At 40.3% G+C, this 72089-nt stretch overlaps 1 protein-coding gene across 1 annotated transcript; it reads right to left on the reverse strand.

Annotated features, from left to right (window-relative positions):
• Nucleotides 1-24389: 24389 nt before the first annotated feature.
• TLR4 (toll like receptor 4) lies at nt 24390-44923 on the reverse strand. Its single transcript, XM_053574276.1, has 3 exons — nt 44648-44923; nt 40752-40918; nt 24390-29033 (listed from the first exon to the last, which is right to left on the reverse strand). The coding sequence occupies exons 1-3, from the start codon at nt 44738-44740 to the stop codon at nt 26795-26797; spliced, it is 2499 nt and encodes an 832-aa protein (XP_053430251.1). The 5' UTR covers nt 44741-44923; the 3' UTR covers nt 24390-26794.
• Nucleotides 44924-72089: the final 27166 nt, after the last annotated feature.

Genomic DNA, 72089 nt, shown 5'->3' on the forward strand with positions numbered 1-72089 from the left:
AAATATACTAGAGACGGTTTGCATTAAATTGCAAAGTTGGCAGTTTTCTTTAAAAAAAAAAAAAAGGTCCAAATAATTGCTTTAAAATCTCTTGTCTTCCCCTGACTGGTTAACCCTCATGCAGACCACCTCATCCTGAAACAATGAAAAGGAGGTTAAAAGAAAAGTAAGTGGCCAGGGTTACCATGGAAACTGAAGTGGAAGGCAAGTGGAAGTCAATTTAAGGTTTGAATGCATATGAAGCAGATGTATGTGTGCAGACATTTTTGCATATAGATATCCATCCCCTCTCCTCTCTGCTATCCGTGATGTGTTTTTCTTCCAGGCCCACCTCAGGACCATCCACTTCCAAGGAGATGGTCCTGACCATTTCAAGCCCCAGTAATCTCTCCCTTCTGGAATTCCATTTGAACTGCAGTCTGGACATAAGAATCGACCTCTTAATATACACTGCCCTGGTAAGGAACCGTAAAAACATTCAAGGTCACTGAGTGTTCTACGCTGTCCTATCTCTGTGTCTTTGCTTCTGTTCTCGAACCACCTGGAATGTCCTTGCCCACTCCCTTCCTCTGAGTAACTCCTAACATGTCCCCAAGTCTTGGCATAGATAATAATTTCTCTGTGGTGCTTTTTCCAATCCCTTACCCTTCCTCCAGTTTCCTCATGCCAGTTTACAGCAGCCCTGTCCTAAGTCTAATCACACTGAATTGTACCACCCCTCTCCAGATCAAGAAACACTGGGAGATAGAAGCTGTGTTTCTACTGTGTGGGCCCTCACTGTTCTCTGTCTCTCTCTCTACACACACACACACACACACACTCAGACACACTCACATTCACTCAGACACACACACTCATACACTCACACATACTGACACTCAGGTACACTCATACACACACACTCATACACTGACACTCAGATACACACACAACATGCACACACACTCACTCATACACACACACACTCACACACAACACACGCACACACTCACTCATACACACACTCACACATGCTCACATGCTCACATGCTCACTCCAGAATAAATAATTCCAGTCACAAAACCTAGGTCAAAACATTCATTTCCATATGCCAAGAACAAATACTAAATATTATTACTTACGTTGCTAATTGTTATGATTATCTTCAAACATAGAATATGCAACTTTTTCTTATTGGTTCTAAGGAAAACCTTGAAGGTAAGAGTTAGGGGAGATAGATACAGCTGGGATAGGGGAACCCTTATCATATGAAAAATGGTTAAGGACTCTGGAACTTCTGGCACAAATAACCTCAAAAGATGTGTTTTGCTAAATTTGCTTTTCAGAAGAGGGGTGTGGGATGGAATATTTGCTGTAGTACTTGAGAGTGCAGGTATAGGAACAGCAAATAAGAATTATAGAGTGGAGTTTGTGTTTCATAAGGGAGGAAAGACATGCAGAGTTTTAAAGCTGTTCAAGAGGCCTCTGTCTTTGCCTCTTCGCCCACTTGCCCTGATAGTGGAGGCACATTCCCTGTCTATGCAGAACATATCTTGCTCTGTAAGTCTATGCATTGCTCTTACTCTGTAAGCAACCTACCTTTCTCTTTCTCAATAAACTTGGTTTCATGCTTGAAAAAGCTGTTCAATACCATTAAATAGAATAGGAAAGGTTGTCATGTGAGATAGTGAGTCCCCCAGCATAAGGAACATTCAAGTGGGCATTACATGAGAACATTAGGGAATAAAACGTATGGCATATGCTGAATAATTTGCAAATTGAAAACTGGAGTTTGAGGTGATGGGGGTGGCAATGGCTAGATGTGATGACTATGTAGGACTGAGCAGGAGAAGGCAAAAATATAGCTTTCGGTCTGAGCATAGAGTACTGTTTTATGTTTTTTTAAACATTTTTTCCTGCAGGAATCAGGGCCATGGAAAGTTTTGATACAGAAAGTGACATGATCACTGATACACATTTTGGTGATCACTCAATTGGCCATGAAGAAGATGGAATCCAGGGGACAAGCCTTCAAAATATTATGAAGCTGTTCCAGTAGCCCAGGTGATGGTGGCCTGGATGGAGGCCGGAGCAGGAGGAATGATGAACAGCAGGGATGTTAAGGACGCAGTGGCAGAGCAGAAAGGACAGGCTGTACCAACCAGTCCTCCCAAGTAGGTTCCACATGCTGTCTGTTACTGCTATGTGTGCCCTTCTGGAAACAAACAAGCCTTCCTTGTTTGCTAGAGCAGGCTCAGGCTGTCACTAGGCTCTGAAGGTTGCAGTCACCTTGAATGGATTCCCCACGCAGCTCAGTGAGAAGCAGAGCCTTCCCTCTGCTACTCTGTCAGCTCCACTTTGCATCAAAACTGCTTTGTATGTCACCAAGTTATTAAAGTTGCGGATGGCAGTGCTGTGTCAGGCGATGTTGTGCTAAAACTAGGTCAGCACGGGCTGTCTCTCAGGCAGACATGGGCTCCTGGTGTCCCGACATGCCAACCATGGTTGCAGAGACTTCTCGGCTGCCTTCTCCCCAGCTGCCTTTGAGAGGACATCATAACCCCAGGACTTGGCCTTCGTATTCAGCAGCTCCACTGGTAAATAATTCCCCATACAGAGACTAAAAGGGCTCCTCTGTTCTGTTGGTTGTTCTTTGTGCCCCAGAGGGTGACGAGGTCTTGCTTTTTTCAATTCTCTTTTGAATCTTTCCTTTTCATGGACAAAACAGCTGTGAGAAGCAAGGAATCAGCTGCTTGTAAACCCAGTCACCAAGTTTCCCCTCGGCTGCTCCAGGTATAAAAGCAAAACAGAGGGGCACAAAAGAATAAAAGCAGTCATGGAGGATGACAGTATGTCAGGTAGAGACATAGAACTCCACCATAGAAGGAATGGTCCCACAGGGAGGGAGAAACAGAGATGCAAATTGGGGGTCAAAAGGAGAAAAATATTCCTAGTGAGCTTGCTCAAAGACAGAGGCAGCTACCTCAATTCAATACAATTTGATACAATTTAGTTCGAATTAATCCCATGCCTACTTACTGAACACCTGCTTTTAACAGTTGTGGATCATGTCCATGAACAAATGGACAAAAGAAAGATCTCCATCCTCAGGAAAATTCATATTCTTGCAGAGGGATAAAGACAAGAAATGATAAATGTAGTAAATGATTAAATAGTGAAAATCATATGGTGTGTTAGAAGGTGATAATCTATGGGAAAATTTCACAGGTAAAATCTATGGAAAAATCTATGATGAAAGAGACAGAAAGAAAAAGACACAGACAGACAGACATCAGGGGACAAGGTCATAAATGTATAAAGGGTATATAGGGTAGGTATAATTACAAAGGTAATATTTAAACAAAGAAGTGATGAAGATGAGAGAGTTACCCAAGTGGATTGTCCAGGAGAAGCAAGTTCCAAGACGAGGAGAGAATCAGCTAACGGTCCCTAAAGTAGCAGTAATGAGTGAGACTGGTGGGTCCAAGGCACAGTGAAGGGGAGACTGAGGTTGGAGCCATATGTGTGACAGGAAGAGCAGTGGGAAACGAGGCCGTGGTAAGAACAAGAGAGCCTAGAGCTCCACGCAAGGATGTTAGCTGTCAACAAGAGAGATTTGGGAGCCCTTGTTCCAGGAGATCATGAGATCTCAGAAGAAGGTAGAACATAACGTAGAAGAAATATTTCAGAACTGTGGTTCTCAACTGGGATGATTTTGCCTGCAGCGGACAATTTCTGAAGACATTTTTGCTTGTCCACAACAGGGTCAGGCGAGCTACTAGCATCTGGTGAATAGAGTCCCAGAATGCCCTTAAATATCCTACAATGAACTGGACCACCCTCCACAGCAAAGAATTTTCCAGCACAAATCTCAACAGTGCTGAGGTTGAAAACTCTGCTCTGAAAGAACATCAGGGTTCAGGTGGCCGGCAGCTTTAGGTCCTTTAAGTAAAATGTACACACACACCCCCTTAGGAGAGCCTATCAGGCCAACTTATCCAATAGGTACAGCAGGCCCAGAGTTTAGTGTCCATTATAGTTTCCGGGGCAACAGTTTTAAATTTTTTATATCAAAAGAAAAAATATGTAGTTTATTTTTTATATTCATCTTTATACTTGTCCAGTCATAAAACCCTGTGTTCTTTTTCAATGGAGCAAGGAATCTTCAAAGGCAAAGGTGCCTGGGGCCCTGGAATTCATGCTGTGCCCTTTTCCTCCACTGTTAGACTTGGAACTGCTCTGTCTCTTGAGTCCTCCAACCATGGGCTGTGTTGCTAGGTCCAAAGAATTCAGTCTTGCCCTCTTCTTCTTCTTTTTTTTTTTTTTTTTGTTCTTTCTAAGTGAGTAGGGCTATAAACATGACTTACTACTAAGTCCAGGCAAATAGCAGTCATTTTCATGGAACCACAGAACACACCATCAGAGCTAGAGGGATCTTTAGAGCTCACCTGCTCTGCTCATCTCCTTTTACAAGATAAGGAAATCAAGTCCCAGGCAGGAGAGAGGAACTGACCAGTCTGCACCAGAGTTGGACTGTGGGGAATTTTCTCAGGCTCATTATACCAGCATTCATTTTTGATTTATACCAGTTTCCTCAAAATGAATCTCATGATATCTGATGAGAAAATTAAAAACCCAAAGCTCTTCTTTTTGTTTATTTTATTTTTTTTATTAATATTAAATCATAGCTGTGTACATTAATGCTATCATGGGGCACCATACATTGGTTTTATAAACAGTTTGACACATTTTCATCACACTGGTTAATATAGCTTTCCTGGCATTTTCTTAGTTGTTGTGTTAAGACAATTATATTCTACATTTACTAAGTTTCACATGTACCCGTGCAAAATGCACCGCAGGTATAATCCCACCAATCACCCTCCCTCTGCCCATCTTCCCCCTCCCTCCCCTTCCTCTCCCCATTCCCCATATTCTTAGGTTATAACTGCGTTATAGCTTTCATGTGAAGCCAAAAATTAGTTTCATAGTAGGGCTGAGTACATTGGATACTTTTTCTTCCATTCTTGAGATACTTTACTAAGAAGAATATGTTCCAGCTCCATCCATGTGAATATGAAAGAGGTAAAGTCTCCATCTTTCTTTAAGGCTGCATTATATTCCATGGTGTACATATACCACAGTTCATTAATCCATTCATGGATCGATGGACACTTGAAGAAGTCAGTCTGGGTGAGTATTTTATGAAGAAGACCCCCTAGGCAATTGAAGCAGCTTCAAAAATACACTACTGGCACCTGATCAAACTAAAAAGCTTCTGCACAGCCAAGAACACAGTAAGAAAAGCAAGCAGACAGCCCTCAGAATGGGAGAAGACATTTGCAGGTTATGTCTCTGACAAAGGTTTAATAACCAGAATCCACAGAGAACTCAAACGCATTAGCAAGAGAAGAACAAGTGATCCCATCGCAGGCTGGGCAAGGGACTTGAAGAGACGTCTCTGAAGAAGACAGGCGCACGGCCTACAGACATATGAAAAATGCTCATCATCTTCAATCATCAGAGAAATGCAAATCAAAACTACCATGAGATACCATCTAACTCCAGTAAGATTAGCCCATATCACAAAATCCCAAGACCAGAGATGTTGGTGTGGATGTGGAGAAAAGAGCACACTTCTACACTGCTGGTGGGAATGCAAATTAATACATTCCTTTTGGAAATATGTTTGGAGAACACTTAGAGATCTAAAAATAGACCCTGCCATTCAATCCTATCATTCCTCTACTAGGTATACCCAGAAGACCAAAAATCACATTACAACAAAGATATTTGCACCAGAATGTTTAATGCAGCCTAATTCACAATTGCTAAGTCATGGAAAAAGCCCAAAGCTCTTAATGTCATTCTTAGTAACTCTGTGCCACTTCTTCAGCTTTCAGAGCTCTTTAGGACAGACACATTCTTTACTCCATCTTACAATAACTGTATGAGATTGCTAGAAGGTGACCTTTACCAGGCCTGCTTCTCAGATACAGAGACTGAGACTTGGAGAATCTACATGGCTTGTCCTGGATTACAGAGCTAATAAGAGGTGGAGTAGCAGACCAGAATTTCTATCCCTGGACTGCTTTTTAGGACTATCTTCCAAGTCATTACTTTTTATTATTCTCCATATGTCATACGGTGCCTAGAACATACTTTGCATTCCATAAATGCATTTTGAATGAATAGTCAAACTATCCTCTTTCATAGGTTAAATCATGTCCCAGAAACAGGTAGAAGCCTGACGCACCATAGTAAGATAAATGTTGGTCTTATTCATGAAAATGTCAGCAAAGAGTGGGGAATGGTGGGGCACTGTAATTTTAGTTCACCTTTAAACAAGCATTATACTTTGTTTTTTTCTGGTGTCATTTGCCTAAGTATAAGTGTGAGAAAATAAGTACAAGTATAAGGAAATAAAATGAAAGATGATAAAGTGTCAAAACTCCAAATTGTCCTTGAAGTGTGCTGCCCAAGATAGCCAAATAAATGATTACTTTGCTGACTTGCATTGCTTCATGCTCTGTGTTGTTCTTATCCTCGAGGCTGCCACCATTTACACCTTATTTATTAAAATAAAAAAAAAATCCCCACTTACTCCACACTTGGGAACAAGTCTTCTGTCTCATCTATAGAAATGCCCAGGGCCCTAAATGGGCAGCTCAGGAATTCAGCGGCAAGTCGTTTGGGCTGTTAGGCCAGTTCCGACCTAACAGATTCCTGCACGCTGGGATTGATGCCTGGATGGCCCATTTCTATGCCCCTGTGGCCTATTTATGGAAACTTGGCCTTTATCTTCATCCATTCCCTCATCACAAACTTGCAATGAGCATCTACCATTTGTCCCCATCTGTTCTCCCACTTAATAACAAATATATAGTGAGCACCGGTGATTTGTTGGGCATCATTTCTGGTGCTGAAAATTGAGAGGGGAAAAAAAAAAAAAACAGTGTAGCTTTTTAGAAGCTCATAGTTGAGATTAATGTGTAAGAAGTGCACCTTTAAATAAACTGACAGCTACAAAATGAGGTGATTAGAACTATAAACTATGAATTGAATGTAGACAAAGTCCTTGGAGAACAGACAGTGGGGAGTGACTGATTCTGTTTGGAGCAAAGCAGTGATTACATATGGCTTTGCAAAAGATGCCAAAAAAAAGTCATGGAAGATACTTTAGGGATGAAGTGAAAGTACATTCCAGGTAGAGAGGACAGCGTGAGCAGAGTCAGACATATGTTTGGGGCCATGTCACTGCTGATAAAGGTGGAAGTATCTCAATAATAATAAATCCCAGTACTGACTGTTTATGACGGGCTAGGCAATGTGTTAAGTATTTTACACACACAACCATATTGAATTCTTCTTCAGTTCTCAGATTCCCTTGACTATTTCATGGATGAAGAAGCTCTTGCCATTGAGAAGTAAGTGACCTAAGTTTGCATTGCATAGCTAGGAAAAAGAGCCAGTGAGTGGACACTGACCTGTCTGCCCAGCACATTCTCAGACTGTGCACTGTGTTGCTCCCTTTTTTTCTGGTGGGAACACTGGGATCTTACAGAGGTGCCTTCCTTGGCTCAGGCATCACATGGCTTCCACACTTGAATCTGAAAGTCAATCCAAGTCCATGTTCTTTTTCGTATCCCACTTTGCCATTCTGTGCAGGGACTTATTAAACAGGTTTCGGTGTAGAGACAGATGCAGGTGTTTTGTTTGTTTTGTTTTGTTTTTCCATGTTAGTGACAAGAACTAAGCTACAACAGCCTCAAAACTGAATGTTACCCATATAGTGTGAATAGATACATCAATACAAATTGCCTGTGAGTCTTTTGCATCCTGAAAGGGGAAATATACTCAGCTAGAAGAGTTTCAGGGGGAAATGAAAAGAAAAATAATGGGCTGATGGAAGGATAGAGGAGTCCTTTGGGAAGACATGGAAACACAAAGGCAAGGGATTTGAGGTTGAGGCGGTGGGAGCGTGTGGGAGTTGAGGGAGAGGGTAGGCAGAAGCCAGGGATGTACAACATACAGGAAACAAGGAGGAAGGCCAAGGCTGCTGTTGTGTAGAGAAGCAGACAGAGCACGCATCAGTAGAGACGGCTCTGTCGGAAACCCACGGAGGAGAAACGGGGAAGAGGATTGGAAGAAATGAATGGAGGAAAAAGCAAAGGAGTCGAGATTAAGAGGAGTCCCACTGGTGTTAGAGCACACATCCCAAAAGAAGGAGAAATGTGTGACTGTGGAAGTTACAGGCTGAGCAAAATGGTAGTAGCACAAAGAGGAAAAGCCAGGAGGCTTAGAAAGGAAGCACTGAAGGATGAAAATAGAATTGCACAAACACAGAGAAATCACCAAGCATCGTAGGGAGCGTAAAGCACAAAGAGGAGACACAAACAGTGAGATCTGAGTGAAGAGCAAGTCTAGGTAACTTGAGCATAAGAGAGAAGGCCACGTGGGCTGAGAAAATGTAAATGATTCCCGAAGGGAGCAGGGGTCGAAGCTAACATTTATTGATCATCTGTAATGCACCCAGTATTTTATAGAAGGCTATTCTTTAATTCTCCTAACAGTCCTATCTTGTCAGCATGTTTAGACAAGGATCACAGATCTAGGAGAGATTAAGTGTCTTGAGGAAGGTCGTAGCTCTAATAGTGCCAGAGTTAGGTTAGGGCCTGAGATGTGTAACCCTATGCCAGAATGCCTCCATCAGGATTGGTGCGGTACATACCTGACCCCAGAGAAAAACAATGTACGTTTGGAGATGCTGTTTAGCATGCTCTCAGATGGCAAAATACAACAAAGAACGTTGTTAAACTATATCAAGTGATTTGCCCAGTGCCTAGAACACAAAGATCACGCTCCCCACTTGGGAGGCTGAGGCATGAGAATCGCCTAAGCCCAGGAATTGGAGGTTGCTGTGAGCTGTGATGCCACAGCACTGGCAATCTACCGTGGGTGATAAAGTGAGACACTGTCTCTAAAACAAAAAAAATTAATAAATAAATAATCACTCTGTAAGTTTTAGTTTTTATGATTACACTTAATTAGCAATTGGACCTGGAAAATTGATGTGATTTATGTGTGAGCAAGAATAGAGATCTGAAAAGATAAAGGAGAAATGCTTCCATTTCTCTACTGGGAACTGATTTTAAGCATCTTTTACCTACTTCCACACTTACTAGCATCATGTTGGTATTCTGAAATTAGCCAGGGTGGGGATAGATGCACCCAAGAAATTGGCAAACACAGCTTGGTACCCCTACCTCAGTGGTTAGGGCGCCAGCCACATACACTGGGGGCTGGCGAGTTCAAACCCGGGACTGCTAAACAACAGTGACAACTACAACAAGAAAATAGCTGGGCATTGTGGCAGGTGCCTGTAGTCCCAGCTACTTGGGAGGCCAAGGCAAGATAATAGCTGAAGCCCAAGAGTTTGAGGTTGCTCTGAGCTGTCATGCCATAGCACACAACTGAGGGTGACATAGTGAGACTCTGTCTCAAAATAAATAAATAAATAAATAAGAATTAAAAAGAAATTGGCAAACAGTGTCCCAGCTTTCTATCACCCCCATCTTGCCCCTGGAGAGCTGGTGTTAAATATTCACCTGCACACCAGTGAATATACTCCATCTGGCTGGGAAGATGTATGCTCTTACTTACATAACGGGAAAAATCAAACAGCATAGTTTTTTTTTTAATTTTCCTTTCTCCACAAAATACATGCAAAATGTCTTTGTTGAAATAAGATTATTTTCTTGAAGCAGTAAAGTATTTATTTGGGAAAAGATTTTAACTGCCTTGGGGAAAAAGCAAGGCCTAGAGAGGTGGTTATGTGTGACCTATGAAGTTACATGTTTAAACCTGGAATAGGACAACAGATATTCAAACACATATATTAAAATCCTAAAGCATCATAAAGCACCATGGGAGTGGTTGTGGAAAAAACACATCAGTGTTTAAATTCAGGCTTTGCCACTTACTAGCTGTGGGACCTTAGGCAAATTAATTTCACTGTTGCAATTTTATTTGTGAAATGAGAATAATAACAATGCTTCTCAGAGGAAGGAATAGGACTTAACCATGCAGGCCGAGCCATTCACACAGAGATTCCTGACTGTATGCTGGCTTTCATAACGATACCTGGCCAGAGATAGGGCTCAGGAAATTGGTACAATGTCTCAACAAGCAAGAGTAGAGATTGTTAAGATTGGAGGAAACAATATCCCCTTTGTCTGATTATTCTGGGCTAATAACTGAAGTATTTTCAATGCTGAAATATTTGACCACAACGTATAAGAAATGCTTAAACTTCTATTAGAGCAGGAGAGAGTTTAAAAAAATATGCTATAATGATCGCAATTTCCTTTCTGTAAAGAAAAGCAGTTGAATATTATAGTGCTGCTTAATTATCAAATCACCTGGGAACGTCAAAAAAGATGCATTTCTTATTGGTAAGTCAAAAAGTTTCAGTATGTCCTTAGAGGATGGGATCTATAAATCTATCTCTTTTTCAAAGTATCCCGTTCAGGAGATTTTGGTGATCAGCTAGGTTCAATAACCACTGAACTAAATCTCAGTTTTATATCCATAAACCTAAGTTAAAATTACTTCATATCTAATTGCGGCCTGGCCCCACTCCTGGATGTTTCTCTAGCACCCACTGCCCCATGTTGTACCAGCATTTGGGAAGTTGCTGCCTTCCAGGGAAGTTCACTCGACTTTGGCCGCATCTGGTCCTGGGGAAAACTCTGGCTTATGCTGATTGCACTTCTGTCAGTCCATCATCTTCAGCTTTGGTTCTCAAGGTGAAGCAAAGCCCATATAGGGCTGGCACAGGACCTGGCACCCTGGGATTGCTTAGGAAATATTCAGGGGAACCCAATAGGCCAGAAGTCAATGTCCCAGCAAACACTGGCTGCTGCTGTAGTCAAGGAAGGCTTCCTGGAAGAAATGGAGTTTTAGCTGGCTTTTAAAGGATAGATAGGATTTGAGAAGAGGGAAATTGTTGGGAAATGGTGAAGCTCCTTATGCTATAAAGCGATGGGAGCAGAAAATGAACTTTAGATCTGTTGCTCATGGGCTGGGGTGGTGGAGGGATGGAAGGGAAGAATACAGAATACTGGGGTGAAGGCATGTGCCTGGGATGTGCATGGGGAGAAGCTCCTGGCACCGTCTGGAGGGAGGATTGTAAGGCCACAAGGGAAGCCAGGGCTAAGTAGTTATCAAGTGGGTACAGGCATTTGTGAATCCCTTACTATAAGCCAGTGTCCCTCTCTGTGACCTAACACTATACCCACCCTTGTCTGAGAGGGTAAACACTTTTATCCCCCACCCCACCTCACATGTGCACAAACTGAACATAAGACAGGTTGTACACACCAGGTGTGGTGAGAAAGGTTGTACATGCCGGGTGTGGTGGCTCACGCCTGTGCTCTGAGCACACTGGAAGGTAAGTGAGGAGGGTCACTTGAGCTCAGGAGGTGGAGACCAACCTGAGCAAGAGAAAGACCCCACCTTTACTAAAAATAGAAAAAGTAGCCAGGTATTGGTGGGTACCTGTAGTTCCACCTACCTGGGAGGCTAAGGCAAAAGGATCATTTGAGCCCAGGAGTCTGAGGTTGCTGTGAGCTCGGGTGATGCCATGGCACTCTAGCCTTGGCAGCAGAATGAGACGCTGCCTCAAAGGAAAAAAAAAAGTCAATGACGAAAGAGAAAAAGAAAAAGAAAATTTGTACACTTACGACTGTGTCAGGATCACTGTACAGGAAGTGGTAAAAATCAAGATTGGGACCCTCCTTGGCCTACATCTACATCTCAGAGCTGAAGGCATGTGATTAAACCCCATATTTTAAAATGAATAAAAGGACATAGTGACAGAAGAAGCAATTGCAGAGAAAGCAAAGGGAATATCTGGATGAAAAAGAGAGAGGAGAGAAATTTAGATGCACGTACACACACACACACACACACACACACGTGCACCAGCACTTATTACAATCCAGAAGGGCCTGTCCCATTGTCCTCTGGCTAATATATTCTGGAACAAGTTTAGGGGATCTAGGAGAGAATGACTTGTCAGCTCACAGGAAGTGAATGATAGCATGAGAATTGCTGATAATCTCAGTCTCCTCTTTCTAACCCTCCAAGGGCCTCAGAAGCATGTATTCTTGTTTCTTTTTCTTTCTTCTTCTTCTTTTTTTTTTTTTTTTCAGAAAAGGTTTCTTTCCTTTCATAACTGCTGGCCTAGATTGTGTCTTTTTTCCCTCTGGTGTTTGGTCAGATGTAACCGCAGACGTGATGAGACTGAGCCTTTGCTAGGGGATACAAAAAAAAAAAAAAAGTCATGCACTTTAGGCATTCCCATTCAGAGGGGCCTCCTGTTTCTTCCACTTGGGGCCTTTGCTCAAATTAAATTACCTTCTGCCCATTGTCACCGCCGCTCTATATATATCTAGTGCTTGAGCTCTTGAGATGGATGAGTGGAGCCCGTGTTGCTGGGTCAGGTCACAGGAGACATCGCAGTTGCTCCCTACTCCCAAAAAGAGCAGATTGTGTTTCTGGCCCTGAGGTCTCTCCATGCTCTACGGGATAGAACTAAAAAGGGCTAACCTATCTGTGTGTGCTGATCCTTGAGTTTCTTCTCTAACAGCATCAGAAATCTTTCTGACATTCATCAAAGCAGTCAGGGTGTAGTTTTCATGTTCTGTGACTGGTCTCCGAGGTCCTCTCTTTCCTGCTTCACCCCCTCCGTCACACCTTCCCCTGAGTAGTAGTTAAAGCTCGTTTTTGGTTGTGTCCCTACAGAATAAAGAGCTTCAGTCTTTCCCATCACTCAGGGAACATTCGGGGCTCTTCTGGATCTGTCCCCCTACTGCTTCTCCAACCTTTTATCTTCTTTATCTCACCCATATTTCGTTGTTAATAATAATAATATTAATAATAGGTATCAGAAATTGTGCATTTTCTATATGACAGTAAGCCAATCACTTTCTGTTTACTACGTTCATTAATTTTGTCCAATTATAATTCTCTGAGGCAAGTGTCTATATTATCCTCATTTTCCCAGACAAGATAATAAAGCTTAGGAACAGATAGGTCAAGTAATTTTCCCGAGTCACACAGCTTATACATGTTCTTGGTTTTAGGTCTGTCTGTCACCAAACTCCATAAAAAAATTCACCAAAAAAAAAAATCACCAAACTCATCTTTGCCTCATGTGTATCACACTACAAAGTAACCACGTGTTCGCACATCTGTCTCTCTGACACCTGACTCTTCAGCTACTAGAGATTAATATTAGTAACAGTAATGCTGTCTTTTTTTTCCCCATTATTTTCATCCCTAGGTGAGACAGGAACATGGTTAGCACTCAGTAAATAGTTTCCAAATTGTGTTTTATTATATTTTATTTCCTACAAGTAGGTAGAGGGATGATAAGAACTCAAATCTAGCTCCAGACTTCAAAGCCTCCTTCTGATCTGTAATAATCTAGAGCTGGCTTCACAGCTGCTATGTGCTTTAGTTTTCTAGCTGTATAAAGGGGTAAATGAGTTAAGTCACATTAAGCACTTTGAAGAGTGCCAGGCACATAGGAAGCTCTCCACAAATGCAAAGTCTGATTGCTTACAGGCTACCGGATGACCCAAGGTTACTTGCACATACCTTTGGCAACATGCCCAACGCAGTGCTCTTCCCTGTCTGCTCAGCTAAACTTGACCTACCTGAGCATGGAGGCTATGGTTTATTTGGGGGGTTGTTGTGTCCTCCTCCAGGGCCTGGCAAATAGCATGACTTCAGTCAAGGTTTTTATTTATTTTACTTATTTTTTTTATTATTTATTTATTTATTTATTTATTTTTGAGGCCAGGATTCTCTGTTTCCCTAGACGGAAATGCGGTGGTGGAATCACAATTCATTGCAATCCAGCCTTGAATTCCTGGCCTCTATGATCTCCTACCTGTCAGCCTCCAGAGTAAGAGGGACTATAGATATGTGCCATCACCCCTGCCTAATTTTTTTTTCTTAAGAGACAGAGTGTTGTTATCTTACCCTGTCTGATCTCAAACTTCTGACCTCAAGCAATCCTCCCTCCTCAGCTTTCTGAAGTGCTGGGACTACAGCAGTGAGCCACTGCACCAGCTAGTGATCTGGGTTACACATATTCTGCCATCCAGGCTGTGAGGGCATTGGGAGTCTCAGTTGCCTATCCAGTTCTAAAAAATAACATTCCACCACTTCCTGGTACCTCATTTAACATTTGCTGAGCAGCTGACCATGTGTTGAGACCATGGGGGAACCATGGATCAAGCAAGCACTGTGACGAGTGTATTAATACATCACCCCATTGCATGGAGACACATTACATTATAGCGCCCCAGTCTACTGGGGAGGCACTGCTCAACCCAGTGGAGAACCCATTGCTCATGAAGCTCACAGCAGGGGCAACCTCTGTGCCCTCATTTAGCATTTCCTGCCTTCCAGACTCCTGGCTGAGGGTCTAACAGCCAGGCCAGATAAAGACAAAGACTGTGCAGGAGGTTTCTTTCTCCCAGAGAAATGGTGTCTCTGCCCAGGACCCTAAGACAGCCAAGGGCAGGATGTGGCTCTGATCACCTCTGGAAAACCCTCTATTTCACAGGTCATGCAAGGATGCTCAGTGCCTAATTCTCCAGGTGATCTGATGAGCCACTTCTCACAAATATGGAGGAGGATGTGGGCTTGATTTAAACGTCTCTGTCTAAATAGCTGCCAGACAAAAATGTGACCCTTGAGGAAGTAATTAACCCCATCACTGGGCTTCTGAGCATATTTTGAACAATTATGTGTAAGAAAAATTACAGGTAGGATTTAAGAGCCCAGTCTTTGGGCGCTTATGGGTTCTAATCTTACATCTGACTACCTGTGGTTTACTAGCTAAGTGATTGGATGAATCAATTTAACCTCTCTAAGCCTCAGTTTCCTCCTCTGCTAAATGGGGGTGATGAAGACACCTACCTCACAGGGTTTGGGGAAACATTAAATGTGATAATATGCGTAAAACACCTGGCAGGGTGCCTGGTACATGATAACTGCTCAGAGACTGTTTTGCTTAGTATAGGTGGACTTAATAATGTTTAAATGTTCCATGATCGTCGTTTTTATTGTTATTGTTTTATGGGAGTGGAAGGAATCCCTGGATTGGGTAAAATGCTGAGTGGAAGCTTCAAAAATGGCAAAAAAATTAAAAATAAAAAAAAAAAAACACAAAAGCTAAACTCTTCACAAGAAGCCTAAAACAACAGAGATTCAAGTAGAACAGCTCGAAGTGATTCTCCCTTCCTCCCCAGGCTCCCCTCTCTCCATTATTATTGGTGGAGGTAACATCTATCCATTATCATTTCACTACTCCTCCAGCCACCACCCCTACCACTACAATCCCAGTTGCTTTATACAAGTCAGCTTGGTGCGGTGGGAACAGGCAGATCTGGCTTGAATCCAGACCATGTTTCTCTCTGTCCTTGTGGCATCAGGTAGAACAGGAGGCCAGCTGGGAGAGACAGGGCAGGCCCGGCTGAGTCTGTGGTACTGACGTGCCCACTGCACAGAGTTCTTTGTAAGAGTTCATTTTCATTGCTTCATATTATGTCTCTCCTCATCCCCTGGCATCCTCTGGAGGGCAGGAGGCAGTTGCCTTTTCCCCATCTGGTATAACACTTTGCATTCAAGAAATACACTCTGGTTGCTGGCTCTATAGCTGCTCATTTCTAGGTGAGGTATTCTATTCAACTGAGGTGTCTACTCTGGGGAAGCAAAAGTGCCACGTCATGAATTTTTGCTTCTTTGCTATAAAAAATAGGAGAAGAAGAAATTACATAACACTGTTATGCAATTCACAACAATTTCATAGCCTTTTGAGATGTTTGCTTTGCAAAGGTGGTTTCCTATCCCTGATGTTGTAACATTCCAGGATATTTGCCTATTTCTTGGAAGGGAGGGAGGGGTCACCCAATTATCAGAGAATTTTAAAAGCAAAACAAACAGTCATATTACTGCAAGCCTGAGTTGTAACTTCCCTGATGTCACGAGCTTGATTTGTAGCAATGCCAGGATGAGAACTTGGCCTCCTAAATTCTAAGCACCTCAACCCAGTAGACAAAATGCTGAGAAATTACTGAGGCTTTCATCCTTCCTGTCTTGTAACAAAAGCACACAAAATAATTAATATTTTTGAGTGAGTGCTAAATGCTTTGTCCTGTGCTAAGCGCTTTGGAGAAGCACTTATTTCCCATATTACCCTTAACTAGCAGGAAGCAAGTTGAGATACAGTCCACCATCCTGATAAATGACTGTGCCAGGGTCAAATGATGCCCAACTAACTACCAGCATCTACACAAGTAACTATCTGTACTGTATTATCCTTTCCTCTCTACTTCCGAAGTGCTCTTCCACTTGCGATCTCCCAGATATATTCTTTACATTCCTGCTAGTCTTTTAGGTTAAGAAATTCTTTTTCTCATCCTCTACCATGGTACCACTGAAGAGCTATTCTTTAAGAATTTCCAGCTGAAAGAACACCTCCGCTATAAAGACTTCCCTGATTCGTGTATGTTGACATGACTCCCTGGCCAAAGTGAATCTGAACTCCACGCCTTTGGGGCCATGTGTTTGTCATTTATCTCTGCGTCTTCACGTGCCTTGCAGTGTGCTAACCACAGCGCGGCTTCTCCATAAATATCAGGTGGCAGGATGAGTAAAGCGAAGAACACTTTCAAGGAGAGAAAAGAAAGTGAGGACTTCACTTCAATGAATTAAACCACCAGCAACTGCAGAGGTAGACATGATTATCCCCATTTTAAGCTGAGGCAAACAAGACAGAATACTGTGAGATTTAGGATCAGAACCCAGATCTGTCTGCTTCCCAAAGCTTTTGTTCTGTCCTATATGTTAGAAGAAAGAAAGGTACATGCATGGTCACATGCAGAAGCAGTTAATGGAGTTCACAGACAAGAAAGGAAGGAAAAGAGCAAAGAGACAAGGAACATCAAAAAGTAAGGGAATTGGAATACTGACAGGTGGAGGCAGAGAGAAAGACAAGACTTACCAGGCAAGAGCCGACTCAGTGTCCAATAAGGGAGTGCAAAGGAAGGAAAAGTGTGTTGACATTTAGACGGCACAGAATGGCAGCAGAATTGAGGTTCGGGTATTTGGAAGAGTTTTCTTTAAAATTCTTTTCTGGCAGGAGCCAGAAAAAGTGAAGGGCAGAGACAGAGGCCTGCAGCACGCAAAGAGGAAGCGTGAGTTAAGAGGCAGATGTCGCAGCTCAGGAAGGGAGCACTTGACCCCGCTGCTTCAAGAGGGAAGTTCCTGGGAGTTCTGGCACCAAGTGCACCATTGGTAGCTGTTTGTAGTGGCATATGGATGAGGGATGATAGCAGCCCCGTAGTGACAGAAGGGACAATCACGGGTGGCATTTTGAGAAAGAAGCAGGACGAGGGAACCAGAGGCCTCTGCTATTACCAATCTCCAGTTGTGAAATTTATGCAGAAAGTCTACTCTCAATTGGAAAGAATTCACATACAGTGAGAGACAGGAGGGGTCAGATGGTCCCTCCATAGTGAACAGTGTAGGAGTCTGGGAGGTAACACTTTAAATATCAAGTGTGGGAAAGAGGAAAGGATAATTGCAAGCATTCATCCAAAAACGTACTTGGATTTAGACAAGCTGTATTGTTCTCCATCAAGATCCTTCACAGTAGCCAAATATACACACTGATAAAATACAGGAGAATCTTGTAAGAATGACATGTAGCTTAATTTAAATATGCAGGCAAGATGGAAGATATTTCTGAGATCATACAGTGGAGCTAAAGAAGAAATCTTTCCTCAAGGTGTTTTCAAAACATTAAGATAATAACTCCTCACATTTACATGGCACTTCCTTAAATGTTCTTGAGTCTTCTGTCTCATTTGATTTTCAAAGCCTTCATGGAATAGACCACATAAACATTCTCACTCCATGGGTCAAGAAACGGAGACCAGGAGCCAAAGAGATCGGAATCCATACGCAGCTTGGTCCCGCAGCTGGCCAGTGCTGGAGCCACTTCACCACACACGTCCCGATTCCTGCTTCCATAGTCCTTCATTGACCATTCAATGGGGTTGATGGCTGAATTCTTTTGAGAAATGGGGAAAAGTGATAAAAATTACAAATGCATGAATAAATCATGACTTGATTAATGCGTCTTCCACTTTCATATGGTATCGGGAGGCATTTTAAGAAAGGTTGAAAATGCTAGAACCACATGTGCTGGAAAATCTGCACGATGAAGTTACACTTCTAATCATAGAATAGAATTCCTGAAAGTGACATTTACTCCAACCATGGCATTTCATAGATAAGGAAACAATTCTGGAGAGATGAACATGCTAGAATGTCGGAGAGCTGAACTGCACACCACAGCCCTTTGGTGCGTTGCTTTCTGATTGGCATTCTCTCTCACGACTCCTCCAATTTTTTTCAACATCTGAGTGTCTCCTTTATAATTCATTTCATCTTGTATTTTTTCCTCAATAGGTCCACATTTTATTTTTCACTTTTTTTTTTATTGTTGAGGATTCACTGAGGGTACAAAGAACCAGCTTGCATTGATTACATTTGTTAGATAAAGTCCCTCTTATAATTGTGTCCCACCCTCAAAAGATGTGTCACACACTGTGACCCCTAACCCCCTCCCTCCTTCCCTCTTCTCTTCTCCACATTATACATATATACACATATATGTATTTGAAGAGATCCTTGATTAACAATTCAGAAAACTTATTATAAATAAACAATAACTATGAATATAAACATATAAAATAAATGGTAATCTGTCAGTCTCTTTACCAACATAGCACACTCTTGGGATGCTGATCTAGTGTAAATATCCCATTTTACAGGTGACAGATCTGATTCCAGAGAGGAGTGCCCAGGGGCAGGTCTGCCCTCTAAACCATACTACCTCCAACTCTGCTCTTTCTATCTGATCCCAGCAGTTAATATGCTAGTAAGTGGCCAAGATGCTCACAGCTCCAAATGGTTCTAGGCTGTCATGTTTGGAGAGGAAACTGAGACCACAGACAGTACAGCCAAAGAGGGTGTGTAGAGAGGACTCAACAGGACCCAGCAGTGAGCTGTGCACAGCACTAGCCAGAGATCCATCCCCTGCCATTAATTTCAAAAGTACTTCTTGCAAGCAGGAAGTTTTTACAGCAGGTGTTTCCCACTGGGGAGCAGTGGGAGCAGTAGACTACTGCAGAATTTTAACTTTCAATGCTCACTACACCCCCCTACCCCCAACAATAACAGAAAAGAGGTTTCTGGAAAGACTGACAATGTCTCAGCAAGTCTTTGCCCAAGAGAACCTGGTGTTTTCCAGAGAAAGCCATTTTTGGATCTAAATAGGGCATGGCAAGCTGAATACTCAGTTTGCAAAATAGTGTTAAGTTTTACTTCTATTTATTTTGAACTAAAAAGTCAGAAAAATAAAATCGGTAGCGGATGCCCAGAGAGTTCAAGGCAAGCCATGATGTGTTTCTGATAGAAGTTTATGTTGGGTCATGGCTACTCAGAAGAATAAAATTGGCCATGTACAAAGTAGGAACTAGGAGAACTGAACACTTGCCAGGTCACAACATTTAAATGGATATAGTAAGCTCAGTGTCAAATAGGCCAGCACTAGTACCGCAATGAATCTGATCCGACGAGATGGAGAAAATCAACTGTCCAGAGTCAAAAAAAAAAAGCAAAATTAATTATCAGATCAATGAGATGCTATTTTTTTCCTTTCACAAGAATGATTATATATTCCATCCTGTTGACCTTGCCTTGGCTGTCATGAATCTTAGCAATAAATCTCAAGGACAAAACCAGTAACCATATTAAACATGGGGTATTATCCTTCATTTTCTATTATAACAGTCATTCCCCATTTTGTCTATGCATGAAAATTACTTGAAGAATATTTTAAAATACAAATTACTCAATCCCAAACTCTGGGCCTAAATTCTGATACTGAATCAGAATGTCTAACAAAAAGGATCATAATATAGATAGAAAAATAAATAGACAGATGGATAGATAATGAATAGAATCAAAGCCCTCAATCGATTTTTTTAAGCCAAGTATTTGTTTAAAAGTCAGACTGTGGACCTGATCAACTTCATCATCTTGATGTATTACTTCCATCTGTAATATTTTGATTTCACTTGTAAGCTGTCTGTACAAACGAACGTGGAAAGAAGAGGCTAGAAAAGAGGAAGCACAGATAAGAGAGAGCAAGCAGGCACTCTAAAGATACCAGATCTAGGGACAGATCTTGGACTAGAAAAGACTTTCCTAACCTTGAAGGGAGACTTCTGTTGGCCATCTAAGAAATCAAGTCAGAGCAAAGACAGCTTTATATAGTGCTTTAAATTTTTTTTAACTCCTTCTTTCCCTATGGTACTACCCAGGAAATTCCTTCAATAGAAAGTGCTTATTCCTTTCCGTGGAGGTAGGAAGAATGCCAAGAGTCTAAAAGGCTGATTCCCTGGAAGGAGAGACATACACTAGCAGCTCACAGCTGGGCCCTGGGAAGATGGAGGGACTCAGGTCACTTCAGGTCAGTCGGCCCTGTGCTGCTGGACCCCTGGGAAATGGGGTGTTGATAGTGTGAGGCGGGAGCTCAGATTGGCAACTGCCTGGCTTTGATTTTATTACATAGAGAGATAGTTTCTTAGGAGCGTATGACACAATCCTTTCTCCTAAACATGAGTTTAATTTTCAACAAAAGACTTCTCTCATAAACATCATGTCGCTTCTAGAACCCTTATTGTCATTCCCAGAACTGCTTGCAGCCTTTCAGAAACCCATTATTTTATAATTATAATCAAGACATTTAGGACAAGACAATTTGTGCCAAAAAGCACATTTACGCTCTGAATTGTCACTTAGCACTGTCACAGGAGGAATCGTCTTTATTTCTTACAGAAATCAGGGGGAGTTGCAGACTCTGCCTTTTCAACTTCCAATTCCTAGATGGCATGGGAGTTACTGACCTTGTCTAAATTATTCTCCAGTCACTCCACTAACCACCCTCGGCAGAAGAGTCCAGGACATCACAGCAGGCAGTTACATAGTGGAAAGAAGGCAGCCCCAGGAATGAGGCCTGCACTGGTTCACACTCAGATTCTACCCCCTTCTAATGGGACAATTTACTCTTTGCACCCCAGTTTCTTCATCTGTGGAATGGCCAAGCTACCAATACCACATGAGAGGGTTAGTTTAACAATTTAATTAATTAACATGCAAAAAGAACTGCCTCAAGCAAGTGCTAAAAGCTTAGCAAATTAGTCCTGACTGTGATTAGTCCTTATAAGCTGTGTGACCTTTGCAAGTTGCTTACCCTCTCTGGGCATCCCATTTCCTCACTGGAAATAATAAGGGGAGTGGCCACTAACTCACAAGGGAGCAGCAACAATCAGATGAGCACACACAGTCCTTAGTGTATTTAGTTCCTTCTCATCAACCACTCCACAGATTTCACTTTAAGTTGAAAAGTTCGGTATTCTCCATAAAGGGAACCAGAGTGTGTGATCTTATTCCAATGCTCTGGAAAGTCCTTAGCTTTGGGAATTTCCCCCAGGTACCGCAGACCGTATTTACTCATGAGTCTGTGACGTCCATCAGGAAGTGAGACCAACCAAAGACAGGATGGAGCAATCAACAAGCATGTTGTTCAAAGAAAGGCCATCATCTAGCTGGTCCCATTTGTCCATTGTTAAAAATCTTTAATCACATATATCTTGGATGTATTTTTCCCAAGATTTTATGGCTGTTACTATAAATAAAAAATAACAACAATAATAATTCCCTTTGGTTAATCTCAGTCAAAATCATGATGGTGAGATAGGAGTTTTTATGTATGTTTGTGGGGGTGGGGTGCTCTTGGCCTGGACAGTGCTGGGACATCCTGACTCTGAAGTGAGTGGGCTTACACCCTAATCCAGGGGCTGCCATTTATTAACAGGGAAGGTTGACTCTGAGCCTCAGTTTCCTCGCCTGTAGATTGGGAAAAATTTAGTATCTTCCTAACTCATTGATGAGACAAAGTAACTGTGATAGCAGAAATAAAGCCCTTGCACAAAACGATCGATCTGTTAAATGTAACTATTGTTATTATCAACATTATCATTAGAGCCAAGCGACGTTTGCCAAGAAGGTGTCATTACCCTCGTTTTGTGTATTAAACCCTGAGTTCAAGGCACTTGACTGCTTTGCCCACGATCCCACAAGTAAATGGAGAGCATGGATCAGACCTCAGCCTCCATCCTCTCAGGCAGTTCACTGGCCCATATTATATGAGTTCATATTAAGACTCTCCAGGAACCAGCTGGTGATTTCTAAAAAGGTAACGGAGTCTGGAAGGAGGATGGAGTCTGACAATCCCATGGATGGAAGCCAAGTTGGAGAGCAACACCTACTTACAATTACAATCAGTCCTGTGGTCCCTCAGACCAGGAAAACAGAAATTCCTCAGTTCTGTTATTGAGAAGGCCACTCGAAGCCTCTCCCTGTGCCGTCCCTTTTATAAAGTCCCAGAGGAGTACTCACCTGGAAGAATAGTGTCCCTCGTGTTGAACATATGTTACTTTCCATCCTTACAACCTTACAGAGTCATATTCCTACCCTCCTACCCTCAGTTTGCATTTGAGCTAACTGACCCCTTGGAGAAGTAAAGTGCGACGTGCACCATTGTTGGCAGACAGAGAACATGAGTTTTGGCTTCCTCCAAGAGCCACACTACCCAAAACATCAGGGGCGCTCTCTGGAGCCAGGCCTGGAAAACGCTGCGCTAAAGCTAATCCTTTCTCCCTTTCCTCTTTTTGTTCTGTGCCCAAATTTTCTACTTCTGGTCGGTTGATCCTATTGTCTGTGTATGCTTCTCTCAAAGCTTCTTCAAGTCTTTCACGGAAAGAGGTGTGTTATAAATAAATCATTTCAGGGGTCCTCAAACTACGGCCCCTGAGGTGGTGTGATTGTATTTGTTCCCATTTTGTTTTTTTTACTTCAAAATAAGACATGTGCAGTGTGCATAGGAATTTGTTCATAGGTGGTTTTTTTTTTAAACTATAGTCTGGCCCGCCAGTGGTCTGAGGGACAGTGAACTGGACCCCTGTTTAAAAAGTTTGAGGACCCCCTGGCACTGTATATAATATATATGCATATGTATTTGTTTAATGATTCATGGTTTCATTTGGAAAATCCTTGACTCATGCCAACCACACAGAGAGCTGCAGGGGTTTCACTTCTCACTCCAGAGCAATAGGGTGTAGTGGAAAATGAGCTTCCCTGAGTGGGCTGGGGGCCCACATTCAGGCCTGGCCACTTGCTTACTCTGTGGCCTATTGACAATGCACTTGCTTCATTGAACTTCAAGCTTCACATTATTAAAATGGGAAAATTAACTATTGATTTACTACCTCACCTGGCTAATAAGAGACTCAAATGTGGCTATAATTGTATGACCATGTTGCACGTTGTAGTATGTTACACAAATTTAAGGCATTCTAATTGGTATTTATTTCTATTTCACCATTCATCTCTCTTTCATCAAGATGGTTTAAACGGCTGCAAAGAGCCTGTTCTAGACCTAAATTTCCAGTTTCGTTCCCTTCTGTTTTTATAGATCTCATTTCTTTCCCTTTGTGTACACCTCCCTGCAGTTTCTAGAATTCCCATCTGGGGGACAGGACTGATGGGAAAGAGGCCGGTGTCAGCCTCGCATGTAGCAGGCTTTCTAGGCGTGTGTGTATCTTCCTCCTTAGAGACTTGGACATCTGCTTGGATAAAGACACAGGTTCAAACACGAGCACAAGCACACTCACATATAGCAAGGACATACCCCAAATCACACACTTTCAAGCATCCTCAGAAACTGATACTATTTGGGTTTTCAAGCATCCTCTTAGTGTCATGCAACATATCCCACAAGGATAAGGGGGAACTACTGTACAACACAGGCACGGAGGACCCATCTCCAACAGCCAAGGGCACCCACATCCAGTGCACATCATATTCTCCAAAATATACACCTGACTTCTTCTATGCAGATATAATTATGCAGGCACCTTTACAGATACACACACACATTGATGACATGCATGGGGACAAGTGCAAAACTACAGACATCCACTTTCACTAAGACATAAGACATACAAACACATCTAGGGGTGCTCAGCTGCTCCAGCCATGCTCCCACTAAACACTCCAAAACACTCAGTCGCAAACATGCTCCTGAGTGTGGCCATACTTCTAGTTTTAATAACTGGATTTTCTTCTCTTTTTCTTTGCTATAGATTCATTTAAGCATAATTAATAAATGCCGTACATATTTAAAGTATACGAGTTGATGAATTTGGAAGTCACAACAATGGAGGTAATAGATGCTACCGATAACCACCACCTCTACAAGTTTACAAAAGTTTCCTGTGCCCTGTTATTTAGGATAATTTTTTTTTTATTATTATTTCAGGTTCATTGAGGGTACAAAGAATTAGCTTACACTGTTTGCATTTGTTAGGCAAAGTATGTCCTTTTTTTTAAATTTTTTGCATATGATGTGTGTGTGTGAGAGAGAGAGAATGTTAAGAACATTTAACATGAGATCTACCCTCTTAATAACTTTTTAAATACCCAATATAGTATTGTTCATTGAAGATAATATGACATATAGCTGATTTTTAGAACTGATTTATCTTGTATGACTATAACTTTATACCAGTTAAGCAACATCTCCCTTTTTCCCCATCTTTCCCCTACTCATCCCAAGGAACTATGGTTCTATTCTCTGTATCTGTGAGTTGGACTATTTTAATACCCATATAAGTAAAATTGGACAGTATTTATATCTCTGGTGAGTGCTTTATTGGACTTAACATGATGACCTTCAGGTTATCTATGTTGTCACAAATGACAAGATTTCCTTTATTATTTTTTAGGCTGAATAATATTCCAATGTATGTGTTTATCCATTTATTTTTCAGTGGACATTTGGATTGTTCCTATAACCTGGCTACTGTGAATATACTGTAATGAACATGAGATTGCAGACATGTTTTTGAGATTCTGATTTCAGAAGTGAGATTTCTGGATCATACAGTAGTTCTATTTTTTCATTATTTTGAGGAACCTGCACACTGTTTCCCATAATGGCTATACCATTTTACATTCCCACCAACAGCATAATTTCTCCTCGTGCTCACCAACATGCATTACCTGTTTTACATAGTAGCCATCCGAACTGGCATGAGTTGATTTCTCATTGTGCTTCTGACTTGCATTTCCCTGATGACATACTCATTGTTCCCTTTGAATGCACCATTTCTGGGAAAGCTGGAAAAACTTCCTATGGCCCCACGAACCCTGGACACGTGGTTTTCTCAATGACAACACCCATCCTTCCCACAGAGTGGTAGAGCGCAGCATTCAGCAGGAGACAAAGGTGTGAGCTTCCCATCTGGAATCCTTCCACAGGCAGGTGTCTTGGCAGTGGTAGGGTGGAGGGCAGGAACTCCAGTCCTCCAAGTCTCCCGGAGGAGATTCCAAGGTCTGTCAAACAACACTTGTCCCGAAACTTCATCTCTTTTCATGGGGCCATATTAACACTTACCTTTGTGAAATTGTCAAGAAAAAGTGAGCTCCTGAAGTCAGCTCCCTTCTTCTCCTGCTTCCAGCTTAAATTACTCATTATAAGAGCATAAAGTTGGACTTTTCTCCCCATGTTAAAAAAAAAAAGTGCCCCTTCCAACCAAATTATTTTAATGCTGGATACATGACAGCCATAACTTAGTAGGTAATAACTTTAAGGTGACATCAAGTGACAAAATGACAGAGTGCATTTTACATACTTGCTTGAAAAATAGTTGTTAAATATGGATATTTCCAACATGTCTCTAACAACTTTATTTATGATGTGGGTTTATAGACATGAAAAATGAGATATGGATATGTGCAAACAAAAATACATCAAGGATTATTCGTCAATAAATAGAACATGCTAAGGAATGACCAGGATGTTTGTGAGCACATGCTAATCAGATGTCCTTAAGAATCAGCCATACAATTGCAACCTTTTTACAAAAACTGACTTGAAATGGAAGGAACATCCTAAATCAGGAAGCTTCTCAGTCATCACATAGAATTTGAGTTGTATTCAATAGAAAGAGGGACAGTGAACAAGCACCCTGTTAGTTTGAAATTACCAAAATTGTTTTAAGATGGTTAAAACATAATACACAAAGTAGTTTCCATTCAAATGACTCAGGAGAGGGCAGCGCCTGCGGCTCAAGGAGTAGGGCGCTGGTCCCATATGCCGGAGGTGGCAGGTTCAAACCCAGCCCCGGCCAAAAACCACAAAAAAACAAACAAACAAAAAAAAAACAACAAATGACTCAGGAGAGGAACAATGTCCCTTTCTGCTTTTACTGGGGCCCAGACTCTTCCGTTCTTATTCAATTTGATGGCATAAGAGCTAAAGTGACTTTTTCTGTCATGGACTCCTTGGCTGACCTGGTTGAATGCCCACCTGGAAGGCTCTGCATTTTATCTCAGAATTTATTTCCTCTGCACTGTACTGTAAATTCCATGAGATTAGTAATCCTGTGCATCTTGTATGCCACTGAATCACTTGACTTTAGCATAATATCTGCCTCACTGCAGAATTTAATACTGCTTTAACTAAACAAGCACTGAGTCCAGCTGGGCAAGGAGCACCTCAGTTTTCTCCTTTTCTGGTAGAAGTTGCTGCTTCCTTCTAGTTGCACTCTACACCTGCTGCCGCTTCAGGACTCCATGGTTTACCATCCAGCAGGGCTTTTCTGAGTCGTCTCCAGAAGATGTGTCGCCCCAGGGCATTGTCCTCCCACTCCAGGTAGGTGTTCCTGTTGAGAAGGCAGTACAGATCCACCTGCTGCCGGAGCAGGGACTTCTCCACCTTCTGCAGGACGATGAAGATGATGCCAGCTCGGCTGCTCAGAAACTGCCAGGTCTGAGCAATCTCATACTCAAAGATGCACCAGCGGCTCTGGATAAAGTTCTTGGACACCACAACAATAACCTTCCGGCTTTTGTGGAAACCCTCCTGGATGATGTTGGCAGCGATGGCTACACCGGGAATAAAGTCTCTGTAGTGAAGGCAGAGCTGAAAGTGGGGCACCCCTTCTTCTAAATTCTTTACTAGCTCATTTCTCACCCAGTCCTCATCCTGGCTCGAGTAGATGACAAAGGCATCATAGGTGCTTTCACCTCTACCATACTTTTTGCATCCAGCAAGCAGCATCAGGTGAAAATAGAACTTATAGACCAGAACTACTACAACGGATACCATAAGGACAATAACCACTGACACACTGATTATGGTTTTGCTCATCTGACAGGTGGTGTTCCTAAAACTCAGCGCAGGCATGCCCTTCATATCTAAAGGGGTTGCACATACCATATGCTCAGCTTTCACCAAGAGCTTCCTCTGGTCCTTGACCCACTGCAGGAAACTCTGGTGTTCACAAACACAAGCAAAGTCATTCTGAGTAAGATTTAAGAAAGCTAGACTCCTTGGAAAATCCTGTAGTTCTTGCTTTTGGAGAGCCACTATGCGGTTGAAGCTGCAGTCCAGAACCTGCAGGGATTGGAGAGGCTTATAAGGAAGTATATCCAATGAAACTAGATTGTTGTGGCTCATGTTGAGTAACTGAAGACTGGAGAGTGTATTAAATGCTTTCTGGGACACTTGCTCCAGTTGACACTCAGAGAGGTCCAGGAATATCAAATTAGTCATTTCATTGAAGACATCTGGAAGGATGTTGTCTTGAAAAGAATTGCCAGCCATTTTCAAGACTTGAAGACTGACCAGCCCGTCAAAGATGCCATGGAAGGCAACTTGGGTGTGAGTATAAGAAAGGTCAAGGTAAAGGAGATTTCTGAGCGATAGGAATACTGAGAAATCACTCATCTGTTTCAAACTGGAATGCTGGAAATCCAGATGTTCTAGTTGTTCTAAGCCCAGGAAGTTTGAAGTCATGGTAATAATACCATTGAAGCTCAAATCTAAATACCTCAGTCTGGTTGTCCCCAAATCAGTGTGAGAACAGCAACTCTTATAACTCAAGCCATTTTTACTGAGATCTAGATACTCAAGGTTTGGTAGATCAACTTCTGTAAATGTGTTTCCACCTCTATTGGCAGTGAAAATAAACCTTTCGAGAGAAAATAGCTCCAATGTGGGAAATTGTTCAAATTTACAGTCAATTAATTCTAGAGATTTCCATTTGAAATTATTATAAAAGCCTTTTAGAGGATATAAATATAAACTCACCAGGGAAATTGCAGAAACATTTTCCACACAATGAAGTAATTCAGCATCTTTTACAGTGTCATCTAAGTATGCTAACCGAAATTCTTCAATGGTCAAATTGCACAGTCCCTCCAGGGCAGATTTGTCAATATCTTCCATGTTCTTTTCATTTCTAAATTCTCCCAAAACTAACTTATGGACCTCTAAACCTGCCAGATTTTGGATACACGTTTTCATTACACTCATGCTATTAAAATTATTTCTCAAAGTCAGTTCATGGAGCCTAATTCCTTTAAAGGAACCAGGTTGAATAGAGTCTATAGGGTTCAGGGACAAGTCTAAAGAGAGTTTTTGTGAAGGTACTTGATGTAGAACCTGTAAGTCTTTATGAGAAATATTTTGAATGTTGTTATTGGAAAGATCCAAGTGCTCCAAATTGAGTAGGTTGGAAAAATACTCAGGCAACTTGAAAGCATGGATAAGATTGTGAGCCACATTAAGCTCCTTCAAGCCTTTGAGATGCCCAATGGGAAAGTCCTCAAGAGAGGCTAGGTTTGTTTCCACAGCCACCAGCTTCTGTAAACTTGATAGTCCAGAAAAAGCTCCTAGGGATAAACTCTGGATAGGATTTCCTGTTAATATCAAGGTGGAAAGGTGGTTTAGGTTCTGAAATGCATCATCTTCAATCACCTGGATTTCACACCTGCAGGGGGAAAAATGCAGATTATGTAATATTTCTGCAGAATAAAAACCTATGATAAAATAACAACCCTAGCCATACCATTCTTCATACATATGTCATGTGTCCTATGGTTGTTCGTAGGCAAAGACCTCAAGCAGGAAAGATAATGATGATTTGAGCAAATAAGAAGCTTCACGGATTCAGTATTATTGCACTGGCCACAGTGATAAACTCTTTTTAATCTCACTAGGCACACGTGCTAAGCTGAGGCAGCAAACCCATCAGAAAGAAATCAGTTAAAGATCAATAATTTGGGATACATAAAGATCCTGTGTTTCATAGAGTATGTAATAATCTTGGATCAAGTTTAGCTATTTCCTGTCACAAAAAATTGCAATTTTACATCTGATTTGTACAGATCATATAGCTAGTTATTAGTACTTAAACATGGTAAATTACTGGTAAATGTTAATTCCAAAGATAAAAAAAAATTTACACATAAGTGTCATAGCATAGATGCCCTTAATAGCTATAAAAAGTTCTGCATATAAAATAGCTAGATAGCTGAACATTGTCATTGTCACAGGTAAGTGCTAGTAACAGGTGATAGGAGTGAGGAGTATACATCTAGGGGACAGACCCGATTACGGGGATCAAAGTAGGATTCTCTGAGAATGCTCACACTAAAATTTGAAAAATAAGTTGATGAGAATGAAGGTGAAGTAAACAGAAAATACAAAAGCCCCAAAGTTGGCAGCAACCAAGACTCGTGGAGGAATCAAGAACAACAGCTTCCTGAATGTAGTACATACAGGAAACTGGAGGAGAGTGAGAGGGGGTTGTGGAGAAAGGAAACCCCAAATAGGGTAGAGATTTGCAGGACAGATAAAGGGTTTTGAATTTTACCCCAAGAGAAATGGAAGCCACATACATCCAGTGCTCATGTGGATATCCTATAGATAGCACTCTAATGCAGCCAACAAAGCAAACAATACACTCCTGTTCGTACCGCAGGCGCCTGGCAGTTGTGACTTACAAATGAGTCCTTTTCTCATCTGGGCTGAATTACGTGTTCAATGTTCCCCACCTATATTATCTCCTTCAGGAGGTTCCTGGATAATAAAAGCATTTGGGTCTGAGCTTTTATTATTTATTGGAAACTTGGCAAAGAGTAGTAGGGGCAGTAGAAAGCAGACTCAGGGAGGGAGCAAGATGGCCAACTAGAGACCCCGGTTTCCAGATCATCCCCCCAATAAGAATAGCACAGCCAGGCAAACTATTGCAGGAAAAGTGCCAGAAACTACCCTCACTGAAGAGTCCACAGGAAAAAAAATTGTGGAGAAGAACAAGAAGGAGCAAGATTTTGGAAGAGAGTGATGTCTGAGGAGTTCAAGAGTCAGGTGAAAAGGGTAGGTGGGAGTGTTCACTCTTCCTGTCCTCACATCTGTAGCTGTCTGCCAGCACCCAATCTGCTGGACAACATTCCTACCTGGAAAAATCCAGGTAGGAATGAGAGCTTCTCACCAGCAAACTGAGAGCTTCTGAGGAGCAGAGCATTAGGCTGTGGGCCCATGCAGGGTCACCTCTCCCGACCACAGACCTGAGCTGAAATGGCAGGCACCATGCTGGCTGTGTACATGGCAGGTGCTTCTAACCACAATCACTAACTGGATCCCTATCACGTTCCACAGCATCGGCTTGGACTGTGGCAACCACACAGGAACAGGGAGACACAGTGGAGAAGCAATATTCCTGGCATTCTGACCCACAGGGTGGACTGCCCCAGGGGAACTAGGAAGCACGACAAATACTTTTTTAGGACAGAAGAAAGAGGAACATTCACGCTCCAGCACCAGGGAGCCCCTGAGCTTATGATCCAAAGTTGTCTACACCCTCCCAGTGGAGAAACAAATGCAAAGGAGAATCCACAAGGTAAGAGAGTGTCCCCACCCCAGAGCAGAAGGACCACTAGAGCACTGGCCACAGAGAGGGTGACCTTCCCTCCTCCAACCGCCCAACAATGCAGACATAGCCACCTATGCTCAGAGTATGAGCTTTTGGAGTAGGAATGCTGTAGGATGGCCAATTCTAGGCTTGCGGCTGGGGCACACACCCCCACTCAGCTCACCTGGTTCTGCACAGAGACTGAGGCTCACTTCCCTCTCTTCATGGACAGACAGCATTTTTTGCAGCTGACTCAATCTGGGAATCTCAGCCCCTGGGTCTCAACATCACTGGATCTTAAGCCAATGCTCCCCAGCACCCATTTGGATTGTAGCAGCCTTGGAGGACTGGGGTATCTTGGGGGAACTGTGGGTGTCCTGTACCTTCGGTATTCAGAGCAGGCTGCTTATAGATAAGAGGAGAGCTCAGCATATCAGAAGGCCCCTCAGGTCAAAGGGGACCAGGGGCCCGGCTCCCCACCATTAGGGACCTTCTCTTCCTCCTCCTGTCCCCCACCCACTCCTGCTCAGGCAGCCCCAGCATATAAGTGCAGGATGAGTGAGGGCTCCATAGGGGATGGTTACACCAGGGAATAGTTGCCCAACCTCTGTCTGAGTGTCTGTCACACACAAGCTTTCCACAGATCATAGAGCTCACTCTGTCCCGTCTAAAAAGCTATAGCAAGCACTTCCATGTGCCCTTGAGACAAACATATCCTGCCTCTCTCAGGGAGGGGGGCTAGCAGTCCTCTCCCCAAGCTGCCTGTGTGTTCAGGGAGGAGCCTACCCTCCCTGGAGGAAAGAACCTGGCACAATCACGCTCACATTTCAGCCACAGCCACAGCCAGTCTGCCAACCCTACACAAGGCATGTCCAGCCTCCTCTACCACCTCTGCTGCAGCTGGGTCAGGGTGGGAGCTGGGAAGCTGGGAGTTTTTGTGGCCCCAAAGGATAGACACCACTGTTGCTGCTGAGAGAGAGAGATGTGAGTGGCTCATGTTGCCCCAGCTGCCTGCCTCCGTTAATTTTATGAAAAGAGAACCATCTTTCCTATTTAAAGCTCACACAATGTATCCCCTTCACTATCACAGCAAACGGCTGAACTTGAGGGCACGTTTGTCAGTCTGGTCTCAGTCTATTCCTCTAAGACACAAGCACCACCCAGGGGTCAGCAGACTGAAGATTAGCTAATCTAGGCTACCACCATTGCCATTTGAACACTGTCCCAGGGCTTTGAGGTCCAACCAACTCAAATTGCCAGGAATATCACAGTGGGTACACGGTCTGAGCTGAAAGGCAGTGTACCTCTTTCTCTTTCTCTACACTGACCAGCTGAGCTCCCGGCAGAGGAGAACAGGTAAACACAAACCTATCTGTGTTGAGCTGAGAGAAGAGGTTCTAGATGAGAAGGAACCAGCATAAGAACTCTGGCAATTTATATATATATATATTTTGATACCCCAAAGGGACCAGGATTCCTCTCCAGTAAAAGACTCCAACCAAAATTAAATTTTTGAAAATGTCATATGTAGAATTCAAAATATGAATTATAATTAAGTGCAATGGGATTGACAAGAAGGTTGAAAACCAACATACACGTAATAAAATAAAAATAAAAAATTAGAAGATGAATGAAAAAATTATTTAAAAGATAGATGTTTACAAAAAGCTTAACAGAACTTCTGAAAATGAAAGAATCATGTAGGGGATTACAAAATACAATGGAGAGTTTTAACGGCAGACCTAGACCAAGTAGAAGAAAGAATGTCACAGCTCGAAGACAAGGCTTTCAAGAATCGTAAGTATCTCTAAGAGAGAAGAATAATCAAAAAGCATGCAAAACCTATTTGAGGGAATAATGGAGGAAAATTTCCTGGTCTTCCAAGTAATTTAGATATCCAGATTCAAAAAGGTCAATGAATTCGTGGAAGATTTATTACAAATAGAACATGATTGGTAAGATTTGGATGTTTGCCCCCTCCAAATCTCATGTTGAAATTTGATGCCCAGTATTGAATGTGGGGCCTGTTTGGGGATGTTTGGGTCCTGGGGGTGGATCCCTGAAAAATGGCTTGGTGCCCCTCCTGCAACAATAAATGTATTCTCACTTTATGTATATACAACAGCTAGGCGTTTTAAATGTCTGTCACCTCCTCTCTCTCTTGTTCCCACTCCTGCTGTGTGACATACCTGCTATTTCTTCCCCTTCCACCTTATTTGGAAGCTCCCTGAAGCCCTCACCAGAAGCAGACTCTGGCACCCTTCTTCCTGTACAGTCTGCAGAACCACAAGGGAAATAAACTTTTCTTTATAAATTATAAAACTTCAAGTATTTTCTTTATAGCAACGCAAATGGACTAAGACGATCACCAAGAAACACAGTTATATCCTGGCCAAAGTCAAAGCAAAGGAGAAAATTCTACTCCTCGTGAGATAAAAGCATCAAATAACTTACAAAGGAAAAGCCACTGGACTAATCGCAGACTTCTCAGCAGAGATCTTACAAGCCAGAAGGGATTGGGGTGCTACCTTTGGTCTTCTTCAACAGAAAAAATTTTCAGCCAAGAATTTTGTAACCTGAAAAGGCAGGCTTCATAAATAAAGGAGAAATAAAATCTTTCTCAGATAAGCAAACACTAAAGGAATTAGTCACCACTATCCCTGCTCTCCAAGAAATACCCAAAACTACTCTAAACTCAAAAAAGTATGGTCGATAATTACCAGTGTAAAAATATTCAGAAGTAAAATGTCATAGCTCATACAAAATAGTAATACAAGGAAGAATGCAAAGCAACTCAATGACAAAAGACTAAAGCAGTCTCATTACCAATATTAACACTGAATATAGTCAAATTACCCACTTAAAATATATACATTGAATAAATGAATTAAAAAAAAAAAAGTATCTCCTGTCTCCAAGAAAACCATTTAACTCATAAAGAATCTCATAAACCCAAGGTGAAGGAATGGAAAAAATATTCCATACAAATAGAAATGAGTATTCAGTAGGAGTAGATATTTTTATAGCAGACAAAACATACTTCAAACCAACAACAAAAAGAAAAAAACAAAGATAAGCAATGCATATGATCGAGAGATCAAATCAACAAGAAGACACAGCAATCCTGAACATACACATCTAACACCAGAGCCCCCAGGTTTATAAGGGCGGCGCCTGTGGCTCAGTCGGTAAGGCACCAGCCCCATATACCGAGGGTGGCGGGTTCAAAACCAGCCCCGGCTGAACTGCAAACCAAAAATAGCCGGGCATTGTGGTGGGCGCCTGTAGTCCCAGCTACTTGGGAGGCTGAGGCAAGAGAATCGCTTAAGCCCAGGAGTTGGAGGTTGCTGTGAGCTGTGTGATGCCATGGCACTCTACCGAGGGCAATAAAGTGAGACTCTGTCTCTACAAAAAAAAAAAAAAAAAAAAAAATACTACTAGACCTAAGAAATGAAATGAACAGAAGCATAATAACAGTGGAAGATTTCAATACTCCACTGATAGAACTAGACAGATATTTGAGATAGAAAATCAAAAAATAAATACTGGCTTTAAGCAGTACTCTTGATAAATGAACCCGACAGACATTTACAGGACATTGTATCCAAAAACTACATAATATACAGTCTTCTCATCAGCACATGGAACTTTTCAAGACAGATAATATCTTAGACCACAAAGCAAGTCTCAACAAATTAAAAAAAAAGTTATCCTCACAGACAACATTCACAGTGAAATAAAACTGGAAATCAATACCCAGAGGAACTCTCAGAACTATACAAATATATGGAAATTAAACAACCTGCTGTCAAATGATCTATGAGTCAACAATAAAAGAAGGATAAAAATTAAAAAAAAATAAATTTAATGACAATGACAACACAAGCTACTAAAATCTCCAGCATACAGCAAAAACAAGGCTAAGAGAGAAGTTCATAGCATTAAATGGTTATAAGAAAGAAAGGAAGGAAGGAAGGAAGGAAGGAAGGAAGGAAGGAAGGAAGGAAGGAAGGAAGGAAGGAAGGAAGGACCTAAAGTCACACTACAAAGAACTAGTAAAATAAGAACAAACCAAACCCAAAGACAAGAAATAACAGTGATCAGAGCAGAACTAAATGAAATTCAAACAAACTAACAAAAATATAATGGATAAATGACAAAAAGTTGTTTCTTTGAAAAGATAAATGAAATCAATGGACAACTCCTTAGGTTAACCAAGAAAAGAAGAGAAAGAATTCAAATAAACTCAATAAGAAATAAAAAAGAAGACATTACAATTGATGTCACAGAAATACAAGAGATATCCAAGACTTCTATGAATACCTCTATACACACAAACTGGAAAATGTAGAGGAAATGGACAAATGTATGGAAATATACAATCTCTTAAAAAAATAAAATATACAGGAAAATAATTAACCAAAAAGGTGAAATAGGTCCTCCAGGAGAACTGCAAAACACTTATAAAAGATATTGTTGATTTCATAAACAAATGGAAAAACAGCCCATACTCGTGGATTTGAATCTATGGCTCAATGCCTATAGCACAATGGTGACGATGCCAGCCACATACACCAAGGATGATGGGTTCAAAACCAGCCCCTGCCAGCTAAAACAACAATGACAACTGCAACAAAAAAAAAAAATAGCTGGGCATGTGGCAGCCACCTATAGTCCCAGCTACTTGGGAGGCTGAGGCAAGAAAATCACGTAAGCCCAAGAGTTTGAGGTTGCTGCCTGCTGTGACACCACAGCACTCTACCTAGGGCAACATAGTCAGACTCTGTGTCAAAAAAAAAAAAAAAGAAAAAAGAAAGAAGGGCAGCGCCTGTGGCTCAGTGAGTAGGGCGCCGGCCCCATATGCCGAGGGCGGAGGGTTCAAACCCAGCCCTGGCCAAACTGCAACAAAAAAATAGCCAGGCGTTGTGGCGGGCGCCTGTAGTCCCAGCTGCTTGGGAGGCTGAGGCAAGAGAATCGCTTAAGCCCATGAGTTGGAGGTTGCTGTGGGCTGTGTGAGGTCACGGCACTCTACCGAGGGCCATAAAGTGAGACTCTGTCTCTACAAAAAAAAAAAAAAAAAAAAACAAAGAAAGAAAAGAAAAGGAAAGAATCTATATTGTTAAAATGTCCACACTGCCCAAAGTGATTTACAAATCAATGCAATTCCTTTCACTGTCATTTTGTACAGAATTAGAAAATACAATACTAATTGTCATATAGAAGCAAAAAAGAGCCCAAATAGCCAAAGCAATCCTAAGCAAAAAGAACAAATGTGGAGGCATCATATTATCCAGTATCAAATTAAACAAGGTCATAGTAACCAAAACAGCATAGTACTGGAATAAAAGTAGACATATAGATCAATAGAACAGAATAGAGAATCCCTAAATAAAACCATATGCCTACAACAAATTTATCTTTGACAAAGCAGACAAAACATATACCAGGGAAAGGACACCATATTCAATAAATGGTACTAGGAAAATTGGATATCCATATGGAAATGAAAAATACTGGACCCTATCTCTCATCATATACAAAAAAATTAAACCATGATAGATTAAATAATTAAATTTAAATACTTAAACACTAAATACAAATGATTAAATTTAGAAATGCCTGACACAATAAAAACCGCAGAAAAAAATGAAAAAAATAACTCTTCTGGACATTGGCATCGGCAAAGAATTGATGACTAACATCCAAGAGCAAATACAACAAAAACAAAAATAAATGAATGGAACTTATGGATAAACTAAAAAGTTTCTGCACAGTAACAAAAAAAATCAACATAGTAAATAGACAACCTACAGAATGGGGAAACATATTTGCAAAGTATACATCCAACAAAGGACTAATTTACAGAATCTACAAAGAACTCAAACACATTAGCAAGAAAAAAAACAAATGACCCCACTAAAAAGTGGACAAAAGACATGAACAGACATTTTCAAAAGAAATTGTACAAATGGCCCACAAACATAAAAAAAAATGTTCAACATCACTAATCATCAGGGAAGTGAAAATTAAAACCACCTTGCCCCTATCAGAATGGCTACTATTAAAAAGTAAAACAACTACGAACAGTGAAAATGGAATGCTTATACACTCTACGTTCTTGGTGGGAACGTAAACTGCAACTTCTATAGAAGACAATGTGGAGATTCTTCAAAGAACGAAAAGTAGCCCTACTATTCAATCCAGCCACCCCACTGGCAGGTAATCTACTGAAAGGAAAAAATAAAAAGGCAATTTATAAAAAAAAAAAAACAGTATTGTATTTATCACTGCACAAATCACAATTGCAAACATATGGAATCAATCTAAGTGCCCATCAACTGGTGGGTGGATGAATAAAATGTAGTGTATAGGTACATTGAGTACTATGAAGCTGTAAGAAAGAAGGAAATAGTGTCTTTCACAGTAACTTGGATGGGACTAGAAGTCATTATCACAAACGAGGTATCTCAGAAACAGAAAAGCAAATGCTGCATGTTCTCACTTATAAGTGGGAGTTAAACAATAGGTATGTATGGCATACAGAGTGGAATAATAGACTTTGGAGTTCAGCGGGTGGGGGGATTTGGAAAAGGGTGAAGGTCCAAAATTTACCTGTTGAATACAATGTGCAATGTGCAGGTGATGTGTACACTATAATAGAAGCCCTAACTTTATCATTATACTGTTAGTGCACATAACAAAAATCACTTGTTTCCCTTAAATGTATTGAAAGTTTTAAAACCTGTGGCTCAGTTGGTAAGGTGCCGGCCCCATATACCGAGGGTGGCAGATTCAAACCTGGCCCCAGCTGAACTACAACCAAAAAATAGCTGGGCGTTGTGGCGGGCGCCTGTAGTCCCAGCTACTTGGGAGGCTGAGGCAAGAGAATCGCTTAAGCCCAGGAGTTGGAGGTTGCTGTGAGCTGTGTGATGCCATGGCTCTCTACCAAGGGCCATAAAGTGAGACTCTGTCTCTACAAAAAAAAATTATAATAAAATAAGATAAAGAGGAGGCTAGTCAGCTAGTTTTGATGCCTCTGCAGTCTTCTCTTACCATATTTTCTTGAGGACCCTTTTACCCCTCGGTAAAATGTGATTCAGGTATCACATTTCTAAATAAGATGGCTGAACTCAACTGTTCTCATGTTCCTTCCTTCATTTATATGATTTTATAGCCCCAAATCTTATCTATATATTGCTCTATGTATTAGGAAAGACTGGAAGGGTCTTGCTATGTCTGTATCTCATTACACGAGCATCATCACTTTAGAGAAATAAACTATTAATATGAGAGCATTTAACTTGGAAGCAGAAGATGTGAACTTGAAACTCTGGTCTATTACCAATAAGCTATGTGAATGTGTATGTAGTAGAAGTCATTTAAACTCTCCAACCCTCTGTTTCCTCATTTTTAAAGGGGAGATAGGTAGATAGATAGATGATTGATAGAAAGGGATGGATGGATAGATAGATAGACAGACAGACAGATAGATGGACAGACAGATTTATTTCCACAGAGGGGGAAAAGCGCTGCCTGATCTCTTGCAAATGATTCTTAGAGGATTAGTTAAGTTGCTATATGTGAACACGTATATGAAAAGGCAAAGGATGTCTACTGTGCTATTGTTTGTCTTTGCCCTAATTCACAATCTCCTGTTGGCTAACCAGAGGGAAAGCTGACCTCTCTCTAAGCTCATAGTTAAGGCTTCTGAGAAGAGTTTCTTTGGTGAATAGTGGATTAAAGATGAATTATGAGAGATTTTTGATGAAAACTATGTTTTATTTTAAAAACGGGAGGAGGATGGTCCATTGCAATATAGTTTTTGACAAAATTCCTCACTCGGAAAACTGATATTTAGAACATAATGAAATGATACATTAATAAAGGTTTATGCTCTTACAATATATAAAGTTTTTAGCATATATAACATGTTAATATTCATTATCACATTTGATCCTGTAGAACAAGTTCCATCATTTTGATTGAACAGATAGGAAAACTAAGACTCAGGGAGAGAAGCCACATGCCTCACGTCACATAGTTATAAATATTGGAGGAGGATTTGGCTCAGGTCTTCTGATCCATACAGGGCTCTGTGCTCTATACCATTGCATTAAAATGTTCCATTCCCCTTTTCCAAACCCTATCAACATCAAGGTTAGAATATAAATGCTAAATGCTCAGTCTTCTACAGAAATGACTGCTTGGAAGAGGATTTTCGTACTATGACCTTAGTCTTTATCAAGAATTTCTATAATAACTTTATGTAGATGTATTGTTTCTTCATTTTCACAACCATTATAAAGAATGTGGTCTATTATCTAGTTCAATTATTTAACAATGCCCCTGATGATGAAAGCCCTTTTAGCATTCAGTTTTGCAAAAATAATCATGATAATGTCCCCTGCTACAGTGAATGATAGAGTTCCCTGCATCCAAAAAAGAAAATTATTAGTCACTATTCCTTGCCCCCAGCTGATGTTTTCCTTAACTTTTGACATCTTTCTCCTTGCGTTACTTGTCTTTTCATAATTTCCTATCTGCTACCCTACTTTAAATATTCCAAATATTATTTGAATCCCAGTCTGTTCATAAAATCTTTCTTGACCACCCCCAACAGGGAAGCCCCCTCTTCTGAACAATACAATTTGTTACCTGTAGTTTACACATAGTTTATCACATACTATTATATGGTGCATTTTCTCAATTTCAAAATAAAAAAAAATCAGAATTAGGTAACATTTGTTAAATGTATACTATATACAGCACCATACCCACGCTTCTAACATATTAACTCTTTAAAGAAGACATGCTTCCTTAAAAGTTGGGGCTATATGTTATGTATCAGTATGCTCCTGTTTCCTAGCAAAGTGTATAACATAGAGCGAATGGCCAAGAAATATCTGTTTATTAACTGGTTTAAGTTATTGTCCTCTTTTGACTTAGAAAAAAATGTAGGCATAGAATTGTCCTTAGAAACTGTCTCATCCATCTCATTTTTTCTTCTTTTTTTTGAGACAGAGTTTTTTTTTTTTTTTTTAGAGACAGAGTTTCACTTTATTGCCTTCGGTAGAGTGCTGTGGCATCACACAGCTCACAGCAACCTCCAACTCCTGGGCTTAAGCGATTCTCCCGCCTCAGCCTCCCGAGTAGCTGGGACTACAGGCGCCCGCCACAACGCCCGGCTATTTTTTTGTTGCAGTTTGGCCGGGGACCGGATTTGAACCCGCCACCCTCCGTATATGGGGCCGGCGCCCTGCTCACTGAGCCACAGGCGCCGCCCTTGAGACAGAGTCTTATCTTGTCACCCAGGATAGAGTGCCATGACATCATAGCTCACAGTAACCTCAAACTCTTAGGCTCAAGTAATCCTCTTGCCTTAGCCTCCCAAGTATCTGGGACTACAGGCTCTCGCCACAACACCCAGTGATTTTTTAGAGATGGGGTCTCACCACAACACTCAGAGATTTTTTTAGAGATGGGGTATTGCTCTTGCTCAGACTAGTCTGGAACTCCTTAGCTCAGGCAATCCACCTGCCTTGGTCTCCCAGAGTACTAGGATTACAGGCATGTGCAACTGTATCCAGTCACAACCCCTCATTTCACAGATGAGCAAACTAAGACCTGGAGAATAGAAGTGCTTGCTTAAGGTTAGATAGCAAGTAAGACGTCTTTCATATGAATGAATAAGAAAATGAAGATACAACTCCACCAACTGGGCTTTATGGCCCAAGAATGAAATGATGAAACATTGAACATCTGCCTTTGTGAAGTATGTAAAAGCTGATTCATTACCTGGATAAATCCAGCACCCGCAGTTCTGAGAAACTGTAGAAGCTATGGCTGCCTAAGTGCCTCAGGGGGTTAAAACTCAGGTCCAGATTCTTGGTGGAGGAGGGGATGTTGTCGGGGATTTTGTAGAGATTCAGCTCCATGCATTGGTAAGTAATGTTAGGAACCACCTGCAAGGACCACATGTTAGAAGCAGTGTCCGTACTGCATTCACTCCCAACTCCCCTCTCCTAGACCAGAGACCGGCTGGATGGGCTCTGTGGCTAGCACAGACACCAGTCAACCTTCCTTCATCTATCCATCCATCCATACATCCCATTATCCACTCACTTTATACCTATAAAAGCTCTTACTCTAGAGGGAGGAAAGAGCACCTACTACGCACGCAGTGCTTTAACTTCAATAGTAACATGTAGCAAGGGCTGAACTTCTGGAGTCTAAAGGCTCTAGGTTTCATACCAGCTGTCCTGAGTGATTTGGGGCAAAGTCTTTTTTTTTTTTTTTTGTTATACCTCTGCGAACCTCATTTTATCATATGTAAAATACAGATAATAAAATATCCAGAGTCATTCTAAATACTCCCTATGTGCACATAGCTCCTTGAGGAGACAGCCAGTCCAGAGGTCCAGACCTCCCCAAGCCATAGACCAATATTTGACAATTACATTCTCCTCTTTGGCTCATCAGCCTTTGAGCAGAGTGGTGCAGAGATGGGGAGAAGTCTTTAGAGTGCCTGGGCTATGGCAGTGCAACCAAGTAAATAAGGTCAAGTGCTTTATGCTCTCTTGGTTCCTGTGCTGGTTTCTAACCTACTTTCTCATATTCTTTGTAAACCTAATTCTCTAACCTCCCATCTCATTTCCGAATTCCCTTATTTCCTCCAACAAAATTCATTTCTTAAGCCAGCTAATTCTGGTTTTCTGTTGTTTAAAACTAATACAATCTGTTTATAGAATTACTTGAGATAAGGTATTTAAAGAGCTTATTCTAAAGCCTAAGTGATCAATAAATGTTAACATTAATTATTAATAGTTATTATTAATCCCTTACCATATGCCAGCATATTTCTTATATGTTACATACTTTACCTTAATCTTCAAATAAACCTTGTAAAGATGAAGACAACAGAAATTCAACGAGATGAAAAAATAGGCATAAAGTTACCGAGTTCATACATGCAAGTCTTCACTCATTTGCACGTCTGATTAAATGCTGCCTAACACAGGAACCTCAAAGACAGTGCCGCCTAATAGAAGCCAGAGCCAGGCCTCTCCTTCTTTTTTTCCTCCACAGGATTTATCACTATCCAGCATTATTATGTCTGTGTGATTGTTCTCTATGCATTGTTCACCTTCTGCACTAGATTGTAAGATTTGACAGTTTTGCTCACTGCTGTATCTCCAGCACTCAGAATGGGGCCTGGCAAAAGGTTAATGCTCAATAAATATTTGTTGAATAAGTGAATGAATAGCTGATTGAATAACTGATTAAAGAGAGCTTTGCTTATGTTCAAATTATAAGCATTTCCTGCTAAGCACTGTGGGCAATGCAAAGAAAAACATGATATGGCTCCAGACTGCAATGGACTCATTGTGTTTAAAAGGAGCAAAATGAACATTGTCTAAAAACTGCCCTAAATTAGCTTTGAAAATATGTTCTCTGTGTCAGAGAAAAGGGAGATAAGTGCCAGATCCAGAAATGACTTCCTAGAAAGGGAGGATTTCAAGGTGTGTCTTGAAAGATGAGTAAGGTTCAGATACTCGGAAAGGGGAAGAAGGATATGTCATAAGGAGACACCAGCATTATGCCAAGAAGGGATGTAAAACGAATTCCGACTAACTAATGAGTGTCAGGTATTGTGAAATCTAAGTCAAAGGGGACAGCCAGATCAGGAGGGCCTCAGACTTTGTCCTCCAGCCATTATTCTAATAATTTAGCACGTAAAATTGAGCAGCTACTAGGCACTAGGCACGGGAATATAGGGATAAATAAAACCAACAATGATCCTTCCTTCTTATAGGTTCCATTCCAAAAGTAGAGGCAGAACAAAACAAACAAAATATACAATGATGTGCTCCAAAAAAAAAAAAAAAAAATAAGCTAATGGGATTAGAGACAAATAAGGAGTGGCTGGGACAGTCTACACGCAGCAGTCAAGGACGACTGCCCTGAGGAGACACTGAAGCAGAGATCTGAATGGCAAGACCAAGCCGTGAAAATGACCAGAGCTGCACTGTCCAGTCTGTTAGCCGCTATCCCTATACAGATACAGAGCCTGAGAAATGTGAATAGTCTAAATTGAGTTATAGGGTAAATGCAAAATATATACTAAATTTCAAAGACATGCTACCAAATAAGGAATGCAAAATACCCTAGCAATGGTTAAATGTATATTTTGAAATATTTCAAATATACTAGGTTAAATAAAAATATTATCAAAACTAAATTCATATATTTCTTTCTACTGTTCTTAATGCAGCTTCCAGAAAATTTTAACACTGTAACTTTGGCTTACATAATATTGTCATTGGACAGCATTGATCTGAGAAGGAAACACTATAGGTAAAGAAAATAGTCAGTGCAAAGGCCCTGGTGTAGAAACTGTTCTAATGGGAATAGAAAGTGATTAAAAGTTTTCAAGGATAGTAATTTGTTAGAAAAAGCCTCAGGAAAAAACAAACAAACAGAAGTATACAGAATAAATTAAAGGACGAAGACTGTGGAATTGAGGAACTAGCTTACATCCAAGAGCAATTGAGGGCCAACCCTACGGGGGGGGCACTGAGGAGATGCTCAGGCAGACAGGCTTTGGGCAATGACAGGAAAAGAAGCATAGGCGAAAAAAAAGAGTCAAGTGTAGCTGTGGTTTTATCTCAGAGTGACCCTGATTGGAGCCCTGTTAATCTAACAGGAGGAGGGATAGAGAGCAGGACAAGGGGTAGGACTGTGGACAAGGAACTGGGAGAAGGGAAGACTTGGAGATAACAAATTTATCCTGGCTAAATATTACACTGGTCTCTCATGTCTTCAACTTCAGGACTCCAGCTTATCACTTTCTTGGCTGTTCTGTCCTACTGTGAGTTTCTAAAGCAACTGTGAGGTCTCTGCAGGGGAAGGGGGGGTGCTAACGGGTTTGGGGGTGGGGACAAAAGAGACCCACCATGAATGAAATTAACAATTGACAGGTGGTATTTACCCAAGAGAGAAACTAGTAACATTAGTCAGCATTTTGCATCTTTCTCTTTCTCTTTCTTCTCATCTTTTCCTCTCTCTCTCTTCCCCCACCTCTTTCCCTGACTGTCCTTTTCTTCTCCATTCTCTTATTTTCTTCATCCTCTGTCTCAACCAAACTATACAACTACATATGGTACTCTGAACTCCACTTACAAAGCTCTTTCTCTTGAGAGACAAAAATGCCACCTTCTGGGCTCTGAAATCCACTTAGAAATCTCTTTCTCTTGAGAGATGAAAATGCCACCTTCTTCCTGAGATTGAAAATAGCAGGGTGACTGCTTGAAGCTGAGTGTTCAAACCACCAGCAGAAAGGAATGGCCCTAAGCAGTCTCCTTAGGACTGCCTAGCCAAGTGGGCGTAATTACAATTCTTTGTAGATGGGAAAACTATTCTTAGAGAGATTTAATAACTTCTTGAAGGCCACACAGCCAAAAGGTCACAAAGCAGGGATTTTAAATGGTTCTATCTGACCTAGAGCCCCTGTTACCACTCTAAAATCCTTAATAGAACAAGCCCCCACTGGCTGCCTGTTAGTGCCGTGTAATAATGAATTATTTGGTGCCTGTTAACTTCTTTCCATACAGTAAACTAAGCAGGGCACCCTGTGGGAAGTTCTGGGCAGAAGCAAGGGAAAGCTTTCAGACGAGCTGGCTCTAACCACGTACCTCCACGCAGGGTTCCCAGCTTTCCGGTCGCAGGCAGGAGAGGAAGCCCATGGCAGGGATCAGAGCCCCAGCCAGGCGTGAGAAAAACATCATCCTGGCATTTTCTGGGAGCACCAGTGGCCCTGGGAAACCATGATGCCTTGTAGCCACCTGGCCTGCCAGTCTCAGAGGCACTGATGTCTTCTCCGCCCGAGCTGGTGCCCCCTAGAAATTGCTGTATTCAAAGCAGTCAAGGGGTGAGAGGAAGTGAGACTGGCAACCTTAGCATTCTGTACTTTTGTTTCTCTAATATTTATCTCCCTTGTCACAAGAGGGGAAGTTACACCAAGAAGAAAAAAATGTCCACAGACCAGTGGCTGGAGTAACAGCAAGAGGAAGCTGGCTTTTATCCCAGGAAGTCATCTGACCTCTGGGCTTGGTGAACTTAGGAAAACAGTCAGACTCTGTTCAAATAGACTGTATAACTATTTAGGATGACGATGGTTTTCCAATTTCGTTTTACTAATGGAAACCCGATGTTTGCACTAGTTTTCTAGGTCTCCTATGAGAAATTACCATGTGCTGAGTGGTTTAAACAGCAGAAATTTAATTTTCTCACTGTTCTGGAGGCTTTAAGCCTGAGATCAAAGCTTTTGCAAGAGTGTCCATGTCCTAATCTCCTTTTCATATAAAGATATTAGTTCACATTGGATTAGGGCCCACCCCAGTAACCTCATCTCCTTTAATTACCTTTTTAAAGACTCTATCTTCAAATACAGTCCCAGCATAAGGTAGTGAAGGTGAGGACTTTAATATATGAATTTTGATGGGACACAGTTTAGCCCATAATATGTCTTCTTGTGAAGAAATTCACATAAGAAACTCATTGAAAATAAAGCTCCAGTGAAACACAGTTTGAAAAATACAGGAATAGCCTGGGATATTCTGGGAGGCCAAGGTGGCCTGAGAATTGCCTGAGCTCAGGACTTTGAGACCAGCCTGAGCAAGAGTGAGACCCTGTCTCTACTAAAAATAGAAAAAACTAGCAGGGTGTGGTGGCACAGGCCTGTAGTCCCAGCTACTCAGGAGGCTGAGGCAAGAGGATAGCTTGAACTAGGAGTTTGAGGTTGCTGTGAGCTACGGTGATGCCACAGCACTCTACTCAGCATGACTGAATAAGACAAGGTCTCAAAACAAAACAAACAAAAAAAACAAAGAAAGACAATATAGGATGATTGGGAAAGGTTTGGGATTCAGAATCAAATGTACTGACTCATGGCTTGTGGTCCTTATCAAGCCACTTAAACTCTTAAGCTTTAGTTTCTGTATCCCAATTTATAAAGTGGGATAATAGGTATTCATCAAAACAAAAGCTTATATTTATAAAATTCATGAAAATACAACTATGGGAAGGTAGCTAAATTTCACAAAGCTACCAAGCTTCAGTTTTCTGGTCTTTAAAATGGAGATAATCACATTCATGTTGAATGACTGAATTAAGCTAAGTTACATAAAATACCTATGACGTCAGTGCATCATCATTGCATTCCATAAATAATAGATGGAGATTAAAGATGTGGATTAAAATGCATACCTCAGAGGATTATCTTGGGATTAAGTGAGCTGGCCTTTGTAAAACATGTCTGGAAAGTAGCAAGTGCAATGTAAGTTTCTGTCAAAAAGGAGATAATTTAAAAGGAGGATATTACTGGTAGTGTGTCCTGGGTAGTTCCACTGAGATGTCCTCCAGACACCTTGAATCCACATGTAAAAACCAGGCTGTACTCAGGGAGTACACAGCAGTAGACTGAACAGACTCCTTTAACACACCTGTAAAATTAAGCCAAAATAACTGCCCCATCAAAACTTTGCTTTGAGGGTTCACTGACTATTTAGGTTAATAGAAGCGCCTGATGCTGGGTTGATGCTCTTTGAAGTTTAATTTCCTGGCAAGACGCTTAACTATCTCTGCTAGGGAGTAACTTGTGTCATCTCTGCTCTCATTCCATTGGCCAAAACTAGTCCAGCACAACCTTCAGTTGCAAGGGCTCCCTATATCCTAAACTTCAGGCATCACCCCAAACTTACACACACACATACATGTACACTTGCGCGTATGCATACATGCACACAGTCAGTGGTGGGCACCACATCACAGCATCAGTGCAACACCCTGGAAGGAGATCACAAAATCTTGTTGACAGTGGGCTGTCAAGCCACAACCTTAGCATCCCAGGAGTTCCACTGCATGGTAATTTTAAGAAAGAGACTAAGAGAGAGCAATCACAGCATCATCTGGCTCAGAGAGGAAAAGCCCCATTAGCTTGTCATATCTAAGAACCAAATCTGATTCCATCCATCTAAAGTTTTAAAGTTTCACATTGTTTCACATCAACAACTTAATACCTCTCAAATCAGAATGTGTCTCATAACTGGCAATGTTGTACAATTATAATCAGCAGCAGTTCATTTTCTTTTTCTTAGTGGAAGATAAAGCAGTGGTACATCTTATAATCAGTGGCAACTTCTATTCAATACCAGTTTGTCACTAAGAAGGAAAAGATAGTAAACCAAGGGAACAAATGGTTAAACAAAGAAAAAAGAGATTTGCTTCCTAAGGATTCCTGAGAACATGGATGACTGTGCATTTTGCATCTACAAAGGGAGACAGACTACTCAGTGTTTTCTGGGGGGGGTTTGACCCACGTAACTCTTTTATCCTCGGACACCCATTACCAGTCCAATATCCATTAATGTGCCATGGCCCAATGCTCTTGTGTAGATAATACAGAAAATGCTGCTTTTAAGCAGAAGCATAAAGGAGATTTTCTTGGCTCCAGGTGACCCAATTCCTGTCCCTCCTGTTGGGTCTTCACACTAAGTACTTTCCTGTACATTGCAATATTATCTTCCCAAATACCCTTGTCTATCTTAGGATGTTCCTCACAGGTATAAAGGGCAAATGAGGGCACCCCCCAGGTGATCCACCTATGTAGTGCTTACTCCTACCCAGCCCACAATGTTTATGACTTTTCTGTGTTATTTTAAAAACTGCTTTGAATTTCTTCTCTCTCTGTTAGTCATTTCTATCAGTAGACTATAAACTCTGTGAGGGTAGAGGCCTTGTAGGATGTTCAACATTATTGAATACACAAATAGATACGTGGTAAGCAGTTGACAGATAAATTCATGAACAACATGCCTGCATTTCTTGTTTAACATGTAACTAGTGTTTTAGAGTATTTGCCATGCCCAACATCCCCAGGTAGGTACTGCCACTTTCTCCTCCAGGCTCCCAGGGTAACCATCTTCACACTCGAGAGGGGTGAATTATCTTCCTCTCCCACTAAACTTTCAGCTCCTTGATGACAGCCGCTGAATCTGGCAAATCTCTGTATACTCCCTGCCTAGGAAAAGTTCAATAAATTTTAGTTGCATTGATGATTACAATAACTTTGAATAACAATAGCAATTGATTTGGGTCTCATTTTATCCAAGAGGAGACAGATCGAGCCTGTTAACTCCACTATGGTAGCCCCAATGCCTAGTTGCTATCAGTATATAGTATATAGTAAGTATCAGTATATAGTAAGTGCTCAGTAAACACTGAATGAAAAAACAAGTGGGTAAGATATAATCAGTTCTCCCCTTGATGTCTGGCCAGTCATATTTCTCTTCCTTAGAACAATTTCTGATGACAAAGAAGCAGAAAAGTGAAAAGGACATCTGCGGTCATTTTCCAGAAGGCAACCTGTAATAAAGCACGTCGAGGTGGTATGTGATGCAATCCCGTGCCAAACTTGCAAGTCACAGTATGCGGCATCACTGTGGACAGCACATGCTTGCATAACCAGGGATGAATGACACAGATTTTTGAAAGGAAGGGGATAAGGTCGTGAATAAGTTATATTGTTTGTCAAGTAGTCAGTTAACTCCACAGGGGCTCTCTTTTTCTTCAGTCCTCCGCACTGGAGGAATCTAGGGATCTGGAGGTTATCAGACTGGGAAATGAAGGACAAACATGCAAGTTGAACCAATACACATGGAGCACTGAAGAATATACAGTACATGATTTCCCTGAGGTTCCCAGGGGTCCTCAAACTTTTTAAACAGGGGCCAGTTCATTGTCCCTCAGACTGTTGGAGGGCTGGACTATAGTTTAAAAAAAAAAAAATACTATGAACAAATTCCTATGCACACTGCACATATCTTATTTTGAAGTAAAAAAAACAAAACGGGAACAAATACAATCACACTGCCACATGTGGCCCGCGGGCCGTAGTTTGAGGACCCCTGGATCCATGCATAGTCTAAAGGGTGGCGTGAGAGTCAGAGCATCATCACTAATAGAATTAACTTATTTCATTGACCTTCCACAATTCCCCAGCTCCATGCTTAGTCTTTAAGAGAGCCCTGCTTAGGGGCTGTGCCTTCTGCTGCAGAGATTGTGCTACTCCCAAACACTGTTCCTCATGTGCTCTCCCCGACCTCCTCAGACCTCAGACTTTAACTCTTTTCCTTCTATGTGCAAAAGACACACATTCTATTGGCCTCAAACATCAGTGCAAGTTGTTAGGTATCCCCTGCTTGGATTGCTGTGGTTGATGGATAGGGAAAGAGGGAATCTATAAATTCTCAGGAACAGAGGTGGTCCAAAGAGGCTGATGCTAATGCTTGATGCAAACTTCTCATTACTTGTGCAAGAAGAGCAACACCTTTTCGATGACACCTTTCTGAGCACAGACTGTTTATTCTGAGTTAGTTTCCTAACATCCTCCATCTTTTAGTTAGTTGGAGGCTTCCATGACTTAAGGAAGATGCAAAATAAATGTCTGATGAAACTCCTGTCACTGTGTATGTTGGAGTTTAAATCCCGTAATATGTTTCCTTCACTAAGTGAGTACATGTTACTTCAAGCAGAGACACTGATGTTGAGGATGGAAAGAAAGTAGTGACTTTTGGTGTCTGAAGAAAGGAAAATGTCTTCTAAGATTCTAGGCTGAGCAGGAAGTCAATCTCCTCCAGAATCTTCTCTCATTCCTTATAAAACACTCCCTACTGCCAGCTCCCCACACTCTCACATACAACTCAAAGTAATCTTGCTTTTTGGAAGAAATACTGCCCTGGCCCTTATGCACACTCGTCTGTATTGAAAGGCATTTTATCACAATTTGTAACCCCCTAAATCAGGAAGTCCTCCAGCGCAGGAATTTTGCCTTGCATGTGTATATTATCTACATAGCATCTCACCCTGTAGTAAAAATCAACTATAGGAAGAAAGAAAAAAAAAACAAAACAAAGGAAAGAGAGCAATGGAGAGAGAAGCAAGGAGGGAGAGAAGGGGGAAAGCAGAACACATCTCAAAATGTAAATATTGGGAAACTGTTCATCATACATACCCCTGCCCCAAACAAAATCACATGAGTTGACCCTATAATAAAGCACAATGGGAAGCTCAAAAAGTGATGCCACTAAGAGGAAAAAAAAATCCTCATGCTCTAAAAGATTAAATGAATACTCTTCCCATTCCTTTCTCCTAAGGTGCCCTGGACACCATAGTCTGGGCTGCTCACCGGAGCCACAGGCGCAGCTGTCTGGGAGCCCCTCACCAGACATTGCTTCATTCCTGCCAATCACAAGCCTTCGCTCCTGCCTCTGCCTCAGCCCAGCTGGGGAACACATGCTAGGGGACAGGCCATTCTAAAATCTCCCATCTGCTCTTGGAAAGTGGTTTCCTGGTAGGTATCTCATTCCCATCCAAATCCCTCACCTTTAAATGTGCTGAGAAGTGAGTTTGAAATTAGACTGAGAGCCATATGGCAAAGCTGAGGGCAGCATATGGTTGCAGATTGCTCAATGCCGATGTATAGAATCTTTAAGCTCACCTTCCATCTCTCTTTACACAGGATGCAATGGTAGGATGGAGTTCTGTGTTCTGAGCTACACTGTCCTTCATGTGGGAAAATGAAACTCCTAATTTGGCATCTATGATTAACTTGTATTAGGTTTTGGGGGGGGGTTTTGGTGCATCATAGGGTAAAGAGAAATACCTACAGTCCTGCTTGTAACCACTTAGAAGTAAACCATTCAGTTGGTGAACTTGAAGTATAGGCTTACCAATAAAAATGTAACTTGAGGTCAGTTCACCTGCATATTTTGGTCATGACCATTTAAACTGCAGTTGGGGACAAATCAATCCCATGCAAACAGGATGTAGTAAATGCAATGAAATGGCAATGGAAAGGTTTCTGTGGGGAAAGCATGAAAGCTAACTTTGTTAACAATCCGAAAGTTCTGAAGAGAAGGGTGTATACAAGAAAAGTGGGGGATCAAGGTCAAGGAATCAAACAAAAGTAATAAGCATGCATAGGAAAGTCAGTGATTCAGGACTTAGCTCAGAAAATACTGACCACTACATCTCCACCCCACCTCTCTTCACAATCAACATTGTCATTACTGCAAGAACAAAGAAAACCATCATAAATGAGTCAAATTCCAGAAAGATTTTCCAGGCCAGCTGGTAGAGGTTTAGCCACTGTGCGCTACCATAAGTCACTTTTATAGAATCAAATTGCCAAGAAGGAAAGATCTTGTTGCCATGAGGCTAAAGAAATCACATTTATTTTTTAATTTGTGAAAACAAAACTTAGATCTACACATGTGTTTTTTTATACTGCTAAATCTAGCATAGCTGGAATTCTGACCTTTTTGGGATTTGTTGTTGTTGTTGTTGTTTGTTTGTTTTGTTTTGTCTTTGAGTTTTAGCTGTATCATTGAATTATACAATCAGACAAACAAATCAACAAACAATTAGAGATTGGGAATATGTTTTAATGTGGTAAAAAAAAAAAAAAAGAGCCTTTTTACCACCTTAAAGGATACTCTGGGAAAGAACGACAAACAAGGAGAGAGAAAGGGTCTAAGAACTTTGAGATACAACGTTTTAATGTGATTCTTATCATTATAATCACTGGCCTCATTAATTGAGTCCCGGTGCATAAGTCAGGGAGTCACTTTGATAATATCACCAAACTGTCACTAAATGGCTTTATTGAGATTTAAAATACAATTCATTAATTAAAGTGTATAATTCAATGGGCTTTATTATACTCACCCACAGTTCATTTAAAAACATTTTCATCACCATATAAAGAAACCCCAAACCCTTTTGCTCTCACTAACCTACCTCCATCATCACAGCCTTGAGCAGTCACTAACCTACTTACTGTCTATAGAACTGCCTTTTCTGAACATTCCACCCAAATGGAATCATGCGACATTCGATATTTTGTGTTATTTCTTCCACATAGTATGAGGTTTTCAAGGTTCATTATGTTATAGTACGTATCAGTGCTTCTTTTCATTTTATAGCCAACGAACCTCCAATCATTTGGATAAACAATGTGTTTATCCATTCATTAAGTGATAATATCCGGTGTGTTTTTACCTTTTGGATATTTATGACACTGACATAAACACAATAGGTTTTTGTATGGAAATGTGTTTTCATTTCTCTAGGAGTAGAACTGTAGAGAAATATGGTAACTCTTGGTTTAATCATTTGAGAAACTTACAGGTCTTCCAAAGTGACTGGAATATTCTCTGCTAAAGGCAGTGTATCAGGGTTCCAACTGCTGTACATCCTCACAAATGCCTGGCATCATCTATATTTTTATTATATTTATTCTACTGAGTATGAAGTTGTCTCTCTGTATATAGCTTATTTCACTTAGCATAATGTCTTCTAGGTTTACTAATATAGTAGCAAATGAAAGAATTTCCTTCTTTTTTAAGGCTAAATAGTATTCCATTGTGTATATATACAGTTTTTTATTTTTTCTTTTCATTTCAGTAGATTTAGGGGGCATAAGTGCAGTTTTATTACATGAATATATTGCATAGCAGTGAGGTCTTAAATAGTATACATTGGACTCAATAGGTAATTTTCATCCCTCTTCCCCTCTCTTTCATTCTGAATTTTCAATGTATATTATTCCACTGTATATGACCATAAACCATGAATAATCATAGTTTGCCTCCTACTTACTTATGAGAATGTGGTATTTGATCTTGTGGATGCCAACTTTTTCTTAATTCATTTATTTTTTCATTGATGGGTACTTGAGGGTTTCCAAATTTTGGCTATTGTGAATAACACTGCAATAAACATGGCATTGAAGCTATCTCTTCAATACACTTATTTTAATTCATTTGAATATATACCCAGAAGTAAGATTGCTGTATCAATATAGTAATTCCATTTTCAGTTTTTGAGGAAACTCCATACTATTTTCCAAATGGCTGCCCTAATTTAAAGTATGACCAACAGTGTATAAATATTCCCTTTTCTCTATATGGGATTCTCAAGTAACAGTTTTTTTCCTTTAAATGCTACAAATGTGTTATCCTATTGTTTTCTGGTCTCCATTGTTTCTGGTGAGAAATAGACTATTAATCTTAGGGGGGGTCCTCTGCAAATAACAGATCAGCTTTCTCTTACTGCTTTCAAGACATTTTCCTTGACTTTGGATTTCAACATTCTTACTATTTATATACTGTATCTGTTTATGGATCTCTCTGCATTTATCCTACTTGGGATTCACTGACTTTCCTTAGCATGTACATTTTTTAGATTTCTTTTCAAAAGGTTTAGAAATGTTAAGCCATTATTTCTTTGAATTTGTTTTGCTCCTTTCTTTCTCTTCTCTACTTCTTGTGTTCCCATATGCATATGTTGCTGTGCTTAATGGTGTCTCAAATTTCTGTAGGATTTGTTCATTTTCTTTTTATTCTTTTCTTGTTGTTATTGTTCTGTTTTTTTGGAATGTGTCCTCTAAGTTGATCTCTCTTCAACTATTTTTCTGCTCATTTAAATTTACTGTTGTGCTTCATTAGTCAATTAGTTATACTTTATAACTGCAAAAATTCTATTTGGCTACTTTTAATAATTTATTTCTTTTTATTGATTATACTTATGGTGTTTTTATTACTTCTTTCATGTCTTCAATTCTAATTTCCTTTCATTCTTTGCACACATTTATAATGTTTACATGTCATGTAGCCAACATATAGTCACTCTCACAGCTTCTGTTGCTTTTTTTTTTAAGTATATGGATAATACTTTCTGATTTCTTAGTATGTCTCATAGTTTTTTGTTGGAAACAGGGTATTTTATTTATTATTTTATTATCTTTTTTTTTTTTTTGTCAAAGTGAAATCTCACTGTGTTTCCCAGGCTTGTCTTAAACTCCCGGCCTCAAACAATTCTCCTGTTTTGGCTTTCTGAAGTGCTGTGGTTATAGAGGTTATGGCCAGAAATAGGATATTTCAGATAATATATTTTTACAACTATGAGTTTGTTCTTTCCTTCTCTGGGATTTATTATGTTCTTGTTCATATGTTTAGCAACTAGTTGCATTTTTGTTTTCTTTTTAGTAAAATCTATACCTTCCCTCCCTCTTGCAGTATTACACCTCTGATATTAGTTCTTAGGGTGCACAGTCTTGGGTACATCAACATTTAACCTGGAGTGACAGTGATTTTGGCAGGGCTCTTTTGGACAGTGTCTTTTTTTTTTTTTGTATTATTAGGGATTCATTAAGGGTACAAAGAACCAGGTTACATTGGTAGCATTTGTTAGGTAAAGTCCCTCATATAATTGTGTCCTGCCCCCAAAAGGTGTGTCTTAAATGATCACGCCTAGCTATTAAATTTCCCTAACTGCTACTTGATCCTTCTATTGTTTCAATTTTGCCCTGGGACATAAAGTCCTATAAAACTTTATCTAATCTCATTGTCTTCTTTGAAGAGATCTTTCTAAAGTCATTGTTTTAGACCTGTTCTAACTAAAGGAGGGCTCCTTTCAGCTACTTTTCAATCTACAGAAAGTTAGCTGCCCTACACTTTAGGATATATCTCCAATAGTCTACTATATCCTCACAATCATCTTTCACCACAGTGTCCACCATTTTAGGAAAAGTGCATAGGCTTAAACTTGTCCACGCTCTTTCAAAAATCAAATAAGTTCCTTTGGGAAGAAGTTAGGAACTATCTGTTTCAGTATCTTTTCCTTCCCCTGGGAGAAATTCCTGAGCCAGGACTCTAAACTCCAGTTGAGACAAGGAATGGAATAAATGTCTATAACAGTGATGCCTCCCACTTCACCAACTGAATGCTCTGTTTCTCAGCAGATAAATGTACCCTTAGGTCTCCTAGGTCTACCCCCTTCCCATATTGGAATGACTGACTTATTATATGAAATAATGGTGATTGGACTCACTCTATTCTTAGTGGTGAATGCTCAAGGTAGTTCTCCCATCCAATTAGTGGAGGGCCTGATAGGAAAAGGAAACACTTGCTTTTAGGCTACACTTAACCAATACTTAGCCTCAGCAACAAGTAGGTGGGAACAATATAAGAAATGCTGGTATCTCACACCCTGCGGGAGGATAGCTTCTCATCCAGGACCTGGGGCAGATAAAGGACCATGTTGTTTTTGTTTTTGTTTTTAATTTTGGATTGATAATGAGGGTACAAATGTTTGGGTTACATTGTTTTCATTTCTAAGGTAAAGTTGAAGTTGTAGTTGAGCTTTTCACCCACAGGGTGTGCTGAACACCCTCACATTGTGCACATTAGGTGATATCCCACCAATCACTCTTCCTCCTCTCCCCTCCCCTCTCCCTTCTTTCCCCTCTCTCTCACTAGTGCTTTTTTCTCCTTTTCCCCTTTTTTACCCTCTCCCTCACTTGTGATTTTCTTTTGTGTGGGCATGTAGTTGTTTATATATTGATTTCATATTAGTATTGAGTACGTTAGATTCTGTTTTTCCTAATCTTGTGATACTTTACTAAGAAGAATGTGTTTCAATGAGCACCATTCTCTTGATAGCATCAGGCTAGAATTCAATTTCTGTCTCACTGACCTGTGAGTGGGGAGAGTGAATTTTGATTCAGATGCTATAGACTCTCACTGTTCCACTAAGTTTTAGTAAATTTTAATAAATGCTCTTTCATTTGCTATGTCCTTTGAACCATTTCCAGAGACTGTGAATAGTTGTGTGCACGTGTGTGTTTTAGTGATGGTCACCGGTTTCCACAGGGAGCGTGTCCACAGAGCTCCTCATGCTGCCATTTCAAAAGTGGAAATCAAATATAAGTAACTTTTATTCCAAAATTAATATCCCAAAAGTAAGGCCTGTCATCATGACACAGGCAATGAGAAAGAAGAACAATACAAAGGACATAGATGGGGTATAGAAAGGGAAAGAGCAACAACAGTGGGAAAGACACGTAATGGAGGTAGAAATAAGAGCAAGAAGATGGGGGAAAAATACAGTGCAAAACAGCCATCTGTTTTTGACACAATCTGAGTCAGAAAAGAACTTGGGTATGGATAGCTGATGTAATGTTGATCACTGGTATTTCATCAAATAGTGACTTACCTTCCAGCATCACCCAACTATTTCATTGTTCATGTGGTGAGTTTCCCAAAGGTCATCTTGAGTTCTTACTAAAAACAAACAAAACAAAAAACAACAACAACAAAAAAAAAAAAACAGAGAAATGATACTAAATGATACTATTCTTCTTCTATCTCAACATACATAAATCCTCCCTACCCTTAAAGGATTACCTCAAATTTGAAAGAATCCCATTATTTACCTAGCAATGGGTTAACTTTTGTTCTCTCCATTTTCTGCTTTTTCCTAATAATTTATCTGTATATGTTTTGTGGACTATCATTTCTTCTTCCCCTCCAGAGTTTCTTGGCTTTTGCTTATTCCCAAGTCGAATTTTCTGAAATATCCTTAACAATTCTTCCCTTGGGTTTTTCTTTTCTTATGTCAACTTAAACTTACAATCAACAGTTGTAATTAACGTAGACATATAAGTGTTTAAAATAATTGCAGAGGAAGATTGGCATAGTAATAGGCTCATATTCTTCTGTATGTCAAAGGAATAACACTGAGTGAATGAACTAAACAAGTGAATGTCCGAAACAATGACACATGCATATTATCAGATTTGGAAACAGACAGTGAAAACATAACAGGGGATGATTTGGGGGATCTAAGAAAAGGGAAGCCAAGAAGGAGGAGATGAGGGACTTATGGTACTAGGAGCCCCAGCCTGAGGGTAACCAGACCTCCAAGAGGAAAATATGTCCAAAAGTCTGTAGTCCAAATCCAATTTTACTGGGAATAATTGGGGTGTCTAGAACCAAAGGGAGCACACAGCTTTTCTTAAGATTAAAGGTGTTTCCTTTTGGTTGCGAGACATAGCTACAAGCAGGACTCTACCTAACAAATTCAAATATTGTGATTTGGCTGTTTTTACCCTAACATTAAACTGAAATTTAAAAAAATATACAAAAACAAACCAAAAAATTAAAGATGTTTATGCCCAAGATGAAACTGAAGTCTATTTTGGCAAGAGATGTTTTTTGTCATAAAAAGTAAAGAACACCACAATAACTCCCGGCAGCATCCAGAAAAAGGCAAGTCATGCCATGGAAACAGTGACATGGTCCATGCCACATTCTAAATCAACTTTCCTATTAATGTTGTTTGGACACAGAATTCATGTGATGCTGTACCCCTCAAGGATTTAAACCAATGAAGAGCAATGAAGAAAAAGTGGATTTGGAAAAAAAATTTTTTTAAAGACAGAGCAGGATTCTATTCTTCATGGCTCTGTCCCTAAACCTCACTATGTGATTTTGAGCACAACACCTGCATCCCCATTTTTTAATTAAATGAAAAAGTACAAACAGTCACTACAGCAATAAGGTACAGCACTCCATTTTTTTCCAAAAGGACATTTCCCTTCTCCTCCCTCAATTACACATCCAACTGGAGCAAAGAGCCTGTAACTTAGAAATGTTTATTTTTAACAAAGAGAGAACCCTGGAAATAATAATATCACAGCTCGGAAAATCTCATCTCTCCAGAGTTTTCAGCCTGGATAATTGGATCAGCCTCATATCACACATGCTGCTAGCTCCCAAGTCCATGGAGAAATCTGGTTTAAAATTTCCACTCAGAACTGTGAGGAACCTTAACATCTCAATTAAAATAGTTGACATAAAAACAAGATGAAAATAAGATGAGAAAGTGGACTGGATACTTTGAGAGGAGGGAAATTCAGTTTCTTCATTTCACAAAACACAATCTTCACTTAAGCTGAGGTCGTCAGAAGTTATTTGCTCCAAATACAAACATACAAAAGTACAATAACAAATAATTCAACAACAAAGAGCATCCAATTTCTACATGAGGGATTTAAGATTCAATATATAACTCTACAAGGGAGATGGGGCATTGGGCACTTCAGACTTTGCCCAGATTATAGAATGCAGCACTACCATATTTATAATATGGAATCATTCAAATTCAGCCAGACTTTTAAACAACAATTTGTCATCAGCCATCTCCGTCAAATGCCAATAAAACAGTGGAATCCCTCTAACACCGAGAATAAAAGATACCTCCTTAGGATGTCCCAGAGATATGGATTTAAACCTATCAAAAGTCTGACCTTTAGAAAACATTTTCATCTAGAGCTCTTTCTCTGTTCAGAAGTCATGTGACATTAACTACTGAAGGAAGAAGATACTTCTAAAAAAAGAGGAAGTTACAATCTTGTCCTGAAAACAATTCCTCCCCACAAGAGTTAAGAAAGATTCTTTTACCCATAGACAAAGAGTTATAGATGAATGTGGGAGGAATAAATGGTGAGCACTAGACAATAATTCAGATTCTATCCCCCTTGAACAAAGGCATCACAGTAGAACAAAAATGTGATGTGTTTTACAAATAGACAGATTTGAGCTTGAATCTCTGCTTCACATTTTGCCAGTTGTGTAATTTTGGGCCACCATTCAATTCCCACCTATAAAATTGGGATAAAAGTACCTTATGATATCCAAAGAATGATGTAAAAACAAAAGCAAAATTTCTGATACAGAGCCTGGCACACTGCAGATGTGCTAGACATGGAAGATATCATCATCTTTAGTTTTTCCTTCCTTCAAGATATAACTTAGAGTTGTCTATAATCTTAATTTCCTTCTGTGAGTATTATTGGTCAGGCTAAAGCAAATAATCATGTTGACCCATGACAGACACCCTATGATCCACCCTGCCACACTCTGTTTTTCATTTCTTTTAACTCATGTGTATGCTCAGCCAGTGGTGTTGATTACAGGAAAGGGCCCTAGATCCAGTGCCAAAAGACTTAAATGGTCACACCTGTAGACCTTTCAGGACCTTAATTACTCTATGTGTAAAGACAGATTCAAAATCCAAGTTCCACACTCTGCTATCTGTTTTGTAAAAAGTCTTCGTTAACCTGAATCCACTCCACAAATTACCCACCTAACATACATGAAATTCCCCAAATTTCCCTTAAGTCCATAGAGCATTTGACAATTGAAAAAGTCCTTTCCCTGGTCTGGGTGTGGTGGCTCACACCTGTAATCTTAACACTTTAGGAGGTCAAAGCAGGTGGATCCCCTCAGCTCATGAGTTGGAGACCAGCCTGAGCCAGAGTGAGACTTGGTATCTAAAAATAGCAGTAGTAGCTACCTGTAGTCCCAGCTACTTGGGAGGATGAGGCAAGGAGAACACTTGAGCCAAAGAATTTGAGGTTTCTATGAGCTATGACATGAAAGCACTCTACCAAGGGTGACTCAGTGAGAGTCTGTCTCAGATAAATAAATAAATAAAAAGAGAAAGTCATTTCTGATTTGCTAACTTATAATAAGTTCTACCAAACAGTTCATTTTGAGAATGAAATTTCACATTCATCAATTCATATTAAGCCTTACCTTAATATGCAACATGAGAACCAAAACTTCTATTCTACTTAAACATGAGTGAGAACCAAACTTCTATTCTACTTAAAATGTCATGGAAATTTGATTTTCTGTGATGGCTCTCAGCCTACCTTAAATAGAAGTTGCTTTAGGAAGTTGCTTTTCCTACCATACTGTTTCATTTATTATATTAACTGGCTCCCCTCCACCCCCAACAGAGATGAATGGAGAAACGGACTAGAACAGACAAAGAACCATGGGATAGAGGACTCAGATAATAGCAAAAAGTTTTGTCTTGTAGAATGTCAGCTCAAAAGTAAGGCAGAGAGTCAAAGATGTGTCACTAACATTCAAGTTTTTCTTAAATGGAGTCCTATTTCTAGGTTCTGCCTTTGTGAAAGTGAAAGTACATTAGAACTGTATTAAGTAGACCACAGATACCCATGTATGTTCCTAATATGGATTTCATGGAAATAAGATTAGTACTTACCAACTGAAATTCAGGTTAAGGGAAACCCACAGTGTTGACATCATGAAGCAGGTTAAAAATCAAATTTAAGAAAATATAAATACTAAAGTGGTCCAGCTATGGGTAAAGGGAAGTAAATAAATTTGATCATAAAGGCTAATTGTCAATGTGTTCAAGCTCAATGATAGAAATAAAGCTACCTACCCCATGATTCCTAAGCCCACTAAAAAGATATCTTCCATCTTCAAAATGGATAAAGCAGAGGCTTTTGGTCTGAAATTTTGAGACATTTTATATTTATGCAGAACTTATTTCTGTCACTGGTTGACAAATTAAAGAATATCTTGTGAAGTGCTATAATTCACTTTTTCCATGTGAATGATGAAGTTGGACTGGCATATTTTCATCCTAAACTGATGTTTTAATCTCTTTCATCTGTAGTCTTCTTCCGTGATTCTCTTTGGTAATGTTCATTATTTTATAGCAGTATTATAACAAATACTTTTATCATAACTTTTCATTTGTGAGATTTGTATTACTGTTTTACCAATTACCAGCAGTGCCATTGGTCAAGCTGGTAAACTTCTGACTTTCTTCTCCAAAGTGGAGAGAACAACAGTGGTTACCTCATAAAGTAGAAGATTAAATGAGATAAAATATTTCAAAATGTGCTTAGAATAGTTCTGGACAAATAGTAAGATCAATAAATGTAAGCTCCTGATATTATATCTCAAAGTAAATTATAAGATCTTTGATAAATGGGAGTCAATGGGAGCATATCTTATATCTCCCAAAGTGCATCTCTGCAAATCCTAAAGTACATGGGATAGGACTGAGCATGAAAAGTTGTACCCAATAAATCAATACGGACTACATGGATAAATCAGTAGTAGAGGTATTTTGGAAAGCAAATATCTTTCAAACATTCAATAGTAGAGGTCTTCAGTAGTGAGGAAAAGAGAAATATCCTCTTTAGAATAACAAGTCAGTCAAATAATTGTGCACATGCATTAATAGTATTTCCTCCAGGCAATATTATCTGCCAAGAAGAAAGCTCATCTTTACAGAGGCCTATGCCTCTTTGCTCTTATGTATCCAATACTAAAATGTGCCATAGACTTCATAACGTCCAATGGAGAACTGAAGCCTAGAGAAATTCACAAGACTCCTATAAGGAGTGTGTGCACAAGAGAACATGCTGGAGTCAATTAGAACTTTTCATTCTACATGTTCTTCAGTTCCAAGGTCAACCCTATAAAGTTTTTTCTTTTTTTTTTTTTTTTTTTTTTTTTTTGTAGAGACAGAGTCTCACTGTACCGCCCTCGGGTAGAGTGCCGTGGCGTCACACGGCTCACAGCAACCTCTTAACTCTTGGGCTTACGCAATTCTCTTGCCTCAGCCTCCCGAGCAGCTGGGACTACAGGCGCCCGCCACAATGCCCGGCTATTTTTTGGTTGCAGTTTGGCCGGGGCTGGGTTTGAACCCGCCACCCTCGGCATATGGGGCTGGCGCCCTACTCACTGAGCCACAGGCGCCGCCCTATAAAGTTTTTTCTAAACAACCCATCTAGAAGTTTCTACACTCCTCTTTTGAACTCTAAAGGAATATTATGTTCCTTTTAATTCTTATGTGTTGTCTACACAGACGTCTCATCTCTAGGTAGAAAAGTACGGACTTTGGGGTCAAATCTAGATTTAGAGTTCAATTCTGTTGCTTAACATCTGAACATCCTTGAGAGAATTCTCTGAATTAAATGTGTGGAAACTACACATAAGAGCTGTTGGTGGGAAGATGAAATAAAATAGTACATGTAGACACTCAACAAAATAAGTTTCTCTCTTTTTATTCCCTTCTTTTTCTGCTAACCATATGTCTGAAACTTTTTGAATGATAGGAGTCCATTCACCATAGTGAACAAGGAAACAGCCATCTCAGGGAAGAGTGAGTATTCATTTTGCTCTTCTGTTCTATGTACACAACCCTACCCCCACCCCACCATGGGAACCATTTGCATAGCAAAACACCCTTTAGACACAGAAATTATATTTCTGCTCCAACACACACAAAAAATAGGAGCATAGAGTCTTCCAGTGTGTGGTTACACTTAGAAGAGTGGAAGAGTGTGCAGGTACTGATTACTGATTATATATTTTGCTCCCATTCATTTCTGATTTCCCCAAGCATCTGATAAATTAAAATAAAATAAAACAAAACAAATTAAAACACCAAGGTACACACCATGCTTATTCCTAGAAAATAAAATTAATTAGCGTATTGAAGGCTTCAAAGGATTGTTATAGTAGATATAACATTAAATGAGGAGGATCATAGTGTATACCTGAATTTCTGCCTTCATATGCTACCATAAGTATGAGCTTTCATAAGTAATACAGGGTGACAAATCTTTAGTAGAAATATAGCTTTTCTTCATGCAGTGGTAATGAGGTCTAGAAGAAAAATTAAAACTCATAAGTACAATATAAATACACACACATACATGCTCACACAACAGAGCTAAGGACCTGGAACACACTACTCCTGGTGGGGGGAGGGACAAATAATTAAACTGACAGGTAACGCACATTCAGAGATAATTGCTGGTAATACTCAGACATGCATCTGAAGATTAATAGCGATAGATTTTATAGAGGGGATTAGTAAGGAGGCAGGCAATGCAGGGAAAATATATGAATGATTAATAATGAAACTCTTTTCATTCCTTGAAGGAAGAAAGAGAGAGGACTTAAGAGTTAGTCTTTCCTAACAGCTGCCACTAAGAGTGGAAAAAACCAGTAAGAAGTTGAAGATACAAACTTGCAAATAGAGAAATTATTCAAATGGAAACCTTGAGCAAGTTATTTAACCAATCTATTTTAATGTCCAGATCTGAAAGTGGAAAAAGACGTTATCTCAGGTCTTTTCCAGCTTTACAAAAAGACTGATTATCACTAATTTCTTTCAAGTGTCTATTTTTAGATAATGAAAACAGTGGCTGAGGTAAAAAATAAGTCAAAAAAATTAATACTAAAGACTAAGAGAACCAAATGCTAAATATTTGTCCACAATTTAAAACCAAGAATCTCTGAGATTCAAACCTGAAAGTACTGATACATGGTGAAAACTGGTGTTAAAAAGTTGTCTATTGGCCAGGCATGGTAGCTCATGCCTGTAATCCTGGCACTCTGGTAGGCCAAGGTTGGTGGATTGCTTGAGCTCAGATGTTCAAGAGCAGCCTGAGCAAGAGTGAGACCCCATCCCTAAAAAATAGCCGGGCATTGTGGCAGGTGCCTATAGTCCCAGCTACTTAGGAGGTTTAGGCAAGAGAATCGCTTGAGCCCAGGCGTTTGAGGTTACTTTGAGTTGTGACACCACAGTACTCTACCCAGGGCAAAGTGAGACTCTGTCTCAAGAAAAAATAAATAAATAAATAAAAATTAATCTTGAAAATAAATTGTCTATTAACTGTATTTATCTAAATTCAAGAGGTTGGACATGGTTTCATCTTCCTAAGTAGCATGTCTGTCAAAGCCTACCTCTTTGAGAATGTTTAGGAAAGAAAATTTTTTCTTCACACAAAAAAGTCATTCTTGAATGAAACAAAGAACAATAAGATATCTGCCTAATAATTGTTCAACATGTTATAGGTGGAATCTTCAAACATTGTCCTATTCTCACTGGGCACTCTGGCTCACACCTGTCATCTTAGCACTCCAGGAAGCTGAGGCAGGAGGATCCCTTGAGGTCAGGAGATCCAGACGAACCTGGGCAAGAGGAAGACCCTATCTCTACTAAAAAGAGAAAAGTTAGCTGTGTGTTGTGGTGGGTGCCTATAGTCCCAGCTATTCAGGAGTCTGAGGCAGAAGGATATTGAATCCAGGAGTTTCAGGTTGCTGTGAGCTTGACTGAGGCCATGGTACTCTAGCCTCAGGCAATAGAGTGAGACTCTGTCTCTTAAAACAAAAAAAGTCACCCTATCCAAAACCTTCCTTAATTCTTTTGATTGGTCTTTGAACCTTATGAAAAAAATAATTTTAAAAAGAGTTGAACATTTCTTTTTATGAGAGATAATCCAAAAGAAATTAATCTTAAGTAACTGAAGGAACAGCCTTGGAAAAATCATTCATCTAGTCCAGTCTTTTTGTTTTGCTGACAAGAAAAAACGATGTTAATTTTTTTAATAGATAAATTGAGGAGCAAAATGACATGAAATCCAGTCCAGTACTGAACCCTGGATTTAGAATTCAAAAGATCTAGGTCATTTGTTCCTGCTTTGTCAATCCATCAATATGGTTTGGATCTTTGACCTTTCCAGACCTCACATAGAAACTTGGTCGCCGCTGTCAAAGATTAATGGCAGGTGTTTGGATCATGGGGGTGGATCCCTCATGTATAGATTAATGCTCTCCCTGGGGATGGGGATGAGAGAGTCCTCACCTTTAGAAAAAAATAGGCTAACACTTCCCCCATTACCCCCCTTGCCATGTGCTCTCTGCCTCCATGGGCAGCCTCACCTTTCACCTTCCATCATGAGTGCAAGCCTGTGTGTTGTGGTGGATGCCTGTAGTCCCAGCTATTCAGGAGGCTGAGGCCTAAAACCCTCAGGAGAAGGAGATACCGGCACCGTGCTTCTTGTACAGCCTCCAGAACTATGAGCCAAGTAAGTCTCTTTATAATTTATCCAGCTTTAGGTACTCCTTTATAGTAGTATTTTTAAGCATTTTTCAACCTATAGTTAAACTTCCACAGAACACTTAAATTTAAAAAGAGTAAAAAAAGTATATAATTACTGTGCTTTGAACTTTTTTTGAAAACAATTTAATTAATATCTTTAAAATTTTTCACGACATTCCTAAGATCCTCTCATAGCACACCAGCACGCCCCAGCACACAGGTTGAAAATCACTGCTTTATAGCAACACAAATGTACTAAGACACTCACTGTGAGCTTGCGAAAGTGACACAAAATCTCTCACTTCATTGTCTCAGGTATGTCTTCAAGGGCTGCCAATGAAGACACTCAAGGATTCAGAGATTCTTCTCTGATTATACACATTCTTAAAGAGCAGATCCTATCAGCTTTAATCCCAAAACTAGAATGGTAGGAAGTAGGAAGGCTTTTTTCTTTCTGAATAAATGCTCCTTTGGTATTCCAAATAGAAAGGAAACATCTTGATAAATAGACCCCTTACTATCTCAAGATTTTTTTTTTCCTGCTGCTATTAGGTCCTTGACACTTCATTCTTGGTTTTAAAATAAATATTCTCTTTTGTTGTTACATGAGAGCAATAATATACAGCTAAATGTTTTGCAACATTGACTAATTAATTTGATTACTTAAAAAGATTTGTCCATGTTTTCAAAATATTACCCTGCTTGAATACATTAATTCAAAGAGTACCTGTTATGTAGCTGTATGTAGTGAAACTCTTCCCAGATTAGGTCATTTCCTGGTCATATCTTTTGCCAACATTGTAAGATCTAATTTCTCTCTTGAATTTTGTCCCTTTAAGTAGAAGGCATTCCCAACCACAATTTATATTTGGCAATTATAACTGGATGTGATGGAAGAAAAACAAATCTTTTCTTCTCATTAAACCCACAAAACCTCTTTGCAACATAGTATTAATCCTTTAAAGAAAATTTTATTGCTAAAAATGTCCAGTACTACCAGAGATTATTACTTTTTGACTTTTGGTCATGGGACTTGCAACCTAAAAAATGTCTTGTGTCTTCATTGGACATAAGGATGCTGTGTTTTATTGCACAACCTGTTGCTAAATCAAGTCAAGAGAAATGAAATATACAAAAGCCGTATGCCCCACAATTTTGACTTCATCACTGTCATCATCTATCATGTGGCAAACACTCACAGCATTATTTAGTTTCAGGCACTGTTTTAATTATCTTACACATATTAATATGATGAAATAGAAATGAAAATGTATTCACAGCTTGATTTATAAAAACTCAACTTGTAAATGTTCTCTTGAAAATTCCTCCTTTTGACCATCCTAATACATCTCTATACTTCATAAAGATGTCCTGGAATAAGAGTACCACCCAGTGGTGATGTGTTAATCCATTATGCTTAATATTTTTCCCCATCAAGATTTTTCTTTCATCCACCTCCAGAGGCATAGTTATAACTAAATAAACTTTAGTTATTTCAACTTCAGATGGACTTCCTGAGTGTATTATCAGATCATGACTTTCCTTCCCAATTAACTTTTGCCATTATTGACTGAGGTTTGAATTATACTGCTTCACTCTGATGACTTGGGGTTTGACCATATGACTTACTTGGCCGGTAAAATGCATGTAAATGTAAAAAAAAAAAAAACATAGTAACCAGAAGTTCTTCATTAGCTTGTGTTGTTTAGCTTTGTCTCTTGCATACATTCCTGGACCATAAGAAGAACACATTCTTATAAGTATGAATCCTTAAAACCCAAGTCTTAGAATAAGAGACAGATGGAACCAATCTAACCCAATCCATAGCTTAAACCACAGCCTCCCAGCTGACCTGGAGAACTGGGTAGAAGAAATAAATATTTATTGTAATACTTTAAGATTTAGGATGTGGTTTGTTATATAGCATTATTGTAGCAATAGCTAGCTAATACATTCTTATATGTCCATAAGCATGTTTATTATTGTTATTGCCCCTCCCTAAATCTTGCTCTGATGTCATCAGTACATATATGTTCACCTTTTAATTTTTGGTTTTAGGTTCTTTAAAGTTTCTAACAATGGTCAATAAAAATGAATCAGTTCAGCTGATAAACCTCTATCAAAGGAAGAGGATCCAGGGATATTTAACTGAAAAATTAAAAGATAGCTTAAATTACTATCTATAGTAATGCTATCTTATCTATATTTTCTTTCAGTGTTAATCTTGCACTAGACCCAGATTGCCTTGGTTGAGTCCTGTCCTCATCTCTTACTAGTTATGAGGTCCTGGACAAATTTCTTAACTTCTCAAATACTTAGCTTTCTTACATATAAGCATAATAATAGTAGTATGTCCAGTGAAAGCTTCTTTGCAATACTTCATCATCATCATCAACATCACGGTTAGGGGGGCCAGGAAAGAGTGTTATACCTAAATTATGATTTAATTAGTTGTTTTTCAGTCGCTTGAAATGAACAAACACCTCTAATTTCTTCTGATGGGAATATATAACTACTACCTATAATTTTAGACAACATATTGCTATTTTAAATATGTTTTATGGTCTTTGAATAATATGGTCTTAAGAACTCTCTAAGAGGAAAAAGGGAGAAAGTAATAACACTCAATTTTAATGATAAAAACCCCTAAGACTTAAATAGATTAAAAGATTTACCTGAAAAAGTTAAGAATAGTTGTGGCAGAGATTTGGTGGAAAGAACTGGCTTATAAGTAGACTTCTTTGTTTGTTTGTTTTTTCTTTAGAAAGGATAGCTTACTTGTAGATTGATTTCAAGCTCTTTTGAAATTACAGTATCACTAGAAAAGATACTTGTTAAAAAAATAATATAAAAGTCCTTAACAGGCTTCTAGTGTCTGTGTTTCTCTGGAAAAGACTAGATCTTTTTCCTCTTCTTCCACCCTCTGAAATATTTGACCATCTCCACTGTCAGTTCCCTGTGATTTGCCCCAACACATGCTAAACCTTCTCGATTTGTGAGCTTGCAATACTTCCACCTTGTAAATGCCTCCCCCCTAAAAAGGCAGCCAGGGGAAGTGCTTATCACAATTAAGATGAAAATGTTCCATAAGTAAATGTATAGACATATGTGTGATCATTAACTTTCAAATAAATTAAAATATAATATTAAGTACTTCATATATATATATATATTTTTGAGACAGGGTCTCACTTTGCTGTCCTTGGTAGAGTGCTATGGCATCACAGCTCACAGCAACCTCAAACTCTTGGGCTCAAGCAATACTCTTAGTTTTAGCCTCCCAAGTGGGGACTACAGCACCCAGCTATTTTTAGGGATGAGGTCTCGCTTTGGCTCAGGCTGGTCTTGAACTGGTGAGCTCAAGCAATCCACCCACCTTGGCCTCCCAAAGTTCTAGGATTACAGGCATGAGCACCACACCTGGCCTCAAATAATTTTTTTTTAATAAATTGAAGTTTATTTTAGTATTTTTCACAACTATAGTTGACTAGCAGAATATTAGTACTAATGTCAACATCTTATATTTATATAGTATCCATTACACTCTTTCAAATGTTCTTAAAGTAACTGTATGAATAAAGTTAAGTGGGCATTAACATTTTCCTATGCTTTCTGAATGTTATAACATAGGGGTAATGTAACTGATCTAATAGGTGATTTTGAGAATTAAATGAGACAACACATACATGGTCTATGACTAGTAGCTGATGGGTCCAGGATTTGAACCACGTCTACCTGACTCTGCTACATCACGCTGCCTCACAGGATTAGAAGTTCCATAAAAGGGACACTGTCCCAATGGCCTCCTGCAATCCTCTGCATGAAAAATATGTCAGGAAGGAAGGACCATTCCCAGATATGCTATGTACCAGTTCTGTGACCTCCAGCCCATTTGAAACCCCTGAACCTGAGATTTCATCTGTAAAATTCTAATTGTGCCTCCTTCACAGGCATGTCATGGAAATTCAATGAAAAATATGTGTATCTGGCATATAGTGAAAACTTCAATAAATGCTATGCCATGTTATTTTATTACAATAACACCAATGATGAAATAGTGATGGTGGTTAAACTCAGGCTTTGGTTTTTGTTATTCTTGACTTTCTTTAGCTTCAGTTATGTTCAGTGCTAGCCTGAAAAATACATTGTGCCTATTATCTTTTTTGTTGAGGCGTGTCAGCATAGCTTCCTCAAACAAAGAAAAAAAATTAAATGAAAGTACCTTTCTGAGAAAAGAAAAAGTAAAGAAGAAAACAGTGCAGGGAGGAGGTCAGGTTGTGGCCTGACAGCTTTCTGTGGGGCTGGCTGTGCACCTGCTGTTGTATCCCACTCATCCACTCTTACAGCTATCCTTGCAGAAAGAGGAAAGCAGTGGTGTTCCATCTAGACGACATAGGGACAGGACAGATGGAACAAGGAATGAGGACTTGGGAGGAAGAGTAAACTTGCCTATGCAAGGAGAGGAGGAGAAATTTGAGGGAAAAAGGGAAGAAGAGAAAGAAAAGAAGAGAAAAGAAAAGGGAAAACAAAGAAAAGAAGGAGGAAGTTAAGGAAAGAAAAAGACAGTGACAAAGTGAAGAACAGAAGAATGAAGAAGGAATTAAATTACAGGAAAGAGAAAAAGGAGAGAAGAAAGAAATGGGAATAATAGAAAGTAAGGTGGAGAAATAGGAATGGAAAGTGAATATGATGAGAAGTCATAAGAGAAAAAGTAAAAAAAGAAGGGGGTGGAGACAAGAAGGCTGACTGAAGCCAGCTTTCCACAGAGGCTCCTATCCAGAAGGAGAGTTAAATGACAGAAATTTAGCAAGTAATCTGTTGGATTAGAGCTGCACCGAGAGAAAGTTGAAGAACACACATCAACCCCACTGAGGCGAGTTGCCACCCTAAGGATACAAACAAAAGGTACAAAATCCAGCACCAAGTGAACCAGAGTCGTCTACCCCTTGAGAACAGCTTGGAGTGCTCCACAAACAAATGAGCAGAGTTCAAAGGTCCCTCCACTTTACTCCACGAGAGAGACCCTCTAAAAACTGGACCTACCTCCCCTACTAGGGTGCCATGGCACTCTCCTGCGAGGCAAAAAACTGTATATATTCTCTACGTGCAATTCTGAGCTCCCAGTACTCCCCGCCACTCTCACTCTGAGGTCTGGAGGCCTGTCCCCCAGGAGTCCAGATTCTTGGGTGATTTCTTGAGGGGTGTGCACAGGGCCTGGACTGCAGCTGGTCATTGCTGATTCTGCAGCACAGGAGTGAGGAGAGGATGGTTGGCTGAGAGGGAACCAACACACCAGAGTGGCAGTGCCCTGAGGCGCAGAGCAGCAGCCATTTTTTGCAACAATAGGGCTCACCCCCGAATATTTGGAAGTCACACCCCTTGTCCCTGTGGGCAACCAGAGGAGGCCGGGCATCTTCTCAGGTGGCAACCAATGAAGAACAGATCTGGGATGGAAACACAGGCCCCATGAGTAAAGGGTTTGCCTGAGGTGGTACCGACCTGGGTGGAGCGCAGGGACTTGAAAACGCACGAGCAGAGCTGGGAGATTCCCAGGGGGGTGGTGACCCAGAAGACTGCTTTACTGAGCCTAAGATGCACCCAGCCCCCAGGGGACCATCAGCTTAAACAAAGGAGGGCAGGCAGAGGCTGGATCTGACAGATAACCGTGCTGGGAATACAAACAGCTGAGACCGTACAGCAGCACAGACAGGGCCTGAGGCACAGGTTATGGGAACTCAAAACAGCTTCTCTTCTGCAGGGGAATTTAGCAGGGACAGAAACAAATTCCTGCAAAGTTGTTCTGTTCTGTCAGTAACAACAATCAGGGGTGGGGCTGGAACTGAGTGAACACACCCCAGCCTCCATCAAGCACCCGAGGTTGTCAGGCCTCACCTCCCCCTGCTGGATAGAGGGAGAGAACAATGGCCTACCTGAGCAGAAATAGATTTCCTTGTGATTCAGGCAGGTGCAAACCCCTGGAGTATGTGCTCATTGGAGGCAACTGAGTCACAGACCTGTGGGGTTATCAGTGACTGGGTGTGACAGAGGTGCAAGGTGGGGAAGGAGGCATAAACCTTCCCAGACTAATCTATTTGCTGGGTGGGTCCTCCTGACTTCATGGAACACCGGAGCAGGTCATATCTGAGTTGTCAGCAGACCCCTGCAATCTACTTGCCAGAGAACTTTTAAGCTCTCCCACCTGAGACAGGTGCTGACTGAGACAATTGCTTGGACCTTTTGAACTGAGCCAATCACCCAAGGACTATCCAAGTGGTGCCCTGGGTGTGTATGGTTGTAGGAAGGTTTGATTTTCCTTTTCCTATTGTTACCTGTGGGGGGGGGCGGGGGGACTTAATTGCTGGTATTTCTCCACAGCTGAGAGTAACTGTTTCACTAGGGTCAGGCAGAGACCAGCTGAAACCCACCACACCAAACAGGTCCCCAGTTTCTCAGGCCATAGCACTCTATGGGTCCTCAACAAAGCTCCAGGGGAAAAGTCAAATGGTATAAAATAATCATGGGGGGGGAAATCAGTGGAAAAACTCTGGTAATATGAATAACCAGAATACATCAACCCCCCCCCCAAGGAAAGTTATGGGAGATGTAACTGAAGATCCCATGCATAAACTGCTAGCCGAGATGTCAGATATCGAATTCAGAATTTTGATTGCAAACAAGATTAATAGAATGGAGAAAAATTAGGAATTAGATATTTGAGGAGCAATTCAAAAGTCGGAATTAGAAATTCAAGGAGAAATTCAAAAGTTGTTTCAAGAATTTAACAAATTTAAAGACAAAACCACCAAAGATTTTGACGCACTGAAGTAAAAATTTTCAGCCCTCAAAGATATGAAAAATACAGTAGAATCCTTCAGTAACAGAATGGAGCAAGCAAAAGAAAGGATTTCTGACATTGAAGACAAAGCTTTTGAATGCTCCCAAACTCTCAAAGAGCAAAAGAAATGGGAAGCAAAAATGGATCATTCTCTCAGAGAGCTCTGGGATAATTCAAAGAAGGCTAATATCCACCTCATTGAAATCACTGAAAGCAATGAAGTGGCTTCACAAGGCCCAGAGGCCCTTCTCCATGAAATTATGAAAGAGAATTTTCCAGAAATGCCAAGAGATTCTGAAATTCAGATAGCAGACAGTTTCAGAACCCCAGGACAACTCAACCTGAATAAGACATCCCCCAGGTATATCATAATTAACTTCACTAAGTTTAATATGAAGGAGAAAATTCTGAAAGCAGCCAGACGTAAGAAATCCATTACCTACAAAGAAAAGAATATTAGAATGACTGCAGATCTCTCCACTGAAACTTTTCTAGCCAGAAGAGGGTGGTCATCAAATTTTAATCTCCTAAAACAAAATAACTTTTAAACCTGGATCCTATATCCAGCTAAACTGAGTTTCATTTATGATGGAGAAATTAAATACTTCAATGACATTCATATGTTGAAGAAATTTGCCATAACCAAATGAGCTCTTCAGGATATTCTCAGA

This window comes from Nycticebus coucang, chromosome 2 (genome assembly GCF_027406575.1).
Source record: "Nycticebus coucang isolate mNycCou1 chromosome 2, mNycCou1.pri, whole genome shotgun sequence".
NCBI classification, from domain to species: Eukaryota; Metazoa; Chordata; class Mammalia; order Primates; family Lorisidae; genus Nycticebus; species Nycticebus coucang.

What these genes read in the sequence shown, in the direction of transcription:
- TLR4 (XM_053574276.1), bottom strand. Translation starts at nt 44,740, where the DNA reads ATGATGTTTTTCTCACGCCTGGCTGGGGCTCTGATCCCTGCCATGGGC. An exon ending in GCTGGGAACCCTGCGTGGAG is followed by an intron (nt 40,919 to 44,647) that starts GTACGTGGTTAG and finishes TGGTCCTTGCAG; the next exon opens with GTGGTTCCTAACATTACTTA. An exon ending in CGGGTGCTGGATTTATCCAG is followed by an intron (nt 29,034 to 40,751) that starts GTAATGAATCAG and finishes TTCCCCCTGCAG; the next exon opens with GTGTGAAATCCAGGTGATTG.